This window comes from Biomphalaria glabrata, chromosome 2, assembly GCF_947242115.1.
Source record: "Biomphalaria glabrata chromosome 2, xgBioGlab47.1, whole genome shotgun sequence".
In the NCBI taxonomy this organism is placed as follows: domain Eukaryota; kingdom Metazoa; phylum Mollusca; class Gastropoda; family Planorbidae; genus Biomphalaria; species Biomphalaria glabrata.
Window position 1 is genome coordinate 52,377,782 of NC_074712.1, and position 72,089 is coordinate 52,449,870.

At 35.1% G+C, this 72,089-nt stretch overlaps 4 protein-coding genes, 1 long non-coding RNA gene and 1 other non-coding gene across 14 annotated transcripts in view; 4 read left to right on the plus strand and 2 right to left on the minus strand.

Moving 5' to 3' along the window:
• LOC106054138 (uncharacterized) overlaps positions 1 to 17,589 on the minus strand; it is a 34,695-nt gene extending 17,106 nt beyond the window's left edge. The window contains exons 1-4 of one of the 4 annotated variants that reach the window (XM_056021346.1): positions 17,553 to 17,589; positions 13,287 to 13,426; positions 4,810 to 5,516; positions 4,433 to 4,499 (exon numbers count right to left, since the gene is read on the minus strand). In XM_056021346.1, coding sequence (XP_055877321.1) covers positions 4,433 to 4,469 — 37 coding nt within the window. In that variant the 5' untranslated portion in view covers positions 4,470 to 4,499; positions 4,810 to 5,516; positions 13,287 to 13,426; positions 17,553 to 17,589. Of the gene's footprint in view, positions 1 to 311; positions 452 to 4,432; positions 4,500 to 4,809; positions 5,517 to 13,286; positions 13,537 to 17,552 lie in introns of those variants that run through there. The other 3 variants (XM_013209916.2, XM_013209899.2, XM_013209921.2) reach the window with 3 other exon arrangements.
• Positions 2,819 to 13,066, plus strand: LOC106054182 (serine/threonine-protein phosphatase 6 regulatory ankyrin repeat subunit A-like). 2 transcript variants are annotated; one of them, XM_013209953.2, is made up of 4 exons: positions 2,819 to 2,956; positions 3,762 to 3,897; positions 6,592 to 6,690; positions 7,164 to 13,066. In XM_013209953.2, the coding sequence occupies exon 4, from the start codon at positions 7,176 to 7,178 to the stop codon at positions 10,512 to 10,514; it is 3,339 nt and encodes a 1,112-aa protein (XP_013065407.2). In that variant the 5' UTR covers positions 2,819 to 2,956; positions 3,762 to 3,897; positions 6,592 to 6,690; positions 7,164 to 7,175; the 3' UTR covers positions 10,515 to 13,066. The 2 variants fall into 2 exon arrangements, with proteins under 2 accessions (XP_013065407.2, XP_055877322.1); XM_056021347.1 differs by lacking the exon at positions 3,762 to 3,897.
• Positions 17,590 to 25,572: 7,983 nt separating the features above from the next.
• LOC129924859 (U5 spliceosomal RNA) lies at positions 25,573 to 25,689 on the minus strand. Its single transcript, XR_008776768.1, has one exon. It is a non-coding gene; the product is annotated as a U5 spliceosomal RNA (small nuclear RNA).
• A 3,836-nt stretch (positions 25,690 to 29,525) lies between these two features.
• Positions 29,526 to 50,297, plus strand: LOC106070355 (beta-1,3-galactosyltransferase 5-like). Of its 5 annotated transcripts, XM_013230238.2 has the most exons (4): positions 34,874 to 35,168; positions 41,567 to 41,761; positions 41,935 to 41,982; positions 46,350 to 50,297. In XM_013230238.2, exon 4 carries the CDS (start codon positions 46,402 to 46,404, stop codon positions 47,626 to 47,628), a length of 1,227 nt encoding a protein of 408 aa, XP_013085692.2. In that variant the 5' UTR covers positions 34,874 to 35,168; positions 41,567 to 41,761; positions 41,935 to 41,982; positions 46,350 to 46,401; the 3' UTR covers positions 47,629 to 50,297. The 5 variants fall into 5 exon arrangements, with proteins under 5 accessions (XP_055877330.1, XP_013085692.2, XP_013085693.2 ...); XM_056021355.1 differs by lacking the exons at positions 34,874 to 35,168; positions 41,567 to 41,761 and adding an exon at positions 29,526 to 29,842; XM_013230239.2 differs by lacking the exon at positions 41,567 to 41,761 and having other exon boundaries at positions 41,884 to 41,982.
• Positions 50,298 to 53,154: 2,857 nt separating this feature from the next.
• LOC129924757 (uncharacterized) lies at positions 53,155 to 56,186 on the plus strand. The gene is made up of 2 exons (XM_056021350.1): positions 53,155 to 53,830; positions 54,394 to 56,186. Exons 1-2 carry the CDS (start codon positions 53,739 to 53,741, stop codon positions 56,078 to 56,080), a joined length of 1,779 nt encoding a protein of 592 aa, XP_055877325.1. The 5' UTR covers positions 53,155 to 53,738; the 3' UTR covers positions 56,081 to 56,186.
• Positions 56,187 to 64,143: 7,957 nt separating this feature from the next.
• The window catches only part of LOC129924758 (uncharacterized), an 8,241-nt gene continuing 295 nt past the window's right edge, over positions 64,144 to 72,089 (plus strand). Inside the window, exons 1-2 of the long non-coding RNA XR_008776674.1 lie at positions 64,144 to 66,589; positions 71,877 to 72,089. The exon at positions 71,877 to 72,089 is cut by the window's right edge and continues 295 nt beyond it. This is a non-coding gene — a long non-coding RNA (uncharacterized LOC129924758). The remainder of the gene's footprint in view (positions 66,590 to 71,876) is intronic.

Below are 72,089 nucleotides of genomic sequence, written 5' to 3' on the forward strand. Positions count from 1 at the left end.
GATGACTAGATTTAAGTAGATTATGATATTCAATATTGATATCATGATTATTAAAAAATTATCATATGTCGATATGTATTAATAGTATTATTGATAATACTAATTCTAATTATTATACTATATTTTAGTTATACTACTATAACTAAGTTATAGTTATAGATTATTTTTTTATAGTTATAGAGTCAGAGACCTGACACTACTGACAGAGATGTGGTTAATTAATATTTACTATCAAAAGTAATAAATAAATAATAAATAAATAGAGGATACTATCGGATAGGGTATAGATCTACCGACTATAGACTCTTTACTTTTATATAGCCTAGATTTAGTCTATCGGGCCTCTAGATCTATGTAGACTCTAAGTGACAGCAGTAGATCTTTTAGTGTAGTCACCACCATTTTAAAACAATGTTGATGTCAAGACAAGTCCATACCATACTAAATAACCGATTCATTAAAAAATGGAATCGGAAATTTAAAAACAAAAACAATTATTTTTTTTTTAAGTTGAAGGGATTCTCGGTAAAAAAAAATGACCTAGATTAGACTAGATAGATTCTTGCGTTTAAAAAAAAAGTATGAGAAAATAATATATATCTAGATCTAGATCTATATAGTAATAAGTACGTACCATACTTTTCAATCTAGATCTTAGTCGATCTATTTAGATTTTTCTATAAATTCTATTCCTGGTGACAACCTTGAATCAAAGACTTCAAAGAGATAGCCTATAAATTCTTATCTTGATAAATCATGAGCCTATATAGGGTAATAGATCTATATACATATATATAGATCTAGTACTATCTCTAGTAGATCTAGATACTAAGATCTAGTTCTAGACCTAGATCTTTTAAATCTTAGAATTCTAATTTCCCCCGCTCCATACATCAAGGGAATCTGGGGAAGCGCTACGGTCTGGTGCCCTACCCCAATTTAAGCGTTTTCCTGCGTTGATGTCTTCAGAAATTAGCTTGGCACTTTTTTACGAGCAGTAAAAAAAGCGCATGTGAAAATTTCTTTTAAAAAAAAAAAACATGGTGGGACAGTCCGATATTGAACTGTTTTCTTGCAGTCAGATCTAAGATTTGCAAATGAAGTTTCACAAGGAGACTACAGCACTTGACAATACTATATTTTACGAGGGACATTCGAGGTATATTTACAAGGGGTTCAATCAACTCGGGCCATTGACCATTAGGGGCTCACAAGCCCACTTTAAAAAGAGTTTGACCGTAATTAAATATTTAAATCATCAAATTCTTAACGAAATAATTTCAATATCATTCATTGTGTTTTTGTATTTCTGACAGAAAAAAATGCTAAGTAAATTATCTTATAAGTATGAAGCAATAACTTTTCCTGAAGATTACAAATTTACAATTTATGTGAAACTAGTAACAATATATATTTTTAAGTAATGTAAAACGTTAACAGACGTGAGCTGTGGTTTTCTATAGGCTTAAGGCTTACTGTCGGGGAGACTTTCTATTCTAATCGCCGTGTACAATTACATAGAGAACTGACAGAACGAAAAAGCAACTCTTCGGATATATATATAGGCTTTACCCGATCGTTCATTTTCGCAATTATAACAATATTCCCAAAATGACTTCGGGCATATATCCTTTACAAATTATTCATCCGAGCGAGGCTCGGTCACCTGATATTAGTTCCCTTGGTTTTGACTTTACTACTTCAAAGTTCAGAGAAAAAAAAAGAAGCAGTTTCAGTAAGTCCATATATTTATATATATGTGCCACATATGTACATTGCATCCATTGATAAAGTAGTATTTGATATTAACAGATTAACACGGAGCTAATATAATTTTCTTTTCAACAGTTGTCACAAATAAATATTTTTGAAATGTAAATACATAATTTACATTTTAAAAAAGTGTATGTTAACATGAAACACTTGATAGTCACTTTTAGAAAGTCGTATAAACATAAACATAAATGGAGTGCCATAATACAATTTACATTCAACCTACATATACAAAAGCCTTTTTGAAGAAAAAAAATGCATACATGTCGACTAGATTCGAGCTAGTAGGCCTACGTTGTTTTTTTTGTTTTTTTTGGAAAAAAAAATTTAAGGGGGGAGGGGTCAAATTCAATCTAGGAGAGTGGGCCCACCATCGTATTCTTGTACCCGGGACCACAAGTGTCTTTGCTATGCGCCACTTTATTTATAGTTCACGTATACTACGTCTGTAATGTATTGTATTTGAAGATTATGGTTCAGTGTGTAGGCCTATAATTGCTACTTTACTTTTAAGTCTTCTATCCTGAAGGCTTTCTAAATTTAGTGATTTAACTAAAGGTGTACGTTACTCTAGTCAAATGTAAATATTCGTTTGATCTCACTGCTTTATTTTGTGTCTGTTCCAGTTTCTTAATGTTTTCTTTAGTAAGACGTCTAAAATTGATCACTAAAATCGTCAACGTATCGATATTCGACTATTGGGAGAGTTTAGGCCATATAAAAGGCCAATATCATTTGCCCTATATATAATTGTAAGTTGTGAGAAATCACGTTGACAATGTCGTTGCTGATTTATTTTTTAAAGGACTCTCGCATAAACGGTATAGGCCTACATTTTAAAAGATTCTCATTAAATTCGAAAATGAATTTAAACATAGATATTTTTTTCTTGAAACAATGGTAATGATGTCTTTTTCTTTGGTTAATATTCAAACTAGTATAAAAATACACCTTCTCCCCTTACTTTAGTCAGGACGTCGCGCCCCCATGAGATGAGGGGTGGGGAACGCTCCACAGTTTGAGAGTAGCTGTCATAAGGGGTCATGCTGGGTTTGGGGGTCAATCATGGGTCAGTGAGTAGCCTAGTAGAGGCTAAATTCTCACTTGTGACGCGATTCAGTTACTTGTCAGTGTTTGTGACACACAATCATCTATTCTTTGTGTTAGCTACTCTTAGTTAAAGGTAGATCTAGCGACCATTTAGATTTTAGATTAATTAATCTAGATCTACCATTGTAGGCCTAACCATAATAACCATATCTAGTATCATCTAGTCACCTTGCCTCTAGTGATTCTAGATTCTAGATCAATAATAAATAATAATATTATAATTATAAATATTTATTATTTTTATATTAAATATTATAATAATAGAATATATAGATCTAGATTTATTTATTAAATTTATTTATACTAGATCTAGGTCTAGATCTAACTATCTAGATCTAGATATAGAATATGAATATAGTTACTCGATCTATATAATCAATAAATAATAATATTTATATTATTACCCTAGCCCTAGACCTAGATGATCATCATCAATCATTCATCATGATATGAATATGATCTAGTAATCTAGTAGATTCTAGATTCTAGATCTAGAATCTAGATGTAGTTAATTCTAGATCTAGTTCGAATAGCCTAGATTAGAAAGAGGTTAAAATTTAGTCTTATTCTCTATATTCTATATAATAGATATTATAATATAGAATTCTACTCATTTGTAGCTGCAGTCACACCTCAGTGCTAGCTAGCCTAGGCTAGATGATACTAGTTACTAGATCTAGATCTAGATGAGTAGATATAGATCCATGAATAGGCCTAAATATGGTGAAACCGTAATCTATAGTTAACTATAGTAGTATATATAGATCTAGTTACATAGTTAACATAGTATTTAATGAGTATATTTAAGTATATTATCTTCAAAATAATTATTATATATAATATTATAATAATTAATAATAATCTTTATTATCCTCCAGGAAAGTTGTTTTACCATTGTGCATTACAAAAAAACAATACATACACAATTTGAGCAAACAACTTGTATGAAACACATCACAAGATATAGATCTACGTCACAGTTTCTCTTTAAAATTACATGCAAAATTTATAACAGTAAGTTACATATTGTTCAATGATTTAATTGCCAAAGTAATAAGGAGTTTTTTTTATAGCAATATAGATCTAGATCTATAGATGACATACACACAACACTCAGTACACTGTGGCGGAGGTTTTATCAAACCTTATAATATTATGTGAAGTCTAGACTGGCTAGGTTGCGTCAAAATAACTAAGAGTTAACTAGCCAAATCAGACAGAAAGGCACTTTAACCAGCACAGTGCTGTAGAGCACTCTAGAGCAGGACAAGACACAGAAAGTCTCTGGTAATCCACGGCACTGCATATTTTTTCCCTTTGACTTCTCCAAATATAGTAGGACTAGATCTAGTAGCTGTCACAATATTTGGATTGTTACTGTTACACTATCAGTTTTAAAGCCCTAGTCACAGGCATAAAGATGCATCATGTTAATAGCTTTATTTTAGTAAAATTTTTATTCAGTTTATTTATTAAAAAACCATATGAACAAAATAAAATAAATAAAATATATATATATTTATCTAAAAGTTATTTTCTGGTGACTTACCATAAATCCATAATAAATGATAAAATCCTGATGTCATGCCACTATCCCCTTGTGAATTATTTATGGTCTGAAATAACATCAGAATTAGTAGATTCTATGTATTAGGAGAATGCAGACAACATTAATCAAGTGGTACAATCAGTCAAGTAGTTAAGTCTCTAATAATTTATGCACCATTCTACCATACTAATTGCAGTCTTAACTGGCCTCTATCTGGCCCTGTCTCAGACATTTGCTTAAAGTCAATGTAGTGCTGTATAGCACCTAATTGTAACGCATATTATATACAACCTCTATCAAATAAGTTTGGTCTTACTAATAGCTCGGAAATTATACTTTAGATTAGCCTGCTATGAAGTCTAAATTAAGATTCTCACCTTTGGATGAGTTTGATACAACACTCTTCTTATAGACTTGATTAAAACACTTTGGCTTGTATGAGAATGTCATCATTTTTGTCTTAGAAACCAATGCTTGCTGTTCGGTCTCTTAAAGACATTATCTCTTGAATATAGCCATTTAACTGATTCAGTTGAGAATCTCACCAAACTTCCTTTCTGATGGGCTTGTCTTGTAATGTTGGATGCAGGCTTGTGAAGAGTGTAGCCTATCCATCTCTCTCTGAAAGATATTTACTTCAATGGGCACTTGCTTTGTTCTTTGCCACAGTTCATCTTTTGAGATCTTATCTGGCCAGTGGATCATATGAATCTTCTTGAGATAGGCATTGATGAATATCTAGAATTTTTTCCATGACTGGTTCTCCAGATTTCTGCTCCATAAAGCAGTATTTGCTTAACGATGGTGTTGAAGAGCCTGATCTTGGTGGTGGTGCTTATTTCCCTGGATCTCCAGGTGTTCTTCAGCAGATGGGAAACTGTTTGAGCTTTACCAATGTGGATTCTGGTATCTGCATTTGTTCCTCCATGGTTGTCTAGGATAATGCCAAGATAGTTGAAGCTTTCCACCTCTTACAGGCCTCACCTTGGACTGTTAAAGTAGTAGCCAAGAGAAGAAAATTTATATTTATCTACCACATCATAAAGTTTCTCAAACCAGGTGATTATTTCTTGAACAATCCAGTCTGAAAAAGAATAAATGTCCTTCCGTAATTCTTTCTTGTTAGCCAATACAGAAACCTTTTTTTTTTTGTGATTCTGTGCTGAACCTCACTCTGAGCATACAATTTTGTTGAAAGATTACAGTAGTTTCAGCAATTACCTATTAAGAATGTCTTTAATATTTTCAGATTTGGTTAATACCAAGAATCTGACAATCCTTGATTTAAAAAAATAAGCTTGTGCATCCAATTAATACAGGTGCTTAAAAAACTTGAATTATAAAGGACTGTAAATTATCTGCTTCCTTTAGATTTATTACAAAAATCTTTCCTTGTACTAGTTAGTGTTGAGTTGAATTATATTTAAGTATTTGTCCTTGACCAATTTGGTTGCTTCTTCTCCTATACCAATAGGCTTCAACCAATTACTTAATGCTATTTGCTTTGATTAGGAAATCCAAACATTGTGATATATTTTTAAAAAAAAATGTATTCCTGCGTGCCAAATCAGGGTCTGGTTCAAGCAAGCACTCAATTGTGCTTAATTATTAGAAGAAGCTTTTGAACAACAAAATATTGACCTTTCATGACCCTTACATAATTATAAACTTGAGTCTAATGGAGCTGGACTTTTCTTTTTAGTGGAAAGTAAAAGCAGTTAGTTGCTGTGCTGGCTACATAACACACTTGTTAACTATCATCCTTAAAAACAGACAAGCATTACATTATCTACCTTATCACAAAGTCTGAAAAGGGAACTTCCATATGTCTAATACTAATTGGGAAAAGTTATGCAGCTAGTCACATCACACTCTTCTTAATCTTAACACATAATTTTGACATTTAAAAGCTTTTTATTAAAATAATACAAATTGTAGCATTAATGATGTGACAATTTAATTCAAAAATTGAATCAGAAAATTTTTAATTTAAAAAAATTGTTTGAATTGTTTATAATCTTCTATTTATTAATAGGTGTAGTGAAAGAATGTATAGAACTCTAGGGTTTGAAAAAAAAAAAATTTAAATGTACATGCTATTCAATAAAAAGCAATGTTGTGAATAATTTATTTCCTTTGTGCTTAATTTTTTTTACCAGAACAAACAAGAAGACTGATGATATTTCAGAGTCTTGGCAGAGGAAAAATAATGCCTTTTGAAATAATAAGATGTCAAATTTGATAGTTGATGTAAAAAGGTATCAGTTATGTCTAATGAAAAATTTTTTGTGCATTTCATTCATTTGTTAAAATAATTGAACCTGTTTAATCAATACTTAGCCATTCTATACCTATAACTTGTTGGTGTAAAATGAATGTAGATGAAAGTTATGTCTAGTCTCGCATATGGTATCAAGTTTTTTTAGGTTCTAGATGTTTGGAATGTGGTCTCATTGACACGGTTCTACTTCCTTAATACTAAATACCTAGATCTCTTCTTGTTACCAGCTTTATATATATTAAATGATATCTAATGTTTTCATTAGCTTTAGTTTTCACAAGGTTGAACTTTACACAACTTTAGTTAACTTGTTAACTCTATATTTGAAATATTTTCAAAAAGAAACTTCATTTATTATATATTTCATAATTATTTCATGTGTACGGATTGCTTTTTTTTTCTTCATTATGTTAAAATTGTAGATGAGGACATTATGTTTATTTGTTTCAGATTCTAACAGACATGGCAGCCAGTGAGGATCACAGAAAACATTTATGTGACTTAAAACCTGACCAGCTAAATGGAGAAATCAAAAGTGTATCCTTGGAATCAGACCTGTTAGAGCTTGTCTTAAATGGAAATATCAATGAACTTATAGAGAAATGGAATTTTATTCAAAGGAACCTGGATATAGCAGCTGCTTTTCTAAAATCAGCAGAGCTTGGCAACAAAAGAATAGTGCAAATTTTTATTGAGAATGGTGCTGATATCAACAGTACCAATATTTTAGGCAATACTGCCCTGCACATAGCAGCACAACATGGCTTTTTCGATTTGGTAAAGATACTTGTCAGAAATGGTGCCAAAGTTAATGAACAAAATTTGAATGGTGACACAGCTCTCATGCTGGGTGTAAGAAGTGCTTGCTCTTTGCCTCTCATTGAATATCTGCTATGTGATGAAAGTGTTGCCAATGTGAACTTGCAGAACTATCTGGGTAAAACAGCTCTTATGATTGCCATTGAACAACATGACTTTAGTGCTATGAAACTTTTATTGTCTCATAAAGAAATCCTATTAGGGTTAAAAGACACAAATGGTAGGACAGCATATGATATTGCCAAGGATTTAAGGTTAGGGGAGCTTTTTAGCATATTTGAATCATGTAGAGTTAAACTAGTCAATCCATTATTTTTAGCTATTAAACAAAATAGTGTAGCACTGATTAGATCTGTCCTTTACACTCTGGGTAAAGAAGAAGTTAATACATTAGATGACAGTGGCTTTTCCCCGCTAATGGTTTCCTTGAAAGGGAAGAATGTGAACATGGAAATCATTAGCATGTTACTAAAAGCTGGAGCTGATGTTAATGAGGGCTCACCTGTAGATAATTTGACACCTCTTTTCTTGGCATGCAAAGCAGGTTGTTTGCAAGCAGTTAAGCTGCTCGTAAAAGAAGGGGCAGATGTTAATTCTCAGACAACTTCTAAACTTACTCCCTTAATGTGGGCCAGCCAGTACCCTACTGGAATAACTGAATTCCTAATAGACAACAAAGCGAATGTCAATTTTAAGAACAATAATGGGGAAACAGCCTTGATGTTTTCTTTAAGACAGTGGAATAAAACTTGTTTTGAATTGCTGATTAAAAATGGGGCTGAAATCAATGATGCAGCCTTTAGTCTGACTGTTAATATGAAATGGTATAAAATGCTAGATAAAGGTAACTTAGTTGTTTCTAAAAATGTTCTAAATAAAACTTTCTTGTCAGCATGTAAGGAAAATGACTTGAAGTTAGCCGAGTTTCTATTGGAGAATGGGGCAGAAGTTAACCACATAGGAAATAACAAAGCAATCCCTCTAGCCTTAGCACTGGGCAATGTCAAGCTAGTGAACCTTCTTATCAGTTATGGAGCTGATGTGAATTTAAAAACAAAGTCTGGTTCTTGCCCATTAATTAAGGCTGTAAAGCTGGATGATTGCCAAGCCTTGGAAATTTTAATCAAAGAAGGAGCAGATCTCAATGCAGTGAATTCCAAAGGTTACACAGCACTCATGGTTGCTGCCCAAAAAGAAAAATTGCATGTCATGAATATTTTATTAGAAAATGGTGCAGATGTGAACTACATGTCAACTGCAAATGGTCACCTATCTGCTTTAAATGTGGCACTCAGTAATGACAAGACAGAGTCTGTCAGTTTACTGTTAAGCAGGGGAGCCTTCGTCAACCAGATAGCCAACTCTCCATTGAAGCAGGCACTGTCTGGGGATCCAAAGAATATGGAGCTGTGCTTGAAATATGGAGCAGACCCAAACACACGATTTTCAGATGCCTCCACTGTGCTTATGTTGGCCATAAGCTCTCAATGCGATCATAGCAAAATCAAACTTCTTTTGGACTTTGGTGCAGATACTAACATAACAAACAATAAAGGAGAAAGTGCTTTGATTTTAGCTGCAAGGCACAGCCCGACAATCATTCTAGAATTATTAATCCAAATTGGTGCTGATATAAACATAGAAGATGAACATGGCTCATCTGTTCTTTTACAGACATTACCATATTCATCGTCTGACTATAATAAAATAGCTTTGTTGATTGACAGTGGAGCAAATGTAAATAGTAGGAATCAAATGGGGGATACGCCACTCTTGGTGGCTGCCCAATGCTCCAATGTCAATATTATGCGGTTGCTTGTAGCTAAAGGTGCTAATGTAAATGTCCAAGACCAAGGAGGTTATACTCCCTTGATGCATGCAGTTATTACAGGGAGCTATGAGAAATTGAAATTCCTCATTGACTGCAATGCAAATTTAGAACTTCAAAGCTTCAGTGGCATGACTGCACTTATTGTAGCAGCATGCAGACAGCCTCGTATGCTTAATTACACAGTAGCAGGGGCCTGTTTCATCATTAAGTTGCTGTTAGACAAGGGCGCTAACCTGAATGCTCAAGATCAGAGAGGTTTCACTGCTCTGATGCATGCAGTTATTGATAGATGCTATGAGAAAGTGAATGTGTTAATTCAATATAAAGCAGATCTAAATATTAAAAGCTTTGGAGGCCATACTGCAGTTTTACTTGCAACCTCTCAGGGAAATACTGCAATTTTGGAAGCTTTGTTGGATGCAGGTGCCAGTGTTAATATTGAAAATGACAATGGTGACAGTGTTATCAGATTGTTATTGCCTCATCTTTATAGCTGGTCACCCCACACACTCCCTACAAATTGGCTAATATGTTTCAAGTTATTATTGGCAGCTGGTGCTAAAGTAGACTTGCAAAATCCTAACAATGCATTACTTTTTCATAAACTTATTGTTTTTTATGATGAGCCTGAACTAATTGACCTGTTTATAAATACTGGGGCAGCACCCACAGCTATTTCATTGGCAGCTTTGAGAGATATATGCACTATTCCTTCTCATTATACTTTCTGTGATAATATTGAGATTGTCTCCCCTTTGTTAACAGCTATGTTTGCCAAAAACAACAACCTAGTTTCCTGTTTTCTAAAATGTTTGTACCTTCACAAGAGTGATGTCAGCTTGAGTCAGAATAAGGGCCTACATTATCGGGTTTACAGAGAGAATACATCTGCACTGAGTGCAATCGTTCCAAATATACCATTCAGTTTATCTTGTTTAAGTTTTCTGGCGGTATCAACAGCTGTTGGAAATGGCCTAGACAGAAAATCTAGAATTGATTCTTTACCTATCCCAACTGTGATAAAGAACTCTCTCCTTTTCCTTACACACAAACCTTGTGTTCCTGATAACAAAGTCAAAGAATATACTCAAAGGGTTGACTTTCAAAATTATACTCAACAGGGACTTTTAGGTCTTGACATTGCAGATTAGTGCATTCAATTAGTTGCTATGTATTTAATCTATATTTAATCTATTATATATGCTGTAAATTAGCATTTTTTAAAAAAGACTTTCATTGAAACATTATGTATATGTTAATTTGGTATTAATATATATTTTTTTCTGTAGCTGCTAAGCGCTACATCTTCCCCTGTGGTTTGGGGATTAATGCAATCATTTTAATTAGGCTTTAGATTAAATGGGAGGTGCAGTGGCTGAGAGGTACAGCACTTGGTTTTGAACTGGGGGTCCCTGGTTTGAATCCTAGTGAAGGGATTTTTAATTTCGGGATCTTTGGGCAGCTCTGAGTCCACCCAGCTCTAATGGGTACCTGACATTAGTTGTGGAAAAGTAAAGGCGGTTGGTTGTTGTGCTGGTCACACGACACCCTTGTTAACTGTAGGCTACAGAAACAGATGACCTTTACATCATCTGGCCTATAGACCACAAGGTCTGAAAGGGGGAACTTTTACTTACTTTACTTTAGATTAAATATAAGGTTAATTTTACAATAAGAGAAATACATTAATGTGTAAAGAGAAAGATTGACATTAAAATTTATTGATTTAGTACCATATGTTTACATTCTGCTTATTTGCCAATCACCTCTATATCAAATCATGCTGCCTTATTGCAATAATAATTTATATTTTTATTATTCATTATTTCATATGTAAGCCGGGCCAGATTTAAATAACAAAAGGCCATGGGCAGATTTTTGTGGAGGTGCCCTTATCCTTTTTAGTAGACCTAAAATTATCTCAGTTCTAAACAATGACAAAAGTAATTATAGATTGAATATCATTTTTCTTCCTCTTTTTTTTTTTGAATATTAAGTGTGCATATTTTTAAAAAGTTTTTAGATTTTTAAACTTTTGGAAAATCCCCCTTGCCTTTTTGTTTGGTCAGCTGTGAGCAGCTGCATATTTTGGGCTGCTGTAAATCCTTCCCTACATACAAGCATACAAAACTATTCCTTGTGTGCATACTTTACATTTGTAGCATTTGTTTAATGGGTTCTTTTACTATATTATGCACCTCTAGTTGAAAAGAAATGCACTAAAAGTTTCATGTTACACAGTAACCTCATGTGTAGAGTGCCAAGTAAGTTGGTCTCAGCTCTTTACAATATAATGGAATGTTAATTCATTTCAAAACTAAGATATTTAGAATGTCAATAGTCACAAAAGTTAAAGTTGTTTAGTGCTGATGACACATTGTTAAATCAATGCTGTTGTGATGAGTGAAATAATGTACATGAAGGGAATCGGATGGACAGTAGAATTCAGAGAAGATGTTTGTTTGTCATTAAATCCATAATTATTTTTAGACAGTGTGAGTGTACTGCAGCATTCATAGCTGATGATAGTTATAGGCATTGATTACATAGTTGATTTTAGACAGTGAGAGTGTATTGCAGCATTAAGAGCTGATGCTAGTTAGACATTTTTAGAGTGAGTGAATAGGATGTGAATATTGCATATCCTTTATGTACAAAATATTACCTACAAAATGTTACTTTTTTTTTTTGGTTTTATTAATATGACGTAGAAATTCACACATTATTGGCCAGTGTGTTCTATACATTTTTCAGTCAACAATTTCTTTGTCTATGCAAACTTGATTTTAAAAAAATTGTTTCTCCCTTTTTTTTTCCTCTTAAAGCCTGGTAATAGAAAACAAATATAGGCCTTAAATGTTTATATTTTCTATAGAGTGAAAGATTCATTTTACAAATATATTGTTATTGTAATGTAATTTATGTAAAAATTTTGTAACCTCATTTTAGTGCATGCTTCCCTCAATTCCAAAACCAGTACCTCGATATGTTTCATAATGCCAGAGTGAATCTTGACTACAATATTAAAGTTATTTACTGTTATTAGAGTCGGCATAAGTGTTTACATTTTCAGGTTTATAGAGAGAATACATGTGTATGGATTGCAATTATTCCATGTCTATGCAAATTTAAATAAATAACCACCCTCTATTTTTTTTCTTAAAGCTTGTTTTACAAGGGGCACAAGCAGGCCTTAAATGTTTATTTTCTATGCTATATAGATAAATGTTAAAACATTGTTTTATTATTCATTTTACAGATACAGTATTGCATTGTTATTAAGTCATATTTTAAAATCTCTACGTGCATGCCAAACCAACATAGAGTGCATCAAGTTACTTGTATTACACTGACAACAGTTCTGATTTCTAGTAGAGTTACAGGTTTTGTTGTAAGCAAATCTAGTGTTGTCTAGGTACGGGTAATAAACTTTTCTTTCAAAAATCAGAACATATTTTGTTTTCTAAGTCAAAACTACAAAAGCTTCTAAAGAAAAAAAAAAACTTAAAGAAGATCACTTAACTTAGTTAAAAGCCTCCTAAAGTGTTGAAAATGAGAATTGCTACAGGGCAGAAAAAGATTATTTTTCTAACAGTTTTTTAGTTTAATTCATTTGTTTGATGAGTTATGTCCCTTTTCTACGGGGTAAGTTGGTAACGACATAGTTGAATAATCAACTTCTTTTCTGATTTTAAAAAAAATCTATTTTACATTTTCATTGATAGACATTTCGGCTTTTACAATGACCAATATATATATATATATACGGTACCTATAGAAAAATGAAAGGACTTTATTAGTGCTCGTTTATGAAAAGGGGTAACATTTTGTTACCATAATGATATTAAACTTGAGAGCAAAACTGTACATACAAACTACAACAAATTGGAATAACATATACAAGAAACAATATAATCCCTTACAATGTCTCAGCCAATCGCTGGATGGAAAGCCACAAAGGATGTAGTGATGTAGATCTATCTGGCCCAAACAAAAGCTTTTCAGATAAGCTCTCAATGTGATGATATCGAAATCAAACTTCTTTTGGACTTTGGTGCAGATACTAACATAACAAACAATAAAGGAGAAAGTGCTTTGATTTTAGCTGCAAGGCACAGCCCGACAATCATTCTAGAATTATTAATCCAAAATGGTGCTGATATAAACATAGAAGATGAACATGGCTCATCTGTTCTTTTACAGACATTACCATATTCATCGTCTGACTATAATAAAATTGCTTTGTTGATTGACAGTGGAGCAAATGTAAATAGTAGGAATCAAATGGGGGATACGCCACTCTTGGTGGCTGCCCAAATGCTCCAATGTCAACATTATGCGGTTGCTTGTAGCTAAAGGTGCTAATGTAAATGTCCAAGACCAAGGCGGTTATACTCCCTTGATGCATGCAGTTATTACAGGGAGCTATGAGAAATTGAAATTCCTCATTGACTGCAATGCAAATTTAGAACTTCAAAGCTTCAGTGGCATGACTGCACTTATTGTAGCAGCATGCAGACAGCCTCGTATGCTTAATTACACAGTAGCAGGGGCCTGTTTCATCATTAAGTTGCTGTTAGACAAGGGCGCTAACCTGGGTGCTCAAGATCAGAGAGGTTTCACTGCCCTGATGCATGCGGTTATTGATAGATGCCATGAGAAAGTGAACTTGCTTATTCAATATAAGGCAGATCTGGTTGATAGATGCTATGAGAATGTAAATGTGCTTATTCAATATAAGGCAGATCTTGATAGATGCTATGGGAATATGAATTTGCTTATTCAATATAAGGCAGATCTTGATAGATGCTATGGGAATATGAATTTGCTTATTCAATATAAGGCAGATCTTATTGATAGATGCTATGAGAAAGAGAAATTGCTTATTCAATATAAGGCAGATCTAATACATAGACTATATCTGTATAGAGTGCAATCATTCTATGTCTATGCACATGTAATTATAGAACACAAGCGGGCCTTTAATGTTTAGTACCTGTATATATAAATATTCACAGACACTAAATCTATCTTGAAACAATTCATTTTACAAATGCAGTATTACATTGTAATTAAGGGACATTTTAAAATCTGCAAGTGCATGCTCCTTTCCCTCCCCCAACGATGAAATGACACCGTTATTTATGTCTCTACTATATATCAAGCAACTTGTTGTGGCTATGAAAATATTCATCATGAGTGTGAGTAGAGTTTTGTGCTTAGGCTAAAGAGTTGAAAACTTGTAAGCATAGCTAGTGTTATTTTAGATACGGGTAAATCATCTTTTTAAAACATATATCAGAACATGTTTTGTTTTCTATGTCAGAACTATAACTGCTTAATATATATATATATATATATATATATATATATATATGTTATCCCCCTTTATGTCTATATGTACGTATTTGATGGGTCATGTTGCACTCGGTACATAGGAGTCCAGATGGTTGAATCTTTTTGTCATTAGAATTTTTTTTTTCTTTTTTTAGTTTCAGTAATAGACATTTAGGTTTAACCCTGACTGAAAAAAACAATTGATCTGACTAAAATATATATAGACCTGTTGAAAAATGAAAGGACTTCTGTGATAGTAAATGTTATTGTCTTGTCAGCCCCGTCCTGTTATTGTAACCCAGTAACCCACATTGCTGGCATGTTGAAAGAATGGGCTAATTAACAAAAAGAGGGATAATTGAATTCCTTTTAGGCCTATATATATGGACGATCTAACTTGAATAAAGAGCATTTAAACAGACGAGAAAGTGTTTGTTAGTCTCTACTAGCCGTCTCTACTAGCCTACTATTACAACTTCTATGTTCGTTCATAAAAAAGGTGTAACATTTTGTTGCCAACGATAATTCTAATGATAAGCACATTATTTGATTAGTATCATTAGATGGACATTTTAGTCCTAAAACTTGTATGCTAACTTTGCTCGAGAACACGGCATAGAACTTGATCTAATAACATTTCGTCCTCACTGCAACCACTGGGCATAGAACTTGATCTAATAACATTTCGTCCTCACTGCAACCACTGGGCATAGAACTTGATCCATTTCGTCCTCACTGCAACCACTGGGCATAGAACTTGATCCATTTCGTCCTCACTGCAACCACTGGGCATAGAACTTGATCTAATAACATTTCGTCCTCACTGCAACCACTGGGCATAGAACTTGATCTAATAACATTTCGTCCTCACTGCAACCACTGGGCATAGAACTTGATCCATTTCGTCCTCACTGCAACCACTGGGCATAGAACTTCTTTTCTTTGGAGTCGTCCTACACTTCTTCGGGTTGAGCTGACACAATAAGATGGAGAGCTAGAGATCTAATTACAAGTTTTGATGTGGTAGATTTTTAACAAGGCATTCGTGAATTCTTCCAAAAATAGGCAAAGTTTTTGCTTGCACAGGTTTGTAGCTAGTGGATGCAGACAGTTTTACCGATGAAGATTTATCTTTATCCAATTGAACTGGATGAGTCCTTAACTTAATCATATTAATATTCAAATTCAAGTGATGCTAGCTGTCAGTATAATGATTTATCTGATTGTGCACGGTCACATCAACTCATTCATTCAACAGGTCCACCAACAGCATCTTGTTCAAAAAAATATTCTGAACTTAATGGACATGTCAAGCAACTAGACATAGTACAAGTAAAAAAAAGACTGCAGACGCAATGGAAAGGAAAGGCAAAATTGCCAACTTTGGTTTCTTAATGATTGCCGAGGTTTAGAAGAACACTTTATTGGTTTTTGCATCAGCTGTGAGGACCTTTATACTGAAAATATATTAAGCAATTCATTAAATCATATTTTAAAAAATTTGTTTGTTAATATTTATTCATTTACGTTTAAATTTTTGTGTAACGGTTTAAAAAAAAAGCTTCAGTCTAGTTATCATTTATTTATCTTATTTAAAACAATGTAAAATTTTTTAAAATGTAAATTTTGTTTACATACATAAAATATTCTAAAATATATAGGCCTACAAAAATAAATAATATAGATGCATCTGTGACAAGAAAAAAGGTTCTTTGTTTTTATTCAATTTCATTTTGGGGTAAGAAGCCTCTTTGGTTTTGGGGAAGGGGGGTATTATTGCCCCAAGTGTGGGGCTAAAGACTCTTTTGTTAATTTTTATATGCGATAATGAAGTGCAATAGTCAGAATAAATTCGACCATTCTGAGACCATTGTTGCGTACCCCGGTACGCCTCTCGCAAAAAAAAAAAAAAAGGTCTAAATTTGACAAGGTCCTATTAGAAGATGAAAAGACGTCTCCTACTGAAGATATTTTAATTTTTAAAACATTGTTAATTTACAATTATTTAGATAAATTACACAGAATTTTTTTTTCCGCCGCCCCCTCCTCTTGCTGTTGGTTGGTCGTAGGCTTGTCGCTCCAAACAGCTAGTAGGCCTACAACTGAACCAATGTAGGAGTTTTAAATAACTTGAACAAACTTCTTATTGAACAAAAACTCAATATAACTGTTATTACAATTTACATACCGGTATTCACAGATTTAACTTGAGATACGATAGAGATGTAATAGTAATGAAATAAACTGATATTTAAACCAAATATAGCTCACAACAAAACAACGTCTTTACACTTTCATGTCTCAAGATCGAATGCCGCTTCGCTCTTGCATTGGGCCTACGCTAATTTCATCATCCTCAATGCATAATCACCAATCAAGCGCTAAACCCCTTCTTACCGTCGCCTAGGAAACACACACACACTATTGCGCCGCCACAGCCCCTCCTCAAGGGGGAACCAAACTTTGAGAAACGCTTCATTAAAATACAGATGATCAATAATGTAAAACAGGATAATAGAAATAATAACCCAATGCAGAATACTTGCACAATTTAAAAAAAATAAAACACTTAAAGAAAATTTGAATAGGCCTACTGTCATATATAATTCATTATTAAGTAGACCTATTTACCTAATATTAAATATTTATAAAATAGATACCGTTTTAATGGATTTTAATACAAAGAGAACATAATGAAAATGACTTTCTAACTAGAACACAAACTTAAATATGTAGATCTACATCTAGACTCTATAATCGGCCCAAAATATTATACTCTAAACTCTAAAATAAGCCATTTAAAAAGGAGAAAGTGTTTTTAAAATTGACTTTTAATTACTAGATCTACTTACAAGGCGGGCTATTCGACTCGAAATAAATATTACAAACAGCCGCGAAAATTCAAAGCCAGAATTGAGTCGGCGCCTTTGGAAAAACCCGTAGGAATCATTCGCGCGATGCTCTATTTTTATAGATAGGCCTATGCATTATTTTGTGTGAAGTTTCCAAAATAACTTCTTATTGCATGAATATTGTTTTTACTCCAAAGTTTTCAAAGGATAATGGAATCTTTAGAATTTATATAAAATATTTAAGTAATTTTTTATTATTAAACCAAAAATTAATTTAAAAAAAAGGAACCTTGGAGTGATTCGGCCGCCTGCGTGCAATGCACACATTGCTCAATAGGTAGCGGCGGCCCTGCCTGCCCTCATAATAATTACATTTTTGATAATCACTTCTCCACACCTTTCTCTTTCACTAACTACATAAAATATTGTGATTTTTGAAAGAGTTTGGATCTTGTGACGAACCAACCCAATAATATAATGCACATTATTTGACTGGACACGCTAGTTTGAGTTCCTATTGGTAACAGTGGATCTATAGATTACTGTATAACGGGAAATTCGTTTCCAATTTATAAGCTTATCGTCTTATAGATTCACCACTGTATTTATTTCCATTTAACTTCTACAGGACTATACTGTTACGTTCCCTCCTAATCAGGCCTTCTGTAAACACTGCTAAACACAACACATCAAGAACCAAATAATCTGGTGCTTTAATAATGGTCAATTAAAACAGCCAATATGACACAATTGGCAATACATCAACACTAAAAATGCTATACTGTACATCACCCTACTAAACTAATAAACTATCTATCTCTTCCTGGACTCGTACATTCACTTGAGGACTCCACTAGGACCGACTTCATGGCAGACTAACAGTCCCGGTTTACTCGCTGTCCTGTCTTGAACTGCACTGCCGTACACACTCTGTATCTCTGCTCCACGCAGGTTATGATCAGATGACCATAACCCGGGTCACATTCACGTGCAACGTTCATACCAGTACTGTCCCTTGCCCTTCGACATAGCACACTAAACTGTCTTTCTGGCCTTTGTCACATAAGTCAGCTGATCACACTAGTTAACCCTATCGCGTTGCCAATAGGGTTACAACAATACAAAATATAAACCTAATTGTTTGTTAAAATCGTTTTGTGTATACAATGTATATAGTGGAATGTAAATCACCAGTAGCTTGGTATATGGATATAATAATATATAATAAATATAATTATAGCTTTTATATAGCGCTACTTTAATGCTTATATCATGCTCAGAGCGCTATGGTCCAATCTTATTTGTGGACCATTGGGAAGGGGTATCTGGGAGAAGGTTTTCCGTGCTGCCTTTAGGTGCTCAGTAAACACAACTCTGCTAGAGTCGGGTGTCGAACTTCGAACCTTCATAGGTAGCCAAGACAAGCCAAGTTCGAGCGTACTTAACCTATAGATCTATATGATTCGATTATCACGAGAGTATGTGCTTAGTATTACATGTATTTATGAAAGGTAAAAGAACGCCAATCACATTTACGGTACTTATTGTCATTCAAAGTGGCCAATTTGATGACCCAACTGGCCATTTTGGTATTGGCCCACGCCCCACGGACATTTTCCTGGAGCCAACATAGCCAGTCCACCTCTGACTCCTAATAGATTTCAGAAGTAACAAACAACTGATACACGAACTGCAGATAAACAATAGACAGATACAACAAGTGAAATACAAACATCTGAGTGTCGTTGTTGACAAGCTTTCGTGGGAAGACCATCTGAAAACTCTGGCAAAGAAAATCGAACAGCAGCAAACTTAACAGCTTTAAACTACATAAATCTTGGATAATTTTTACTGTGCGACAATTTCGCTAACGTTGAATAACTTGTTGGCAAGGCAACGTTTCATCTAAAATGTTGCACCGCTTAGACAACCTTATAAAAAGAGCATCAAAAATCCACACGCTCGAACTTTTTTAACAAAAATGTCTCAGCAAAATTGGAAAAATCTTGGAAGACAAGAGTCAACCGCTCCGGCTCCATCATGACTACGTCAAGTCGTCGCGAAGTGGGCGACTTCTGTCAATCAGACAAAAACCGAACGGTACAAAAACTCGTTCGTTCCTTACTCGGTCAGACTGTATTAGGCTACTCTTTGATTAAGAAACGTGAAAAGATTTAAGACGTCTGAGTGTAGTCTGGTCTGTTCTATTAACGTAACTGTTTCTGTTTTTTTTTTAGAAAAATATTCATTGTAATCAAAAGGATCCATCAAACAGTCTTAGTCTTACTGATATACGAAATAATGAAATCTAAAACTAAAATGTTACCACTTTATCTACGATATGAACCGTAATTATTTAACTCTTTCTCTCCTAACTGACGATACCAGCGTTGATTTAACCCTTTTAAAATTAAATTAATTTTTGGTTTTAGAAACGTTAATTAGTGTTATATAAAAAGAGCATGCATTCTTCTATAATTATATACCTAATGTAACATTTCCTGATTACATACAAACAAGTTATTGAAGTTTAATAATAACAGGTTAATGTAACACAAATGAGCAAAATTTATTATTCATCGAAACGTGTAAAATAATTACGGAGAGAAATAGTTAATTAATGTTCTAAATGTTTTATAGATTGGTACAAAATCATCGATGATCATAAAGCATTTAAAAATGTTTAATTAATATATAACTAATTATTATGTAGATTACAAAAACACTAAAATTATCTTTCTGTGTCATAAAGCAGAGGAGTGACGGCGTTTTATGTGCATGAAACTGGAATAAAGAAAGTGTCTTAAAAACTGTGTTCGAAAAATGAATTAATGTGTCTTTAGCTGTTCATAACTTTGTAACCATGATAGATAGCAGCTTGAAATTTTGAACAATCACCTACTTCATCTTTGTACACGAAGTCAAAGCTAATTATTTGTTTGATTAGGCTTGTTTGATTACGTGTTTACAATTGAGTCGCATAATCCGTTAAGTGTACACATGTAAGACGGCCAAGATGTTCATTCAGTTGAGTCATTGTAAAATCCTAAAACCTCGCATTTTATTTTTTTAAAGCTGTAGATCTAGATCAGTCGCCAAAGTCTTTGATCTTACATGTATTTAAATTTAGAGAAACTCTTCTTGAGATTAGTTTAGATGTCGCTAGACACATGAACACATCGCTTTTACAGTGCAAGCCAATGTACAACCAACAGCGAGAGAGAGAGGGGAAAGTTGTCTTCTCATCTACCTGATAATGGTGGAGAGGGGGATATGTTGGTATCACTGCTGGTTTTTTTTTTTTTAATAACCTCTGGCCAAGTCTTCTGTTATTAAATGTTTCTAGAACATATTGACTTTTATATTACTTTTGCATGGACAGTTAAATCTATAAAAATGTAAAGTGCTGATAATTTATAGTTAGTGACAGCTTGCAATATACGCAGGGATTTTCTACTCACCCCCACCCCAAAAATTTTTTTTTGCCTCGGGTGGTAAATATATAGCATTTTAGATTGAAATATAAAAGAGACGTGAATATTTCATCTATGAAATGGTGAGCACATCTGTTGGACGAATGAGAAGATATTCAGTTTGTAGTTCTTTCATTGTTTGCTTTCACTTCCAGCCCGATGACTCTATGTATAATGTATGACGACACATTGAAATTATTCTTAACGTTGGCTTCCTTCAGCCATAGAGCGACTATGGTTTACCTAATAGAAACGAGATGAAAGCCTGGACATTAGCATCAGAACTATCAATAAGTTAATCAATTAGTGGTAATTAATATTGATTTGATATAGTAAAAGGAGAGATAAGTCTTACAATATTGAGCGGGATTGTACGATGCTCTCCCTTCCTTCAATATAAACTTTAAAAAAAAGTATTTTTATATTTTGCTTCTTTTTCTGACATTTTTCCTCTAAAATCTTCCGAATCACAAGAAAGACGACGCCTATTATAAGCTTTCCCGACAAGATCAACGTCTTATCGTTCGCCTCAGAACCAGACACAACAGAATGAGACAACTTAAGTTCCGAAAGCTAAGAATTGGAATTAGTGAAATCTGCCCATGTGGAGTGTCACCTGAGATTGCTGACCATGTCCTTCAAAACTGCATTCATTACCAAGAGGCCCGAAAAGGACACTGGCCTCAAAACACCACTATAGAAAGAAAACTATATGGAGAGCTGCCTGATTTGGAAACCACTGCGCAGTTCATCTCATATATTGGTCTAGTCATCTAAACACTCCAACAGTTCATCTCATATATTGGTCTAGTCATCTAAACACTCCAACAGTTCATCTCATATATTGATTCTTCTTCTTCTTCTTTAGCCAGCTTTTTTGCTGCTGAGCTGTGAGCTCTTTTGCAGACTGTGCCAAGGAAAAAAAGTGTGCTGTTTTCATATATTGGTCTAGTCATCTAAACACTCCAACAGTTCATCTCATATATTGGTCTAGTCATCTAAACACTCCAACAGTTCATCTCATAGGCTATATTGGTCTAGTCATCTGAACACTCCAACAGTTCATCTCATATATTGGTCTAGTCATCTAAATGCTCCAACAGTTCATCTCATATATTGGTCTAGTCATCTAAACACTCCAACAGTTCATTTCATATATTGGTCTAGTCATCTGAACACTCCAACAGTTCATCTCATATATTGGTCTAGTCATCTAAATGCTCCAACATAATATTGAGAATGAGGAAGAAGAGGAGATAAAAAATTATCTACATTTATGCTCCGTGACCGAGGAAATGAGTCTAATTTATGTTTAACCCACACTTTATCATCTTTATGTATTTATGATAATCAGAATTAGAGCAATGCCTTGAAAACATCAATACAATTTACAAAGGGGTAACAGGCACGCCGACTTACAAACAGTAAAAAATACAAAAACACGATTACAAGTCCAAAGATATAAGTACATTACTGTAATTCCATTTCTCTATTTTAATAATTGTTATAGGCCTGCTAATATTTTAGATTTGATATAAATATTTAATATAAATAATTGTAACCATTTATTTTAGATCTCACTCAATGTGACAATAACATTTGTGTTTGAAAGTAAGGACTTCTTAATTTGAGAGACAACACTACTCTCCAAAACAGATCACGACAGTTCGTTTTTTTATAAAATTATTTTGAAATGTTACGTTTGTTCTGTGAAACTTTCTGGAAATTAAAAATTATTTTCAAAAAAGTAAAATGTGTATATTTACTGTTTTTGATAAGATGGACCCAGTTTTTCACAATAGTTACAATTTAGAATGTTTCTCTTTTAAGGGTTGCTTGAAACTTGAAACTTTCATTTATGTCATTGTGTCTCAACTATGTAGAAACCAAATTGATTTCTCATGCATTGCTTGTACTAAGTAAATATTCGCGTGGCTGCTGTAGTTATAATGTACTTATATAATTATCCACTGAATAAACACTTTCAACGTAGTCTAACAAACCAATCGACTTGACGAGCAACGTGACATACAGGTGTTTAAGGTTTTATTTACACCTTCAATAACAGGACTGACACCTTACACATGTGTACATAAACATAAATATACAGAGAGAGAGAGGGGGGGTGTGGATATGGATGGAGAGAGAGAGAGAGAGAGTGCATGTATGACTGCATCATTGATGTGATGAGTAAAAAATGTGGGAGTCTTTATTGATCAATTATTTGCTACATTATTAGTTCTCAAGTATATGAATTAAATATGTGGATCTTCCACTCCCCTTTGCTAGATGATTGAAATGAGGTATATTTGTAAGAATTTCGTTTTTAACGCTACTGACAGGCTATTTACCTAATAGATATCTAACAATGAGAGACTGCACAATCTTAATGAAAGAATATTCATTCGATTCATCAAAAAGAAAATGTATAAAAGAAAAATCTACTATTCACAAAATCTAATGATGAAATGAATTGTTCCTATATAGTGAAGTGTACATGTTTTGTTTTTCATCAAGATCATGTCATCAGGCCTTAAGTCTTGTTCTAATTGACGATACCATTGACTAAATTAAATTAAAGTTAAGTTTTAATACACTTTACTTTGTCTTATTTCAAAAGAGCATGCACCCTCTTTAATTCTTGAATTCGATACCAAATAAAACATTTTCTGATAACAAATAGAAAAGTTATTGAAGCTTTATCATACCAGGGGAGTGAAATGCTACTGAGCAAAATAAAGAATCCGGTCGAAACTTGGAAAATAATTACGAAGAGAAAAAGTTAAAAGAATGAAGAGTCTTCATCTTGACCAATAAAATCATCTTTGTTTTCACAAATCGCCGCCATCGCTTGTACATCTCAAACATATTATTTAATTCAACCGTTAAAATCGAATTTTTATTTATTTATCAGCCTGCACGTAGCTAACAATTCTTAGAATTAGACTCGAGCTTTTGTATTCTGCTCTACATAGACATTCATTTCAATTAATTTTGATAATAAGCGACATACAAACGGTTAAAAAAAAAGACTAAAGGATAGGTGTATGTAAAACCTGTGACTGCTTAGTCCCCAGGATCTGTTTATTTCTTTTTCGAAAAAGCGTTTTCACTTATCAAACTACAGTCGCAGCAGAGAGCATAGTGAACATACGAAACAAAAATGGACTCTATGCCGACTTCTAGCATTCTTCACACAAAGTACTGAATGAAAACAAATAGGTTTCATGCTCAAGTTTACCAGAAAGATCAAATGTTTTGAAAAAGTCGCTAGGCCTGAGAACTTATAGACTAGGCTAACTTATTGTAGTAGAAACACAGCCTCTGATTTACTGACGTGGTTCCATCCATTTCAATCTTGTTTGTCAAACTTTTAACAGTGGCGCCCTACCCCCCTCAAAGCGAACTAAAATTCGTTCGTGTTCCAATATTAGCAAGCTGGGAGCGCTGTAAGCTCCCACAGTGGGGTCTAGGTGAGCACTGTAAGTTCCCACAGAGTGGTCTAGGTGAGCGCTGTAAGCTCCCACAGTGGGGTCTAGTGAAGCTCTGTAAGCTCCCACAGTGGGGTCTAGGTGAGCGCTGTAAGCTCCGACAGTGGGGGTCTAGTGGAGCGATATAAGCTCCGACAGTGGGGGTGTAGTGGAGCGCTATAAGCTCCCACAGTGGGGATCTAGGTGAGCGCTGTAAGCTCCCACAGTGGGGTCTAGGTGAGCGCTATAAGCTCCCACATTGGGGATCTAGGTGAGCGCTGTAAGCTCCCACAGTGGGGTCTAGGTGAGCGCTATAAGCTCCCACCCCTGAATCGGGTGTCAAGCGTTTTCACGTGTTCTGAGCTTAACATATCCAACCATATCCTCTTTTTTTTTGGGGGGGGGGGCGGGGTGACCTCCGTCCGGCAGACATTGGTCTACATTGTAGAAATGTTCGGCTTTCACTGTTATCTACTGTAATAACATATGAGTAAACCTTTATATCTTGTGGTTTAAAGACACAAACCCAGATACACACACACAAAAAAAAAATGATAGGCCAACGCTGTGCTGGATTTACCTATAGGCAACATATTCTATAGCTAAGGAACAGGGTTTCGTATATTTAGCTTTTTAAAAGAAATTTGTTTCTTATAAATCCTCAAGAGCAGGGTTGTTTTTTCTTATGCATTCTCGGGCATCATCGACACAGTGAATAAGAAAGACTTCCATTGACTCCCTGAAGTACATTTTTTTTTTGCAACGTTAAGTCAGAAGAAAAATATCTTGCGCGGAGTTCCAATTAGTTAATGATTGAACTGCCCTGAAAAGTCACTTTGAGTTGTTTTTATAATTGACTTTTTTTGTTTTCCTATGTCTTTCACTAGGAGTGTAGGTGTCTGGTAACCCTAAACACACATTATATTTGCTGCAGGTGTGGTGCCGTTCATGATTCTTGAAGTTTATAACCCTATAGCGTAAGGCTAAAAAATTCAGTTTTAAACTCTGAAATGCTGCTCTGCATCGTTTGGGCCTCTTTATTGGGCTTTTTTTTTTTTCCATTACATATTCAGTATTACCCTACTTTGGTAGGGCTTGAAAAATTTGATTTAGACTCATAAATATGCTCCTCTACACGGAAATCTTTAGTAAAAGGCGAAAGATTTACCCGTGAGTGTAGTGAAGCCAGAGTAAAAGAAATATGGCATAAATCCGACCCGATGTAAAAAAGTCTAATACAAAATTGGTTTTGTTTTTTTGTTTATTTTTTTAAAAATATTTATTTAAAGGAAATTAAATGTAATAATATACGTTTTTTTATATCATAATGTTTTTATAAGATTTATCTGTGTTAATAAATTTCAAAATTAATAATATATTTTATTATCATACTTACAAAAAAAATCTTTCGCCCTTTTATAGTACAGTAAGAGTTGCCTCCCGTGTATTTACAAAGGGTAGTTAGTTTGTTGTGGTTACTTCCCCTTTTATTAGTCTAATAAGTATTTCTAGGGTTAACTGAGTGTAATAAATATTTGTTTCATATTTAAATTAGAGAATATATCTGCATGGCAAACTTTCTGAACAGAAGGATAAGTTTTGATAGATAACTGTTGTAAAACTGCAGATGGATACGTTTTAATACAAGCACGTGTGGCACAGTGACAGGCTTACTCAACATTTCTTACTCAAAGCACCGATGAGGTACACTTTTGTTTGTAACTACCATTTTATCATTTCTGAGAAATACAGGGTAGAAGAATTAGAGTATAGATAATGTACGTTGCCTTTAAAGAATGAAAGTCCATGATCTCATGTAGCCTATGAAGAAGCTAGGGCCTACATGGATCTCCTTTTCTAAACTACAAAGCTCAGTACAATATGTAAAACGCAGATTGGACAAAATATTTTTTTTGTAAACTCAAGTTGCTGTAAACAGAAATGGGGCTAATAATTAGTTTCCCTAGACGTCCGGGGTCGTGTCCTTCGTCCGGCAGGTACTGGGCTAGTCTCTAGAATAAATTGCGAATATGTCACTCTGTCGTTTATTGTAATTGCATGTTATGTTCCGGAAGCTAAAAGTCGGGACTAGCAAAACCTGCCCCTGTGGAGCATTACCAGAGAATGCTGACCATGTCCTTCAAAGCTGCATACAATATCAAGTGGCCCGAACAAGACTGGCCCCAGAACCCTCCTATAGAAGAAAAACTATACGGAGAACTGCCTGATCTGGAAACCACTGCACGGTTCATCTCACAGGATTACTGATCTGAACTGCCTGATCTGGAAACCACTGCACGGTTCATCTCATAGGATTACTGATCTGAACTGCCTGATCTGGAAACCACTGCACGGTTCATCTCACAGGATTACTGATCAACATCTGAAACTACATTCAACATCTGAAACTACATCATCATCTTCAGAAATCTCAATTACCACTTATTTACTTGCCAATGCTACAAAATTTACACCAATTACATGTGATATTTTGATAATATATGCCTGATGAATGTCTTCATTTGCAAAACAGTGACTATTAGATGGCATACTGATATTGCAATTCTAGCTACTATTTCAATAGATTCGATAAAAACATTGTTGAAAATCAAAGCAGTGTTTATATACATGCAGCTAATATACAGCTGAAAGTAAGGTTTCACATCTGCTTTTGATATAAAGTATGATGTAACGTTTTGGACTATTTGTAGAATTTCATTAAAGAAATTAAAATATGTTTAGCCGAAATATTTTTTAAAATGTATATAGATCTATTTATCAATTGCGAATAACATGTTCCAATATTTAGCCACTGACACTTTTTTAAAAGTGTCTATTATTCCAAACGTGCATTTTTTTCCACCTGGGTGTCACCCCCCTAACGGGTGTCACCCGGTGCGGACCGCACCCCGGCACCCCCTATTGACGCCACTGATTAAGACAAGTCTAAGCGTTCATTTATGTACCACCTGCACGTGGACTTATTTGGACAATAACATGACTGATCGAATGTTTCAATGTTGTGTTGTTTTGTACGAAACTGCAAAACGAAACGACCGTCAACATGAAACAACCAAATCTAGAAACTCAAATTGCCATCGTTTGAGAACGACATAGCATAAAAATAAGAGCCATATCGACTAAGGTCAGAACCACGTATATCGACTCAGGAACGCCTATCAACGAAGCTTTAACCAAACAAACTAGACCAACTGGACACGATCAAACAATAGAGTTACCTGACAACTAAAGAATTGCAATACAAACTAAGAGTTACTAAAGGTCAGTGTATACGCCCCTATTGTTCCCTTCAGTTGTATGAGAAATAGCCGACACACATGAAACCAGGGTCGGTTTCTGTTATGAGGAGGCCATGGTCAGAATGTTTGTGAAAGCCTCTACCCTCTTTTGAAGACTTAATGAAAATGCTCATGACATATTAGAGCAGTGATGCCCAACCTTATTCATCCTGCGGGCCATTTATATTTCCGACACTCGTGTCGCGGGCCACATGACCGATAAGGTACAAAAACGAAATGAAAATGACTTGAAACTATTTGATTAGAAACTTACATTAATGATTAGACATTGGAAGTTTTTCTTTTTTTACGCGTCGGAAAGTGGCTTCATTTCTCTACTTAAAATGTGAGCAACATTGTAGCTAGTTTTACCACCAACTCGTTTTCTTGTCTCTTTTTTCATAACTTTCCCCATCAATCCTCCAATCTCCAAGTAGTTATTTGCGGCTCATACCAAAAGTGCCGTCATATTTGTTCATAATACTGTTATACATGTGGTTGTTTTTTGAAACAGCCACATTTTATTTACAAATCAAATATGTTGGCATATTATCATGTTTCAATAGCAAAGATCAGTTCACTTTTCCTGGTAAGTTCTACAATTAGAGTCCCATTTCGTAAACGAAAAATGATAAAGGTCATGCTACAAACCTATCAGAGAAAAGTGAGAGCCCTAACATTGGTAAAAATACATTTTTCAATCATTTTTTTATAAAGGGGGGATTGTCTACAATTTGTACTGACGTCTCAGCGGGCCGGATAGAACCACGTCGCGGGCCGGATCTGGCCCGCGGGCCGTACTCTGAGCACCACTGTATTAGAGGAACTGTCAATTTAACCTCTATTTTAGTTTTTTTTACAAACTTTGCATAATTATTCCTTGTTAATGACAAAACATGAATCAATTGGGGGGGGGGGGGGAGAATCAGTTTATCAATTATTCGAAGTCTGATTCGAAGTTAATTAAGTTTTATAGAGAGACAGTAGGGCCTACTAAAGTAAGGGGAGATAAGCCTAGTGTAGAGAATTAAAACCTAGGGAAGAGAATTATATAATCAGTTACTAAAGTGTTTAATCTAACAATAAACTAAAACTATAAAAGTTATAGAGCAGTAACATAGTAAGTTTTACACGAGTCGTGTATACAGAATTGTATTTACTTTAAAAGAAACCAGCGTCACAGATCACAATTGTATTATTAGCGGCCTACGAAAGGGGAATAGACGCTATTAGTTTTATTTGGTCTGTCTGTCCGTCCGTCCGTCCCGTTTAAATCTCGTAAACTAGAAAAGATATTGAAAATCCGATATCATGATATTTTAGACCAAAGTTTAACTGGAAGGACTCCATATTTACAACTATTGTGCAAAGTTTCAACTTGATCCGAGAATGGGTGTTGGAGAAAAAAGTTAAAAAACTTTTTACCAGACAGACAGACAGACAGAGAGTTGATATAAGCTTTGCAAAAATTTGATGCATTTTGGGGTTTAAGTAAATCTACCCTGCGCTCATACTAAAAAGTTTATGGCACAATATTTTTTGTTCCAAGAACGTTACAGCCGAACGCTTTTTTGTTCTGTTCTTTATAGTGGCCTGCAAATTACGCGAGATACAACAATCAATATTGAACATTTCATTATAGTTTATGGCATGCCATAATGAAACAGCGAGTAGAAAGCGGGACATAGTTACTTTATCTTACGCAGCGTAGGTCGATGTCCTTGTTTCTCCTCGGTGAATTCTCAAATGAACTGGCTTGCGCGTGTTATTAAACTTTCTTAGCACAACAAAATTACATTTCCTACTTTGATCAAGTCACTTGAACAAAAGAGAATTGTGGTTTTTAGATGTAAGCACAGTTTACGTAGAGGGATAGCGCGTGGATGTACATATCATACATAAAGAAATGAAAAGATTTTAAAAATTTAAATATTATATTGGGCTGCATGTTGTTTGTCCTCGGGGAAATCTTTCGTTGCTTTTTTTTTGGACTGAATATAGAACAGACAAATTGTGTTCATATTTCGAATGGAAAGAGCAAGAACAAGGTAAGAACGTTTGATAGCAATGAAAAATTGTCAACAGTTCTTTGTTACTTTTTGAAAAACATAATAATGAACAAATGTTCAACAGTGAACCCCTTCAGAATGGAGATAATGTTCATCCAGTAATAAAAGAAACATTGACTAAACACTGTATTGCTCTTTCGATATTTTAGATACAATGGACTAAAAAAATCTGCATATCTTAATTGTTGTTATTAAACTTCAAACTGTAATCTTCCCTTTTGAAGGAAAGTCTGTACTTTATAAGATGGATAAGATTTACGAGGTGTGGCAGTAAGATAAAAATGAACTGATTAAAAGTTTCTAAGTAATCAAGTCATAAAAAAAAAAAATTTTTTTACTAACAACAACTAAACAGACCGATATTAAATCTATTCAATCTTTCACTTCTGCTGGGGAAGTGCTGAACGTTTCCCGCGCCATTCAGAGCTGTTTAATAACTAACATAAAATAAATAAATTATAGCTTTTATATAGCGCTAATTTCGGGCTTATAGCATGCTCAGAGCGCTATGGCCCAATCTCATTTGTGGACCAGTGGGGAGAGGGGATATCTTGGGGAAGGTTTCCCGTGCTGCCTTTAGGCGCTCAGTAAACACACATCTACTCGATGTCGAACCTCGACAATAAAGATTATTATTATTATTAGGTAGCCAAGATAAGCCAAGTGCAAGCGTACTTAGCCTCTCGACCACGCTTCCACTACTGACATCTACAGCTAATTATTTATCCTAAAGAAAAAAAAACGCATGGTCAAATAAGTGGAGATATACATGGAGCGATACAGGAAGCTGAGAAACTTTCGAGACACAGATATACATGGAGCGATACAGGAAGCTGAGAAACTTTCGAGACACAGACATACATGGAGCGATACAGGAAGCTGAGAAACTTTCGAGACACAGATATACATGGAGCGATACAGGAAGCTGAGAAACTTTCGAGACACAGATATACATGGAGCGATACAGGAAGCTGAGAAACTTTCGAGACACAGATATACATGGAGCGATACAGGAAGCTGAGAAACTTTCGAGACACAGATATACATGGAGCGATACAGGAAGCTGAGAAACTTTCGAGACACAGATATACATGGAGCGATACAGGAAGCTGAGAAACTTTCGAGACACAGATATACATGGAGCGATACAGGAAGCTGAGAAACTTTCGAGACACAGATATACATGGAGCGATACAGGAAGCTGAGAAACTTTCGAGACACAGATATACATGGAGCGATACAGGAAGCTGAGAAACTTTCGAGACACAGATATACATGGAGCGATACAGGAAGCTGAGAAACTTTCGAGACACAGATATACATGGAGCGATACAGGAAGCTGAGAAACTTTCGAGACACAGATATACATGGAGCGATACAGGAAGCTGAGAAACTTTCGAGACACAGATATACATGGAGCGATACAGGAAGCTGAGAAACTTTCGAGACACAGATATACATGGAGCGATACAGGAAGCTGAGAAACTTTCGAGACACAGATATACATGGAGCGATACAGGAAGCTGAGAAACTTTCGAGACACAGATATACATGGAGCGATACAGGAAGCTGAGAAACTTTCGAGACACAGATATACATGGAGCGATACAGGAAGCTGAGAAACTTTCGAGACACAGACATACATGGAGCGATACAGGAAGCTGAGAAACTTTCGAGACACAGATATACATGGAGCGATACAGGAAGCTGAGAAACTTTCGAGACACAGACATACATGGAGCGATACAGGAAGCTGAGAAACTTTCGAGACACAGATATACATGGAGCGATACAGGAAGCTGAGAAACTTTCGAGACACAGACATACATGGAGCGATACAGGAAGCTGAGAAACTTTCGAGACACAGATATACATGGAGCGATACAGGAAGCTGAGAAACTTTCGAGACACAGATATACATGGAGCGATACAGGAAGCTGAGAAACTTTCGAGACACAGATATACATGGAGCGATACAGGAAGCTGAGAAACTTTCGAGACACAGATATACATGGAGCGATACAGGAAGCTGAGAAACTTTCGAGACACAGATATACATGGAGCGATACAGGAAGCTGAGAAACCTTCTAGACACAGATATACATGGAGCGATACAGGAAGCTGAGAAACTTTCGAGACACAGATATACATGGAGCGATACAGGAAGCTGAGAAACTTTCGAGACACAGACATACATGGAGCGATACAGGAAGCTGAGAAACTTTCGAGACACAGATATAGGCTACATGGAGCGATACAGGAAGCTGAGAAACTTTCGAGACACAGATATACATGGAGCGATACAGGAAGCTGAGAAACTTTCGAGACACAGATATACATGGAGCGATACAGGAAGCTGAGAAACTTTCGAGACACAGATATACATGGAGCGATACAGGAAGCTGAGAAACTTTCGAGACACAGATATACATGGAGCGATACAGGAAACTGAGAAACTTTCTAGACACAGATATACATGGAGCGATACAGGAAGCTGAGAAACTTTCGAGACACAGATATACATGGAGCGATACAGGAAGCTGAGAAACTTTCGAGACACAGACATACATGGAGCGATACAGGAAGCTGAGAAACTTTCGAGACACAGATATAGGCTACATGGAGCGATACAGGAAGCTGAGAAACTTTCGAGACACAGATATAGGCTACATGGAGCGATACAGGAAGCTGAGAAACTTTCGAGACACAGACATACATGGAGCGATACAGGAAGCTGAGAAACTTTCGAGACACAGATATACATGGAGCGATACAGGAAGCTGAGAAACTTTCGAGACACAGATATACATGGAGCGATACAGGAAGCTGAGAAACTTTCGAGACACAGATATACATGGAGCGATACAGGAAGCTGAGAAACTTTCGAGACACAGACATACATGGAGCGATACAGGAAGCTGAGAAACTTTCGAGACACAGATATACATGGAGCGATACAGGAAGCTGAGAAACTTTCGAGACACAGATATACATGGAGCGATACAGGAAGCTGAGAAACTTTCGAGACACAGATGTACATGGAGCGATACAGGAAGCTGAGAAACTTTCGAGACACAGATATACATGGAGCGATACAGGAAGCTGAGAAACTTTCGAGACACAGATATACATGGAGCGATACAGGAAGCTGAGAAACCTTCTAGACACAGATATACATGGAGCGATACAGGAAGCTGAGAAACCTTCTAGACACAGATATACATGGAGCGATACAGGAAGCTGAGAAACTTTCGAGACACAGATATACATGGAGCGATACAGGAAGCTGAGAAACTTTCGAGACACAGATATAGGCTACATGGAGCGATACAGGAAGCTGAGAAACTTTCGAGACACAGATATAGGCTACATGGAGCGATACAGGAAGCTGAGAAACTTTCGAGACACAGATATACATGGAGCGATACAGGAAGCTGAGAAACTTTCGAGACACAGATATACATGGAGCGATACAGGAAGCTGAGAAACTTTCGAGACACAGATATACATGGAGCGATACAGGAAGCTGAGAAACTTTCGAGACACAGATATACATGGAGCGATACAGGAAGCTGAGAAACCTTCTAGACACAGATATACATGGAGCGATACAGGAAGCTGAGAAACTTTCGAGACACAGATATACATGGAGCGATACAGGAAGCTGAGAAACTTTCGAGACACAGATATACATGGAGCGATACAGGAAGCTGAGAAACTTTCGAGACACAGATATACATGGAGCGATACAGGAAGCTGAGAAACTTTCGAGACACAGATATACATGGAGCGATACAGGAAGCTGAGAAACTTTCGAGACACAGATATACATGGAGCGATACAGGAAGCTGAGAAACTTTCGAGACACAGATATACATGGAGCGATACAGGAAGCTGAGAAACTTTCGAGACACAGATATACATGGAGCGATACAGGAAGCTGAGAAACTTTCGAGACACAGATATACATGGAGCGATACAGGAAGCTGAGAAACTTTCGAGACACAGATATACATGGAGCGATACAGGAAGCTGAGAAACTTTCGAGACACAGATATACATGGAGCGATACAGGAAACTGAGAAACCTTCGAGACACAGATAGCATATGTAGCTACTTCTCGTCATCTTCGAGTTGAGTTATTTGATATTTTCGAGTTGAGGAAGGCGTCTCGTAGCCGCCTGTTCAAGCAGACATAATGAAGTGTCTTTTCAAAAGAACGTTTTAAAACAATTTTGTTGCAGATTCTATACAAAAATATAATTAATGTAATTATTTTAATTTGTTAAACTAGTCGTTAAACTAGTCGTTTTTAGAGAGATTTTACGAGATCAATTTTAATTCTGGATTTAATACAACAATGCGAATACAACAGATTTTTGTCTCGGAAATAAAATGACCAAGGCACCCCTCTTGTCAAGCCCCTTGGGTTAAGAAGCACTGATTTATAAAACGGAAGTTTGAAGAACAATATATCAAAGTTTATTTGCATTTGTCATTTGTATTAACTTAAACGTCTTAAACCGCACCCGGGTGACACTGACCCTAGTGACGCCACCGATAGAAACATATGAGTATTCTTGTCAATTTAGGAAAAAACAAGCTTAATTAGGTCTTCCTTCATCATTTTAGATTTACTAATTATTGATCTTATGAAAATTAGGATACAATTAATAAAAATATATACATTGAAATATTTATACTATAATAACAAGGCTTTTCTTCGAGCCCAAAGATTAATGAGACTATACTATAGATAATTTTATAAAAGAGTAACAATTATTTGCACAAATCGTCTATTTTTGCTCAAATTAACAATCGACTCCAATCCAAGGGATAAGGGTCATTGGAAATGGAAAAGGGGGGGGGGGCATATCCCATGTTGCTATGTACAGAAGAAAGTCATGAAAAGTTTTGAGATTTCCAAGAAATCTAGACTGAAACAAACACGTTATCTGTTCTTTCTTTTTATTTCCGCGTGGGACAGTTTCACGTGGACTGCATTATCTAATCTGCCGATACATTTCAAAACCTGATTGGACGTCAGGTCCTGGAGCTTGATAACTGAGTCGTCGATTTCCTTATTCACAAGCCCTAATGCATTTTTTTCCTCTCAGAAATGGACTTGGTCCTTTGGAGGAAATAGATCTTAATATTTCTAAACGAAATCTTTAGTGCATAAAAGACAAAAAAGTGCCGCTATGGTTCTGTCTTCAGCCCCTATGTATGCATTGGTCGTTGTAAAAAAAAAAAATTTCAACATAGATTCAAACTGATTTCATTGAGATCGTCGGGTATAATGAAAGTAAGACAATTTAATATTTTACTTTTGCAAATGAAATAAATTTAATTGTTTAATGTTTTTCTGTTAATATCTTTATTTCTATTTTATACTGACACAAGCTCTAACTGTTTGTGTCCTATTTTTAACAATTTGATCCTAGTTTTATTTCTATGGATGCAACTGTAAATGTGATATCTTTAACAATGTTTTCCTTTTTTCTCCCAAATATTCTTTAATAATGGAATTCCCTCCTTCCACAAAAGTTCTTTTAAAAAGCGTTTTAAATGTTTATTCTATACAATATACATTTATGGAATATATGCTCATCATAACTAGTCCGTTCAGTGTTTTCGGATTGAAGTATCTGGTATCGTAAAATAGGTTCTTTTCGGAGTTAAATAACGATCTCTAGCCAGCTTAGGGGTTTGGAAATCGATGTTAGCTCCGCTGGAGTCCAAGCGTTTTTTCCTGTAATCTGAGCTTCAGAAATGCATATATATATATACATCGCAATTCAAGATATTATTCTAACAAGAAAAATGTTCTGTTCTGGTCAGATATTACATCTATCAATGACACTTTTATTTTTAATGAAGCTCAGAGACAAACGAAAACAGATCAATGTGTGAAATAGTTTATTAAGGGGTTGGGATTCAACCCCACGGATAAGCCCACAGAATATGGTGACTAGTTTGGTTCAGCTTTGACAGTTTGTTGCTTGCATTGTCGTAGATTTATTCGATTGATTGTCACTGATTGGAAAACATGATGGGTACCCCAAACAATCCCCTGGCTACGCACACACAATATAGTCTATATTGAGATATAATAAATCTTAAACTTTAATTATTCATATTCATAACATTTAAAACTAATTGTAAAAAGAATGCAATAAACTCTTCCTTTATAGACAATTCACAATTCTTTCAGGCTTCACTTAACCAGGGCAGAGTACCAAAGGTACATAAATGATTTACCAAATTGCATTACTTCAGGAACAAAAGTCAGATTATTTGCAGACGATTGCATAATATATAGAACAATAAAAACAACACAAGACACAGATATTTTACAAAGAGAATTAGATGAATTACAGAAATGGGAATCAAATTGGAGCATGTCTTTCCACCCAGAAAAATGTCAGTTGTTAAGAGTAACAAAAAAACTAAAACAAATTAATTCCACTTATCTTATTCATGGCAAACCAGTAACACAGACTAAAAACGCAAAATACCTAGGTGTTATAATAAATGAAAAACTGTCATGGAATCCACATATTGATGAAACTACAAAAAAATCAAACAAAGCATTAGGATTTATTAAAAGAAATTTCTATAAATCAAATAAGAAAATAAAACTAAAATGTTATTTAACCTTGGTTAGGCCAATAATAGAATATGCATCCTCTGTTTGGGACCCCTCAACTCAAGAAAACATTAAGAAACTAGAACAGACACAAAATAGAGCAGTGCGATTCATAACAAACGAATATTCACATTTGACATTCACATTAGTAAAATCACTAAATTTAGAAAGCCTTCAGGACAGAAGGCTCAAAAGTAAAGTAGCAATAATACATAAAACACTGAACCATAATCTTCAAATACAAAAACAAAATTTAATAAAATACTCTGAAAGACACAAAGATAAAGGCACATTCCTCGTCCCATATGCTAGGACAAATTTGTACAAATACTCCTTCTTCCCTAGTGCTATTAGAGCATGGAATGGGTTGCCTGAGCTAGCCAGGAAAACCAGTGACTTGGCAGAATTTAAGTCATTGGTTAATATGCATGACGCGTAGGACGTAATCATCTTTTTTTGAAGTAACGTCTGTATTATATAAGATAAGATAAGATAAGATTATTTTGTAATTTCATGAAACATGCTATTTGGGTCAAGGAGCTGCATGTGGTATATTTAGGTAGGCTATATTTGGCTATTGCACAGCCGGACTCTTTTTTTAGGGGGGGGGGGGGGGCGCCCAAGAAATTGTTGACCATAAGTTGTAGATTGTGTAGTTAATACGTAAATTCTGCACTGGAGGAATCACAGGTTACTATTCCTAGAACAAAGCATAATTTTAAAATGTATATTTAAAAAAAAACAACATTTGAAACTCGAGCTAGAAAGGGGTTGCCAAAATTAGAAAAGAAAATCAATGAGATCTAGATCTATAGACTAGAAGGATTACAATTCAGTCTCTTAATAATAGTAACAGCTGAATTTAGACTTGGACATATGCAACACTTCATTGTCTTGTTTTTTTTTAAATAAGGCCTGCAATTTTTAAGATAAGAATCACTTACCTAGACGGAATTTATACCAAAGTAGTTTAATAGAACACAAAGTAATCCAATGATCCAATGTGAATAGCGTTGTCCTGCCCGGGTACTTCATAAGGCTAGCAGTAAAGTTAACTGAAAACCAACAACACGGGATTTTCAACTAGGGAGCCCTTGCTTTAACGGTCAGATGATGATCAAAACATATTAGCACACTTTGTATTGGTCAGGGTTCTTCATAACATTATACTCTCGAAACGTGTTAGCCAATCAGGTTTTGCTACACGTCACACCTTTGGATATCTTACTACACACTAGGGTATCTTATACACAACACATAGGGGCATCTTTGTATAAAGACATTCTTATTCCCTAGTGCCAATAGAGTGTGGAACGGGTTGCCTGAATCAGAAAGGTAAACCAATGACTTAGTAGAGTTTAAATCTCTGATTAACATTCGCAACTAGAGTAGATAAGCGTAGAACCTAAGTATCTTCTTTATTATTTCTAAAATAAGAAGATACTTAATATCAGATAACATTAAAGGATTTTAAGAGATAATTCTTTTGCAAGAATAAATTAAACAATTAAAAGTTAGTGGGATGTTTTAATTCAAAGAATAAAGAAAAATACAATCGACGCAATATAACTTGAACAAACATAAACAAACATAAAATGACGTCTTGGTCTATTTGACATGTATTTGTACAAATGCTCCTTCTTCCCTAGTGCTATTAGAGCATGGAATGGGTTGCCTGAGATAGCCAGGAAAATCAGTGACTTAGCAGAAATTAGGTCATTGGTTAATATGCATGACGCGTAGGACGAAATGATCTTCGTTTTTTTTAAAGTAACGTCTGTATTATATAAGATAAAGATATAAAGAAACAAAACATGAACACTGGTTAAATGTGGTTTCAACACGTAAAGATGGCTTATACTAAGCGGTGGCTATTTTTCACATCTTTTAGAAAGAAAACTTATCAAACACAACCTTTTTTTTTAAATAAAAAGGACAGGAGAGGCAAACTAAGGTTGTAGATCTAATCCCCTTGGAGACACCAGTATTTTGATTCTCGAGGTCAGTAGATTAATGGTCATTGACACGCAACATGATCCTGGGGAAAGTGAGCTGGTCATTTTTACCGATTCAATCTCTGCCCTCGATGCCCTTGAAGGGCATCTTGCAGGCGTCGTAAGGTGGAAGCGCTCCTCGCGGTGGTGGAGCGACTTCTACAGCTCAATGTAAATAGTTTTATACAGTGGGTTCCATCCCATTGTGGTCTGGTCAGTCATGAGAGGGCTGACTTTTTAGCAAAGGCGGCGGCGGCAACGTGCACCCAATATGATGAACTGTGCACCCTCACAAGTGTACGATCCCTAGCCGACACCCGTTTGTTGGCACATTGGTACGACAGTTGGGACGCTTCCGACAAGGGCCGAGAGCTACACAGGCAGATGAGTAGACCAGACCGAAAGGACGCGTGGTGGGAGCTCTGCCGTGAAGAGCAGGCAGTCGTAGCCCAGTTCCGAGTCGGACACTGTCCAATAGGCTCGTACTTTGGACGGTGGAAGGAGAACTACGACACACGGTGCCGCCACTGCGTCAAGGACGACGACACAATAGAGCACATTCTTTATGAATGCCGAGCTCTACATGGGGGACGATCGGGACAAGGAATTGAGAGAGTACTGGTCCATGTGCGGCAAGAGGTCTGTCCTTGTACGGGGACAAGGCGACCTTACAACTCACTGCCCGCTTCCTCTTCCGTGCTCTAAGGGAGTAATCTCAGCATGGTTGTTACTAATGATGTTTCTGATTCGGTCACACCAACTGACGTATGTAATTGGACTTACGAACATTGGTGGATGCCCACTTCCTTTACTCGATCGCCAAAATGAGCAGGGAAAGAGTGGACGAAGAGAGACTACATCATTTTTGTAAATAGTAAATATTATTAAATAATTTAAAGTATGTATGTGATTATGTTAAACATATAATTAAATAGCGCCGTAAGTCTGCATCTAGTAAAACAGGTAAAAAAATAATAATGTAGGAATCAATTTTAAGGTACAAAATATGAATACATAGAACTTTATTTTGAGGCCGCATCTTACAAATACTTCGTAGTAAAGAAAACACTTGTGTCACTGTTTAGACATTTCAGCTAGGACCACGTGTATAGAACCACTCCATAACGTCTTATCTTATTTTCAACTAAAATAAAAGTAACCTGAGATAAAACATTAGTAGAGACAGCTGGTAAAATTATTAGATAACACACGTCTGCAATCTGATAACTCATAGATGTAGTGTTCAGGTCAAAGGTATTTTTAAGGTCAACATTTGCTAGAATGCGTCGCGTGTTAGACGGTTAAAGTTAAAACGTTCAAGTGTTAGTTTAGAAACCATTCAGTCCGAGCGATGTCAAGAAAACATACACATGAAAGGCAGCTCTGTGTTTTCCGAAATTAAATGAAGGTTATCGAAATATGCTGTCACGCTTGACCGCACGTTGTCCAGTTGACTGTTAGGTCAGAAAAGATATTTTTAAAAAAAATCTGGACTTCCAGCGAAACATCGGATCGAGATCTTCAAGGTTGTTTTGTAAACAATTACTCTGCCAGCAAAAAGAAAAAATATTCCAAAGAATATTCATGAAAAAGGTCAATAATATTAGTAGTATCTACAGTATAAAGGGATGTAACTTCTATCAGCTTAATTTCTTCACTGTGTCTCTTCGGTGTATCGCTTAAAAGCACTCGCGAACTCGCGAGTAAATGCAGTACTTTGAGAGACAATATCATATTAAATAAAATAAATCAATATTTCAACCTCAATCTAAACGAGGCACATACGAGGCAGCTCGAAACCATACGAAGCTGTTGGAAACCATACGAAGCAGTACGAAACCATACGAAGCAGTATGAAGCCACAGGAAGCAGCACAAAGCTATAGGAAGCAGTATAAACCCATACTAATCTGGCAATGGAACTTGAAAAAAAAAAAAAGATTGTGTTCAAAGGCATCACACAGTAACAGTAGACATAATCCTCAATTTTGAGTTGTCTTTCACTACTATCTGATGTTAACAAACAAGTGAGAGGGCTATTGCATTAGCCAAGATCTTCCATTATATATCAGAGATATAGAATACATGTCTACAACACTTAAATTAAGATCTAGACCAGGGGTGGGCAACCTTTTTCTACCTAGGGCCGCATTTTAAAAATTGTTGGAATGGGGGGGGGGCTGCATATATTATGCAATACTCGTAATTGTGGAATCTAGTGAAAGAAGCTTCTCGCGCCTCAAACTAATGAAGAATTACTTGAGGTCAACAACTCTCGTAGATAGATTGAAACATTTGGCAATTCTTGTTATTGAGCGTGATCTATGTAGGAAATAAAACTTTTATGATATACTGTATGACTTCGCTACACGAAAAGCTCGTAAAATAGTTCTGTACGTAGTAAGGAATGAACAAAATGCAAAGACGAATTTATTTTCGTTTCGCATAGGGCCCCACAACGGTTGAGTCCGGCCCTGCTATTTGGGTGACGGGTGAATACAGAGTAGATTACTTATTTTTTACCCCGCCCCCCTTTTTTTTTCCTTTCTTTTCGTAGAAATAAATAAAAGAGTGATCTTTCCACGACTCCTTGATCACAACGGTTTAGTCCAGCCCTGCTGTTTTGTGACGGGTGAATAAAATTTGTTCTACCCCCCCCCCCCTCTTTTTTTTTTTTCGTAAGGTAACTCTAGTACAACTTTTAGAATTAAAAGAGTGACCTTTCCTTTACGTGGTGTCTAAACTCTTGAGTCATGAAGAGAATTATATATATAGATTACATTGTATAATTGTCTCCCTTTACCAAGCAATGCATTCAGTAAGAGACACGCTCTAGTGACTAAGATAATTCAATAATTATATTAACAAAACTATATTTAAAGCTAACATAACTCTGACTGGTCAAAGATACGCTACAATGGCTACAATAGACACAATGTAATTTTAAATATTGAAAAAGTTGCTTAACAAACGTGTTTTATTACAAGTGTACCAATGTCAGATATAAGTCGCTCAAAAATTGCCCTTTTTTTTTATATCATTTCCACTGGTGCATGCAAAGGTGGAAGCTGCTGAATTGTGGGCTGTTGTACCTCACTGAATACTACACTAAAAGCGAGATCCATTCGCAGCCAGCCATACAGCGGGATTTAACACAAGGAACAGATGAGTGGGCCAAAAGTATTTACCGCTACCCCGTGCGTTTTTTTTTTTAAAATACAGGCCAAGATAGCATTCAGATCAAGTGGCAGTCTGTGTAAGTGAGGTCTGCTCTATGGTATTGGTGACAATTTTTTGTTTCGCTTTAATCAGTGTGTTTCTATTTTAAAAGTTGACAAAGAAATCTATTAATAAAACTTTTTTTTTTACACGTTATAGAGTTTGAATGATATAATTATGGAAATATCAAGGAAGTTCATTTTTATTTAGGTTACATCTTGTCAAGTAATTAAGATGTCTCCGCTCTATGTTGAAAAGGTTTGTAGAGATTATCATTTTTATTTCATTATAGCATAGAATTGTGATATAACGTTCAATATTTTTTTTATCTTTTAAACATTGCATTATATTTAGATTTCAAGGGTATCAGCTCGCTGTCATTTCTACCCATAATTATCAAGAAATATAGTCCTACAAGAAATTTTAGCGGGTCCCAATAAGGGGATGAAACCTTTTCTGGTCTTGGGAGTCTGACCGTCTTTTTCTCTCATTTAGATCTCAACTTAAAGCACATTTTGAGTACTTTCACCTGTATAGGCTCAAAAAAAGACTCAACTAATAATTTGGTCTTCTTAAAGCCTTTTATTTATACAACTAAATATGCTAATTATTTTATTTTTATTAAGAGACGACTGATGAAACAATATCCATGCAAATACTAGCCTATAGATAGTAATTAATGCATAAAGAGAATCCTTTTACATCTAAATATAACATTGGCAGTGTCTTCGATTCCGAATTAGAGTGTTTCACATAACCACGTAAACCCAGTGGCGACGTGCATATTTAATGCAGACAAGACGTTGTCCGCCGGGGGTCTATTTAACATTTTCTGTTCGTCTTCTGCACTTTTCTTTGGGCTTTAAATGTGCAACCTTCGTGAGAGCTCTTAATCTGTCTCTTTCAATGACCATCTGCTTTCATCTCTGTGTCACTGAGGGTAAAAGAGTGGTAGGAGGTAGTCCAAATTTGAAACTCCTCCCACTCGAAGGGGGCCCCTAATGAGTGTCTGAAAATTGCTTTTACATTAAATAAATGATGTCGAATGTCAAAATGCTAGGGACCCTAAGGAAGTCAAGCCTTCCGGGCCCCCCAAAATCCCTAGCTACGCCACTTCTGAGAAGGTCTATATATCGCTTTAAGGGGGGGGCATCTCTGTTACTACGCCCACCTTCATAAGTTCCTCCCCCCCAAAATCCCTAGCTACGCCACTTCTGAGAGGGTCTATATCGCTTTAAGGGGGGGGGGGCATCTCTGTTACTACGCCCACCTTCATAAGTTCCTTCCCCCCAAAAAAGGTCGCCTTTGGCATTACGGTTGTCCCTCATGCGGGATAGTTTTCGTACCCAGCGCAGCTGACGAATGGTAAATAGTGTTTTTATTCTATCCACACCGGCCTCCAGCAGAACATGGCTATCTGTGAGCTAGATTTGCAAGCATAAGTGAATTATGGAGCGGAGGCACCGTTACATCTATAGTGGAGATTTTCACAATAAACCAAGGATGCTATACTGAACTTTACTGTTGCCAACTTAATTAATTATATATATATATATATATATATATATATATATATATATATATATATATATATATATAAAGAAATGAGATATAATTCTAAATATATTCCAATGCTTATCAAAACTTTTTATTATCAATTGAGTGAAAGTCTAATATTTCCTACATGTTGACATTAGGGAGAGCTTAGACAATTGAATTCAACAGTGCTCAAATGTGTACAGAAATTATCATATACATTAAAAATATCTTATCAACACCTCTTTTATTTTATACAATGGATACTACAAAAAGGTAGCTATTTATAATTTGTACGTAATATGTACTTATCACTAATAGAAAGTTTTGTCATTTGTCAAAATAATGTAAAAAAAAAAGTGCTCTAACATGCATCAATATCTCATGATTCTCCATAATTGTTCCCTTTTACATTGTACATTGTAAGCACATGTTGAATACATAACAACCCTCGGGGGATCACACCACCAAGATGACGAGAAAACAAAAACAACAACGTTCTTTTACAACTGTGTTCCATTCTACTTTGGTTCAAAAGCCTGTAGCAAACTTTCTACTCTGTGGAAGGCAGTCCACAAATCTATAATCTCTAAATTTCGACGGTTCTCAGCCTGCTCGTCTATCAGATGCTGTGTAGAGAATAATCTTTTTGTTAAATGCATCAATTACATGGAATGCACCATGAACGTAATCGCGATCAACTTTGTTCTATTCAGCTCTGGTTAACGTGGACAATGTCTACTGAAGAATCCAAACTTTTCAATTTCACCTGTCCCTTGGTCTGATAGTTCGATGAGACTACAAACATGATCTGTCACCCGTCTCTCCATTCCTGTTTGTCTTTTGCATGAATCTAGTCTCTTTTATTGACAGGCTCATCAATTCCTTCATTTTGTCCCCCCCCCCCCAATCGCTTCTCTTGTCTGCCTCTCCTTCTTTCCCTGGTACTGTTCCCTGCAGAAAAGTTTTTGTGAACCCTGAGAATCTCGAGATATGGCAGATGAGTTCACAAAAAATAACTAAGATAATGATAAATAGCTGGGAACTTAAATAAACTGCGTGTAAGGCGGGGAGCTGCGACACCTGACATCTAATGAGCCCGCTTTTCTTTCTAAAGACATTTTTACAATATAATCTTTATTGTGGAATATAAACATGTGCTCATTATATAACTCAATATTACTGCGTACTAACTTTATTTAGTTATAATGTAATGCAGTGTGAGAACCATATGTCCACATAAACCTCCTGGCAGTAAATAAATTGTTTGACCTGTTAAGCATTCATCCAACTTTTTAAAATGTCAATGCTCGCTACACGTCTGCCCTTGCTAACCTCTGTGACTGCGTCCGATCAAGGTGATGATTATTGACCCTAATCTGACAGGCAGGTCAGGCAGCTGCTCTTTATCAAGGGTATGAAGCGCCCTAAGTGTTACCAACATAAGATTTCTTTCATCCAGTCAGTACAAAAAATAATAAAATAGTCGAACTGAACTGGGTTTTTTTCTTTATAAAGAGATTTATTGAACGAAGCTAACGAACCCACAAGTTTTACTACATAAAACAGATGGTAGCAGTGTAAGTCCTATTAGTATTAGGAAATATCGTCTATAGCTTTATCTATCCGCCTCTCTTCTCCTGGAGACATACAACATATTTCTTCATATTTGCAGACAAAAGTGGATGTACACAAAGGTGTGTGTGTGTGTGGGGGGGGGGTCTATTTAAGTTTTCCTATCAACTTCTGCGTCTGTCTTCGGTAAGGCTTTTGGCTTTACAATCAGTGTTTCCCAGACTTTTTACTTAACGGAACACTTTGCACATTCTGAGAATTTAGCGGAACAATTTATTTATTCTTTAGAGAGATAAAATTCATGTGGTGGTCTACTAGTTAAATATTCCAGAAGTTCGTGAAATACATATTCAGGCCTGGAGGAACACTAGGGTTCCGTGGAACACAGTCTGGGAAACACTGGCTTAAATATATGTACTAAAACCTTCGTGAGAGCTCTCAAGTTTTCCTGTATATGTCAGTGATGGTAAAAAGATGAAGATGATCTATACATCGCTTTCGGGGGGGGCACCTCTGTTAGGCCATCCTTCTTAAAGCTCGCCAATATGTCAATGCCTGATGTCAATGACCATAGCCAATATGGCGTTTTCTTGTCAATAAAGATTAAATCTGGTCGTTTAAAGTCATTCTTGGCAGTTAAATTATTTTTGTTTTATTATTATTATTATTATTATTATGTTAGAAACGAACGAGTATTCATTCTCTGGGACTGCCAGGGTCAAGCTTCGCTAAGAGAAACAAAATTCATTGTAGTCCCATTTATTATTATTATTATTATTATTATTATTATTACGATTTTTAGTGCACATAAGTATGTTGTGGGTGATTGAAAGTAGACAAAATTAGTGTTCTTTGATATTCACTTCATTTAGTTGTGTAAATATATATATTTTAAAAAAAATTTTTAAACATGAAAAATATTTTTTAAAATTCTTAAAAAAAAACAAAGATTATCTAAGGGGAAGAACTCCATTTCTCTCAATAATGTAGAAGTTATTTCCCTCATTCGATATCAAAGAAAATAATTAATTACCAATAATTACTTGACTAATGGGTTAATTTTTTAATTGATTCATGTTTTGTTAGGTGCAATAAATAATCGTTTCAACTTTATCTGAGAATGGGCGTGGGAGAAATATTGTGTACCATTAACTTAAGAGACCTAACCCTAGATAATTAGGGTGAATACTGATGGATTAATTTCCATGTATCAGACAAACAGTAATTAATTTACTAACTGGTTAATTTTTTTTTATTATGTCTTGTTTATGTTAATTTAATAATTGTGCACATTTTCAACTTGATCCGAGTATGGGTGTGGGAGAAATAATGTGTACAAACTGTTTACCAGACAGATAGACAGAGTGAGTTGATACAAGCTTTGTAAAAGCACCAAAAAGACGAATAATATATATATATATATATATATATATATATATATATATATACATAATTAGTACATATTTTATACATGTATATACATATTTTTAATACATATAGTTTGTATATTTCAGATAAGGTTATACAAGAAAGAATAGCTAAAGCACTGAATAAAGCATCAGAAGAATGTACAGACTATGTAGACCTGTCAAACTCTCATTTTATTTCATGTTCTTCGGATTGTGCGTTGTTACAGTTGTGAAGCTCATTATCATTAACCAGGCGGACACAGTGAGAAAAAGACCGATAGAAAATGACTTCGTACATCCAATTGAGGTAGGAACAAGTCCTACGCTAGTTTCTACTCATCTAAGAACAGTTGGCCCGACTAACGTTGCAATGACAAGCATTCAAAACTACAGTTCATCTTTTGCCAACTTGACCAGATTAAACAACAAAGACTTGCTGGAAGTCATTCTAGATGATCATCTTCCTGAGTCTAATTGGACAAATTATAAGCTCAATTTTAGCGCAAAAAATGAGCTGAATTATACATTTCTAATAACTGGTGAGGAAATATGCATGAAAGATGATCCCTATTTATTGATCATTATTCCTTCAGAGTTCGGTGAAGTAAGTCGAAGAGATCTTTTACGAAAAACATGGCTAAGGGCAGCCACAACAAACTCTTGGCCAAAAAGAGAAATACAAAACAAAATTAAATTCATGTTCCTATTTGGCACTCATTCAAATGTAGCCAGTGAAGAATTAAAATCTCTAACCAAAGAATCAATACTCAATAACGATATTGTTATGGCAGATTTTGAAGACACTTATAGAAATTTAACAGTCAAAATACTAGTTGGTTTAAAGTGGACAATAAAATATTGTAGTAAAGTAACTTATGTTTTAAAGTGTGATATGGATACTTTCATTAATGTCCCTTTAATGATGGAGTTTTTGCATTATGTTCAAAATAACAGATCGTCTGATAATTTTCTTATTGGACTCCGGCATGGCTATGACAAGCCTCCGGTAGTTCGCGATGTTCATCGCTGGAAAGTCACAGAAACTGAGTACCCGTTGGCTTATTATCCTAGATATATGTATGGCCACACATATCTCCTTGGCAGGGGAAGTCTGGATGTTTTGATAGCCGCAGCAGGTAGCAAGCCACTTATAGCCCCTGAGGATGCCTTTATAACAGGGATTTTACCAAAACTGGGTGGAGTACTTCGCCTGAATGCAGCATGTTTTACTATGTGTTGTAGGCAAATCTTTGACTGTGAAGTCGTTTGGAATAAAAATGTAGCAATAACAGAGATTAAGAACAATGAACGACTAGAGAGATTATGGTCTAATATTGCTTTTAATCAATGCAACAATACAATATCTATCACTGAACAAACATAGTTCTTTGAAAAGATTTTTTCCCCAGTTTCTCTCCACTGCTTTCAAATCTCGCACTGAATTGGCTTCAAATTTATTTCCAACAATGATGCCAAAGTTCATGATTTGCAGACGAGGTAGAGGTTGCAACTTGAGGAAATTCAAGAATCTCTTTTTAATAATTATTTCGACTATTTCTAGTAATTAAACTCAATTTGTTTATTAATAATAAGTTAATACGCTATCAAAGAAATTAGATTTTGTTTTCACACATCAGTATGAAAATAAAATAACCTAGATTTTTTTAGTTGTAATAACTACAATTAATATCTACCAATCCAGCCTGGATAATCTTTTCTTTTGCATATTTAGAAAGATTTGCGACAAGTGTATGACTCAGTTGTTACTATTTTGTTATTTCATTATCTAGCATATAATAATCAATAATTCTGTATCCTTCTTCCCGACATTATAAGATTGTTGTATTCAAAAAACTCTGACAACTATAGCCTGTTTATCATTAGACTTGGGTTGGTTAGTCTAATACTTTATCAGGTACTAATAAGTACAACATTCAACTGCATTGAAAATAAAAAGTATTAATCATTCCACTGACACGACACTTTCATGACTTCCACCCTGTTATACTCGGTGGTGATGTAATTCGTAGTACTGCATGAACTATCATCAATATATGCACCAAAGTTCGATCACAAGTTTGATACAGCTATTTTTGAACCGCGTGTGTGGCGAGATAGGGACTACTTTTTATACCGCCAAAAAGTATCTGTATATGTTACAAGGGCGAAGTGTTCTAAGTACCAAAAATGATTCATTGATGTTGAGGGTGTGGTATGCCTTTTTTTAAAAAAGAATATTTATACACACTTGTAACTTCACTTTTGTAAACACTTGTAACTTCCCTTGTCCAATCGTTCAAGTTTCGTCTGGTTTAAGAAAAAAAGTGTAAAAACAAAAATTCAGCTGTAGGATTCGAACCCATGCCAAGAAAAAGACCAGAGCAAACCACGAGCATCACATATCACTCCGCCACGCACCTGTTACGTTGACCTAGTTAAACTGTTGGCCTCTTGTTAACTCCATTGCCAATGAGGAAGGGACATATACGTTTAGAAACCACACAATTTTGGAGTAAAAAAGTGAAATGCGATCATCTTGAAAAAAAAACGCGCGATTAGTATGTCTACATCAGGTAAAGAAATCTAGAGCATTGTAAATGTAAAATAAATGAATACGGCTATAGGACCATAGATGTATTATAGGCTACATGTAACACTCAATGGCAGGAAGTCGGTGATTTTATAGACAAGATAGTTGAAACAGAAGGCAGGCCGGTTTCATCTTTGGCAAACTAGGCAGCCGCATAAGGCCTCAGATTGGTCGGGGCCTCGTACAGGACTCAAAGAATTTCTTTTTAGGAAAAAAAATTGCGAAACATGGATCAAATCTGTCTTCTGTGTCTTCTGTGTCTTCTAGCCTAGCTCCAAGTCTCTACTAGCCTAGCTCCAAGTCTCTACTAGCCTAGCTCTAAATCTCTACTAGCCTAGCTCCAAGTCTCTACTAGCCTAGCTCCAAGTCTCTACTAGCCTAGCTCCAAGTCTCTTCTAGCCTAGCTCCAAGTCTCTACTAGCCTAGCTCCAAGTCTCTTCTAGCTTAGCTCCAAGTCTCTACTAGCCTAGCTCCAAGTCTCTTCTAGCCTAGCTCCAAGTCTCTACTGGAAATCAAGGTTTATTCGCGAATGTTTAAATTTACTTGTTAGACTACATATGTTAGAAGACCATTGTTTACATATAGATAAAGAAGGGTTTATAATTCATTGCTTATTTTTTAGTCTTATTATTATTTTTTTTTTTGCTTTTCTATTTCATCTGGGGCCACCCTATTCGCCTCGCCTAAGGCCTCCAATTATTTAAGGCCGGCCCTGCAGAAGGTCAACATTTGAGTTTGAACTATTTGTTTTTAAGATAGAACCATTTCCGGATGTCAATTGATAAAAATAATCTGAGACAATCCTTAAATAGAGAAAGCTGGTATGAATTAGATAAAACACGTTTACATAGTGACAACTCAGAATTGACATGTAGTCAACTGGGTCAGATATATTTTTAACATTGTCATAAAAAAAGACATTGCGATCTATGGGGTAGATGATGTTAAGGTTATCTGTTTCTTTGGTCAACGGTTAAAGAGCAGGGTGTCATGTGGCCAACACAACGATCAACCGTCTTTTCTTTCCTAAAGTCATATACCCATTAGAGTTGGGTGGACTCAGGGGCGCCCTAAAGATCCCGAAATTCAAAATCGCAGTCTTCACTGTGATTCTTTACCCATGAATTTGTACAAATACTCCTTCTTCCCTAGTGCTATTAGAGCATGGAATGGGAAGCCTGAGCTAGCCAGGAAAACCAGTGACTAGGCAGAATTTAAGTCATTGGTTAATATGCATGACTAAATGCATGACGCGTAGGACGTAATCATCTTCTTTTTTGAAGTAACGTCTGTATTATATAAGATAAGAAGATAAGATGAACTCATAGGTCATAAGTTATTATTGTTTATGTGTTTTTTATATAGGTTGCACCACTCGGTGTTTGGGAGTAACATCCCTTGTAACTGTTGTTGTCAACCAAGATGGCATAAGATTAAACAGCTGATTTGGTGCCTATAGCTTATACCTAGAGTTTTGTTATTATACGTTCATGTTAATCAACAATTATGTGTCGTTTTAAAAACGCCAGTGGGTGCAAAGAGAATGTACGCATGACAGGCAGGTCGAGCCGCTCTAGCGCAGGCCGCTGGGAAATACAAAGTATTATGAAATATTATAAGTTTCAACTTGATCCGAGAATGGATGTTGAAGAAATAACGTGTTCAAACTTTTGACCACACAGAGTGAGTTGATATAAGCTTTGTAATAAGAGGGCTAGTGACAGTATTAGCCAAAGATCCAGTCTTGCAACATTAATGGCACTTCTTTTCCACACCCTTACCTTAAAATATACTAACTAGCAGATTGCGTGACTTTTTTTCTTTTCTCTTTTGATTCACGTGAGATAAGATAAATGAAAAAAAAAAAGAAAAGTGTTATCACAAGGGTACAGATGTCAAGTATAATTCTTTCACAAAACAGGTTGGTACTTCACCAATTAGACTGTTACATGGGGGAGGGGAGGGAGTGCTCAAATTGAAAGCCCATCCATCCAAGGGCGTAGCTAGGAATTTTCCATCATTTGGAAGCCCGGGGGGGGGGGGCTGGACCTCTTTGGGGGCCCCTCTATTTTGCGTAATATTTAATGTGAAAAACACTCATTTGGGGGCCCCTCTCATGAGGAGGCCGGGGGATTTTCAAATTCTCCCCTCCCCCTCAGCCACCTTAGCTACGCCACTGCTTCCATCGCACTGTACTGAATCCCCACTGAAAGCGAGATCCTTTCTTAGCCTTAGGGCCAAAGATATTCCCCGTTTCTGCTCTGCAAACAGATCTAGAATAGAATTCGCATGTCTTTCTTTACACGTTTAATCTTACAATGACTAGACCAATAGGATCAGGATTAGTAGATCTAGTCCAATCTAGTGCCTAGCGGTGCGGTTAGGGTGTTATATTTACTTTAGTGTTATATTATAATGTTCGAGACCGATCCGTATTTTAATGTGATATTACTGTATACTTAATAAATAAATCTGCAGAATTAAGATGTCAGAAGCTAAGCTATTTCTCTAATATTTTGTAGATGAAAATTATTAATACATTTATATATATAAATCTAGATCTACATTTGGGCTCTATTTAGTCTTATTACGTTGTTGTCAATTGTTTACAGAGGATATGTCAAAACTGAGACTTATAAAAATAGTCCTTTTTAAAAAAAAACAAAAACTTACAACTAAAGCTTAGTTTGTATCAAAATTCCTTAGAAAAAAACAACAACATTTGAATCAGTATTTCATTCAATGAGTTAGTTAATATATGGAAAATATCTTTTATAATGAGCCATTGATACTTTTTCCCTTGTAACCTTAGATGCAATTTTTTTTTTGTATCAATGCGCGAATCTATGAATGAAAATGAAGCTTGAGTTATTAATCTTCATTAGTCTGTTACCTTTTTAAAAAACTTACCTCCTCTGAATTGTTTAATTAAAAATGGTGTATTTTTATGAAAAATCTGCTTTCATAGATAATTTTATAAATTAAATGGTTCATTTTTGGAAAAGAAAAAAGTAGCTGTTGTATCAGAATTTTGAAAGGTCTAAAATATCATGACATCCAATTTTCATTTTCTTTTCTAGTTTATGAAATGTAAACGGGACGAACGGACGGACAGACATACCACACAAAACTAATAGCGGCTATTCCCCTTTCGGGAGCCGCTAAAAACAGAGGTCATGCTTTACAAGTCCCTTATCGGAACTAACACTACTCCACAAATCAAGGTGAATGACCATCTCCTTAATGTGGTTGACCATTTGACCTACCTGGCCTGGGTGACGATGCTTCACTGTCCAGAGACAACCGTCTCTCAAAGGTCAAAAGCGCTTTTGTCTCTTCAAACTGAGTACTTGTTAATTGTGTTTTTTAAAAATTATATTTGACTTATATGCATATTAAATAAATGTTTTCACTTTGAAAAAAAAAGTAAGTAGCTAGTATGACAGAAAGTATTTAATTTAGTAATACAGTAAATAAATAAGTGTGTTTATTTACCAGGATAAACACATAACAGCCTTCTACATTCCAAGCACTGGCGGATCCAGAACTTTGGAGTGGGGGAGGGGGCGATTTTTTTCCAAACCCTAACCCTAACGCCCAGTAAATCTAACCCTATGCATAAACGTGCGTACAGCATATATATATATATATATATATATATATATATATATATATATATATATATATATATATATATATATATATATATATATATTCGATATATGAGAATAAAATAAGACTGTTTCTCAATCTTCGGCGAAAAAAACAGAAAAAAAACAGTCTTTCTCTTGCAAGCTTGGGGGTCTGGGAGAGCGCTGTACGCCCAAAAGCGTTTTTTTGCATTTTTCTCTGCAGAAACGCATTCTTCTGACATCTACAGCTCATTATTTATCAGTGGGGTTCGGGGCCAAGCCCCGACGCCAAAAGCGTTTTCTTGCATTTTTCACGGCTGAAACGCATTCTCCTGACATCTACAGCTCTTTAATTATTAGTGGTGTTCGGGGCGAAGCCCCGACGCCAAAAGCGTTTTCTTGCATTTTTCACGGCTGAAACGCCTTCTCCTGACATCTACAGCTCGTTACTTATTAGTGGTGTTCGGGGCGAAGCCCCGACGCCAAAAGCGTTTTCTGGCATTTCTCACTGCAGAAACGCATTCTCCTGACATCTACAGCTTATTATTCATCAGTGAGGTTCGGGGCGAAGCCTCGACGCTAAAAGCGTTTTCTGGCATTCTTCACTGCAGTAACGCATTCTCGTGCCCTACAGCTTATTATTCATTCTATTATAAAGTGCCTTTTGAATAATGAGAAAAATATTCTAATATGAATTTATAGTCCCTTAAGGGGGATGCACAGTGAGAAAACATAGATTTAGGTCAAAAATATCGATATTTTAAAATTAATTGATTTTAATAGTTTAAAATGTCTAGAATACGAATTCCCTATCAGAATACTAAAAAAAATACGTTTTATACATCAATTTTGTATTTTAAATGTAGATATATAAGCAAAATGTTGATGTTTTGGTGAAAAATCAACATTTTGTAAGCTATAGTTGATAAGCTAATGTACGCTCTCATCCCTAACAGATGGTATCGATACAAAGGTCTACTTTTCTAGTTCCGATTATGTGCATGGTTTCTCATTCTATAAATAAATAGTACTGCAATAAACTTTCAAAATACGTCACTACCTCTTTTTTTTCCCTATATCCTCATATACACACCCACAAAGCCATATTTACGCATGCGCACCATCAAAGCTTCTCTGGATACTGTACATACACGCATGCGCACTGAAAAAGCTTCCGTAACAACAAAGTATGCACGCATGCGCACATGACGTGAACCGGTCCTTCTGTAAACTTCCTCACATCAACAATCGATTCATTATTGAAACTCAGAAATGCCAACAAAAGGTTATATGTTTGGAAAGAAAAAACGTTACTGTAAGCCCAGAGGACGACATGCTTCAAAGACAAATGCACAATTACAAAGGTAAGTCTAGATCTAGAGTTTGCTTTTTTTTTTTTATTTACTAGACAAGCGTGTGCTGACACATAAAATTGATAAAATAATGAAACCTTGGCTCTTTGAGTTCGACAACGTGTTTATCCAATGAATCACATCTAGATCTAGAATCTAGATTCTATAGACATTAAATAAATATCATGAAAATGATTGCAAACATAGAGATCTATCCTTTTATAGATCTAGTCTATATTAGGAGCATAGATCACATTAGAACTAGATAATCTCTAGAGATTAGATTATCATGTATGATGATGTATTGAACAGTATTGTAGGACTTCAACTTCAACTCAAGTCTTGGTCTTAGTTGTTTTTTTTTAGATCTAGTACATATTGTCATATATAGATCTACATTACATGTAACATGTCTCTATACATTCTTTACTTTTTATGATTAATACAATATATGATTTCTAAAATGCATTATAAAATTTAAAATAATCTTCATGTTGTGATAGATGTGACGTGTACTTTCATACTATTGAATTTTTTTTTAAAGACCCTCTAATTTATTTTTTATTTGTTTGCAGCTCTGTTTTGGACACAGCTGGATCTGAAGCAGCAACAACACAGCCTGCAAGTGCAGCTGAGCGAAAAATATCCCTAACTGCAGTTACTAACGCTGATAACACCAATAAGAGGCTGCCTGAAGATTTCATATACGTCATGATGAATTCAATGCAATTGACCACAATGGTCTCCTTGTTGTGCTGTCCACATTGCTTTGACAACAAATTAACTATGTGCATCACACAATCAAAAGGCATGGCTCATTTGATTAAAATCAAATGCCTAAATTGTGAAACATATTTGTGGTCCGACTGGACCTCAAAAAAAAGTAATGATGTTCATCTGGATATTAATGTCCGCGCTGTCGCTGCATTAAAAGAATCTGGAATCTCGCATTCTAAATTTGATAGGTTTTGTGGACTTATGAGTATGCCCTGCATGCACAGAAATACTTATAACAATCTAGCTAACATAGTCAATACTGCTATAATTGAAGCTGGTGAAGAATGTATGATTAGGGCATCTGCTGTTGTGCATGGAAGAAACATTTCACAACCTCTAACTACAGATGAAAGAATAAGTTCAACAGGCTGTCCTGTTATTACAGTTTCTTTCGATGGGACTTGGCATAAAAGGGGCCACTCATCTCATTCAGGAATTGGCACAGTTATTGATTTTGATACTGGACTCGTCATCGACACCGAAGTCCTATCAAATTATTGCCATGTTTGTGATTCAAACTCTGCAGAACTAAACTTTGATGCCTCTAAGCATATGTGTCAAAAAAACTTCAGTGGCTCAGCAAATGCAATGGAGGCCGCAGCAGCATCCAAAATCTTTTCGCGCTCTGTGGCATCCAGAAAACTTGTTTTTGGCACGATGCTGTGTGATGGCGATAGTAAATCGCATTCATCTGCCATTACCAACTCAGGATATGATGTAGAAATCTTAAAAGAGGACTGCATTAACCACATCTCAAAAAGAATGTTTAATGCTTTGAACAATTTAAAAATGTCTAACAAAAAAGAACTAAATTATAGGCTTACAAAGCCAAAAATTGAAAAAATTACAAATTACTATTCCAAAGCTCTGCGCCAAAATGCTCCCGACATTCAAAAAATGAAGCTGGCTGTTATGGGCTCATTTTTTCATATGATGAGCTCAGACCTAGATCATAACCACAGGTTGTGTCCTGATGGCGCTACATCTTGGTGTCACTTTAAGAGATCAGAGGCACTAAAACAGCCATATAAAAAACACAACCAGACCATCACATCAGAAATAGGTAAACTGTTATTTCCTATAATGAAAAGACTAACAGACACAGATCTGTTAAAAAGATGTTCTAGAATGGGAACACAAAACGCCAATGAATCTTTTCATTCCCTCATTTGGCAAAGATGCCCCAAAACAGAATTCGCAACATTAAAAACGGTAAGGGCTGCGACATACCTTGCTGTTTTGGCCTTCAATAATGGACCTGTTGGCATCAGATCAGTTTTTGACATATTAGGCATTCCCTGGACACTAAAGAACATTTCTTCTAGTGAGAAAAAGCAAAATGTCAAACTACAGCTTGTTAGAAAAAGAAAATCAATCGCATTAGTGTCCAGGAGAAAAAACTTGAAAAAACGAAGAATTGAGCATGAGCACCGGGCAGAGGTTCTAGAAGGTCCAACCTATCAATCAGGTCATTTTAATGAATAGTTTTTTGTTTTTTTTATTATCTATTATGTTGTTTTATGTAAATATTCCCTTTTTTTTCATTTTTATGGTTACAATAAATATTTTATATCATTTTAAAAACTTTAAATGCGTTTTTCTCAAAATGTATTTTTAGGTGCATGTTGTCCACAAGAATCTCAAAATCTTTAGTTCTGTATAAGTTAGACTAATAATTTTTCACATGTAGTTTATTGATAGTATATCATAGGTAATAGGCTGCAAAAATTTTCAATATGTATAATAAATTTCATTAAAAAATAAAAATAATGATGTGACCTCAGATGAAAAATGGGGTCGGAAAAAAATAAAAATTTTAAAAATTCATAAAAATAAAACCAGTAATAATTTTCAAAACAAAATTAGCCAGTTACCTATGGGATTCAAATATCTATCAGGTGCAATCAAAAAATTAAAAAAATTTTGAGTACTTTAGAATATTTTAAGAATTTTGTAAATATTGTTTATTTTCAAGATGGCCGCCATTTCCATAGCAACCCAAAAGGCTACACTCATAAAATGTGTATGGTTACTCATGTCTCTATATGTTCTATCAAGTCATGCATAAAGCTTTTCTATTTATCTGTAAATTACAAAAATTGAAATTTCATTGTGCATCCCCCTTAATACATTGCAAATAAAACCGATTTGTTCTTTGAAAAGATTAGATACCCCACATATTTAGATTAAGGTTTTGAGGATCGCCGCCGAAAAAAAAAATTCGATTAATAATATTCAATGAAATTCTAGCATACATTATGAGTTATAGTCCTAAATTTATTTAACTAGAAAAATATGAGATAGAGTAAAGGTTGGAAAAAGTCGACTAGGAAAAGATTATCTGGCTTTTGAACTCATCTCAACCGTGACTGTTATATTGAAAAATTTCGTTTGAATTATAACTTTTCCAAAGCAAAGTCTTTCTTAAAATAGTTATGATAAATTCATGTCAAATTACACAAACTCTGTCTGGAAAGAGCAAGGGCGGTAAAATGAAAACTATTAATTCTCGCTCCTTTTTATAATTTCTGCTATTGATTGCATTTTGCATTAAAGAATAGGGGTTGGGCGACTCGATATAAGACTTTACTTTATAGCATATATAAATTATATTAGTGACAGATTTTTTTAATTTTGTAATTTCTTACTATAATACAAAAAGAAAAAGTATTGGTTTGTCCGATGGGGGGAAGGGGATTGCATGTATCGCACTTCCACCTGTTAATATTATATAGATATTCGACTAATTTTGTTCACATACTATAATTTCTCCATAAAAGTAGGACCGCCCCCCCCCCCACTCAAAGGGCTTAGATGGGAAGGGCGGTGGAGGTATTCGCTCTTCCCCTTCCAATCGGCCAACAGGTGAACGAAATTATATAAAGACCGGTTAAAATACCAATAACAAGTTTTAATCATATATAGATATTTAATTGATTCTGTTAGCAAGCTGTGATTTCTACAAATAAATAGGACCGCCCCCCCACTCGAAAGTTTATGGTGGATGGGGGGGGGGGCGGATTGATGCCATCGCCCCCTCCCGACCCTACCAAATCGGCCAAAATACTAGAAAGGGGGGGGGGCGAAATAATCTAAAAATAGGTTGAAATATAAATAATTAGTATATATTATTAACATAAGTAATAAATTCGCATACAAATTGTGTGAATTCTATACTATAATTCGTCCGCCCCCCCCCTAAGAGTGGGGGGGGGCGATCGCCCATACCGCTCCCCCCCCCCTGGATCCGCCAGTGATTCCAAGAGTGGTGTTCCTAATTCTACCAGTCCTTTCCTCAGCAAACCAACGACAGCCTTCACGGCTTCGCTCCAGGTCGCTACTACAGCCTTCAGACAGCACAAAGAAGGGCTCCTTAGTGCCCAACAATTCCGACTCTTACTAATCTGTTGATGCCGATGTCAACACTGTTCTCTCTTCTTATCCCAGCGTCTTCCTGTACATGTCCAATAGTGCTCTCGTGCGCACCATCAGTGCAAGGCAGGGCTGCAACACTATGTAACCATGATGTAACCAAGTATCTTTATTTTATTTTAAAAAAATGGCGTTCTTTTAATGTGTTCAGTGTCCGTACTTTTTGGTACACTAAACTTCTTCTAACACCTAGCACCTGATGACAACTGATTCATAGCAATTTTATGTTGGTTTAGCCCAAGGGCTAACATCATCCAGATTGCTACTTTAGAATTTTCTAATTTCGTAAAAATGAAAAGTATTTAATAAACAAAGTTTTAAAAAAAAACACTTTTAAATGCACTTTTGAGTGCACGAAAAAAAAGGGAAAAATAAATTGTATAAACTATAAAAACAAAGTGTGAGGGCACTGACGTCAGATTGGATCGTTTAGTGTAGAAATAGAAGTTAATTTTATACATCTAGTTTTCTTTCACATTTACTTTTTTTTAAATTGATGCCAAATGAAAGTTTGTTTACAAAATATTTCTAATGTATTTTTTGTTTTATTGCTTTGTTCAGCAATATTATATCATTGAGATGTCTTTTTGTTTTGTCACACTAAAAGTTAATCAGAGTAATCTACTCTATGTTTACTCTTTCATATTTAAAATCCCGTTAGCGTTCTTTGCCTAATAAAATACAGAGAGAGACAGAGAGAGTAGAGAAACTCTCCAATAATATATATGCGGCAAATATAGCGAAATATTGCGTAGCGTCTTTGAAAACTTTTTATTAAATAAACTTGTGGAAAAGACGCCTCGTCTAAGAAATCTGGTCTGGTTCTATCTCGCCAAGCGGCTCATCACAGGAACTGAAAGCAGTCCTTCCGAGAAATAACTTACACACACTGGGAATGTGACGCGCTCTGCTTTGACACGCTAGACTTCAGTATTACCGTGGAGGCCCATTACGTTTTATTTCTGAAAAAAAGTATTTCACAAAGTTTTGGCTGTATTGAGCATTTGCATCTATCACAGAAATGCATTTAAAAAATCTGGCTATTTTGGAGTTTCTGATAGTGGACTATAGAAAGTGTTAATAAACTTTGCCCTTTTTTAAAGCTATACGATTTTTTCTCCTATTCTAGCACTATAAAATTTCATTTAAGATCTATGTTTGTGGCACAAAAGTAATTTTCTGTTATTTAGCTGGAAACAATAGCGCCCTTTGCATTGCTTACTTTGTCCATGGCTTTGTCTATTTATTTCAAATCTCTTCCGGTCCTCCTCTTTTCCTTCTCTTAAATCTGTTCCATATTCATTTCTATTTCTCTAGAGTCACTTTCATTGCTTAGTGAAGGTAAAACGGATCTTAAAACTCAAAATGTAAACAAAGAGGAGATAAAAAGTCTACAATTTCTCGTGCTTATCTCCCATGCAGGTGCTTTCAAAGGTTTCAAGTCAATCATTAGTTTCAGGGGCTTTATACCGATCATTTATATTTTTTGGGGACAAAGGAAGTCGCCCCATGGGCTGTGCGTAGGCTACGTTATCTCACGGTACCATAGCGAGATGTTGAACTGCAGGAGAAAAAGAGTAAATCAAAACGAATAAAGCCGTTGCTAGAGACGCTATTTCCTTTATCTTTTGCTACTACTATACCATGGTAAAAAAAAAAGATGGCGGTTTGAGGCTTAGGGCGTAGCAACGTAACTGATTAAACGTTTTATTTATTGCTCCAGTCTGACTGGTACTTACTTTTACGCTGGACTAGACTAATACCGAGTTTAAACACGCAGAAAATACGTAAGACCCAAGCAATAAAACCATAGATGTATAAATCTAGATGCATCGTAAAATCGTCGCCAAAATGTTTACTACTACTAAAGAGTAACGGGTTGAATTTAGGTCAATATATTAGCAAATAATCGGTCTCAGTAACTTAGTAAGTTTTATCATTACTGACTGATATTAAAAAAAAGAATACATAAGTCTAATATAAATTCTAATTCTATGTCATACTTTTAGAATGTCTATGAAATTGTTATTGATTAAGTTAAATAAAAGAAATAAAATGCCAATAAAATAATGAGTTTTAGCGACCATCTTTTTCATACCTTTATTAACATTCTACTTACCCTCAGCCCACCCCCGACCCCCGAAGCACGATGGTCTAACTATATATATATATGCATATGTGTATATCATTTTTCATAAACGAATATGTTATTCCTACTGATTTGTGCATTATAGAGTAAATATCTTTCCTGCTCGGCATGGGGCTGTCAAATTTACTAACCACTTTCTAAACACGCCATGTTGACACAACAAGCAGATTTATATGTAACATGAGAAAAGCTACACCTGCAGGTGTTAAAGACACGAAGAATGAGCCACATTACATATAGATTAACTTTGAAGACCTTTGAATATGACATAGAGAAGAGTAAATAGCTAATAATTATCTAAACTGTTGTTTTTTAATAACAAAAATACAAATCGAAAATTAGTTTTATGTGCCTATGAAGCCCGCCCAGTGTGTGTTTACACATAAATAAATAAATACCTTACAAAGCCCGCTGGCAGGTTTGAGAACAGGTGTTTTGCTTCCCGGTCATTTCATTCCCGGTCACTTCATCCCCGGTCATTTCATCCCCTGGTCATTTCATAAGCAATATTTAATAAATACATTTTTATTTACATGAATGAAAAAAGTGTAACACATTAGATAAGAATAAAATTAAAAGCCATTAAAAACTAATTACAAATTTAACATGTATAAAGTGTTTTTGTGTTCATCTACATCAATGAGATAGATAGGCTATTGATTGTAAATACATAAGACGATCCATCGATTCATATTGCTGAACAATGTTTGTAAATCTCTTTGCCTATAACACAATTCACAACTTTAATGTCTAAAAGGAATTAAATCAATACTCATATAGGTATCAAACAAAATTATCAATTACCAGTAATTAATTGACTAATCTTTTTTTTTTATTCTGTCTTGTATATGCAAATGAATAATTATGCAAAGTTTCAGTATGATCCGAGAATGGGTGTGAGAGAAATAACGTATACAAACTTTTTAACCAGACAAAAAGACAAAAAGGTTACCACACACCTTACATACCCAAAGGAGGACAAAAAGAAAAAATATAGCCTTACAAAAGAGGACACATAAATAGATAAAGTAAACTTTAAAAAAATGAATTTTTATTTATTAGAGTAAATCATTGGCTGTAAAGCAACTTTATTTCGTTTAAGATTTCGTAAACTTTTTTTTTGCAGTCGTTCATCATTTGCGCTCCACCCAGGACATTTGTTTTTCTCAAATTGTTAAGGCATAGTTTATTTCTCTCTCTGTGCATTTATCAGTGAAAACACGCTCGCAACGTTGGCCCAGGAAGACAAAAGAAAAATGAACAAATTTGAAGCAGCCCTGAGTTTGGATCGTTGTGCTGTTCTATTTTCCCTCCAATACACAATTTAACTCTACTGTGTTGATATTTCATTATTCTTGTTTGTACATAAATATAAGTTTAATGATTTACTTGTAATATGAAATGGCATGTTCTGTCAGAGGTTGTTAGGAGCTGCCCAAGTGTATCTGAGGGTTTTCGAGTGTCAAAATGTTATCGGCTGCAGGGCTTTCAATCACCGAAATCTTATTTTAAAGGAGCCACTTTGTTTGTGGAATGACTCATTTGTTATTATGGAGACGCGGTGGCTGTGTGGTAAAGCGCTTGGCTTCCGAACCAGAGGGTCGTAGGTTTGAATCTTGGTAAAGACTTGGATTTTAATTTCGGGATCTTTAGGACGCCTCTGAGTCCATCTAGCTCTAATGGGTACCTGACATAAGTTACGGAAAATTATAGGTGGTTGGTTGTTATGCTGGCCGCTGTGATCCTTCTAAACCATGGGCCACACAAATATATAACCGTTACATCTAGAAACTGCATGGTCTGAAATGGTATCTTTACTAAGAATGATTCGATACAAATATTGTAAGCCCCCCCCCCCCCCCAGTAAGTAAATGGGTACCTACTCCTATGTTTTAAACCTACAATCAAAATCACGCCTTTGGGAAAATCGATAAAAAAAAAAAAAACTGCAGTACCATCTGCTGCCAACAATAGTTTCTTCTGCTTACAACTTGAACTGTTTTCAACGTCAAAATGATTTGAAGCTGTCTGCAGAGATAACTTCTCTTGCATGTAACCACTACCCTATCAGGACACATCTTTACTAAGTGTAAGAGTCGAATGTTGGAACAGCCGACGTTTGTAAATATTGTAATCTTATTAAGATATTTACTAGAGTATCTGATGGGTTTAGATCGTGACCTCCACAGTTTGTCTTCACGTCAATCAAGTTGTTTTTTTTCTCAAAGGTTCACTCGTATTGCGATTTTGCGACATTTTACTGACGTTAAGACTACACTATACACACCATATTTCAGACATTGAGTCAGATTTATGCAAACAGGGGAAGTCACTATAATTAAGCAGTGTTTGTAACGCTAGTTTATGATCACAATAAAGTAAAACTATGTGAATTAGAATAGTTTGTTTCTCGGTATTAATTTACACGAAATCTATATGTAGATTTGAAAAAAAAAGACATTATGTTTTGAAAGTAAGTGGATTCAAATTCAAAACCTATTTTACACACTTCATTTTCAATTTAGTATAAGGTTATATATTTTCACTGTTCAAGTGCAGCACTTAGCTTCTGAACCAAGGGGATCCGGGTTCGAATCCTTGTGAAAACTTGGATATTTAATTACGGGATCCTTAGGGCACCCAAACACATATGGGTACCTGACATTAGTTGGGGAAAGTTAAGGCGGTTGGTCGTTGTGCTGGCCACATGGCACCCTCATTAATCGTGGGCTAGAGAAACAAGTGACCTTTACATCTTCTGCCCCACAGATCGTAAAGTCTGAACTTTCTCAGTTCCTAATCATGAGGTTGACGATGTTTTGGTTTAATGTTTTTTTTAATTCGACACTCCAGCCAGGTTTTATGTCATTTCATGAAGTTCTGGCCATCAAAATTACACAATCTGTTAATATCGCATGCATGCTCATCAAAATATACAAAGCAGAAGAGCTTGAGATTCAGTTCAGAATGACAAAACTCTTGCTTTTAATAAATGGGAACTTTATTCTCTTTTATAAAAGCTTCTTAAATTAAAACAAGCAGGAAAATATTGACACTGGGGGGCTCACGCATAGGGTCTATGTAGCACACAACTTAGAAATACTCATTTATTAGAATAATACATACATAACGTAGATTCTGAAAAATTAGAATATTATATTTCTCAGGTATAAATACCCAGCGCTGACCTTTCTATGTTGCTGACACAGATAAGGCTATTGTAGTTAGGTGTATAGGTAGGTAGGTAGGTATATTGGGGTGTCATTCAATATGGAAAACGCCTATCATACGCGCGATAAATAAAAACGGCATTATGCATTAGCCGTAATTGTGTAATCTGGTGAAAGAAGCTTCTCGCGCCTCAAACTAATGAAGAATTACTTGAGGTCAACAATTCTCAAAGATAGATTGAAACATTTGGTAATTCTTGCTATTGAGCGTGATCCATGTAGGAAACAGAATTATCATGATATACTGTATGACTTTGCTACACGCAAGGCTTGTGTAGTAATTCTGTACGTAGTAAAGAATGAATAAAATGCATAGACGAATTTATTTACTAATACAAACTCTTAAATTTCACTTATTATCCGCTTCCCTACCCAAACTTGGCCCCGCGAAATCCGTTTCGAATAGGGCCCCACAATGCTTAAGTCCGGCCCTGCTATATATATATAAGACGAAGCAGGACGTTTTGGCGCCGCCGTTTTGGCGCCGCCGTTTTGGCGACGCCGTTTTGGCCCCGCCGTTTTGGCGCGAAGGTCGTTTTGGCGCCAGCCGTTTTGGCGACGGGACGTTTTGGCGCGATATACATTATGTACGTTTATTGTATTATTTCCTTTAAAATAATTATTCATATCTATGTTTTGCATGAGTGTTTGTGTTAAGACATATTTTTCACGTATTAAATGTAAATGTGTGTTTGTGTTTCACATCATTTTATTTAATAAACATTTTGGTTGTGTATGTGTGTTTATTAAGAGGCACACTTTTATTTTCAAAAAGTTTTTTTAAGATATTACTTTAAAATTTAAAAAAAAAATTTAAAAAAAATGAAACGATGATAGACTAAAAATTGATGCAATTATTTGTTTACATTAACATTGGTTTATTTAATGACTTTGGTATGTGTTAGACACCTTATTTATATAGGTTAGTTATTTTAGTTATTTAGCGACGCACCATAGTAGACGCATATTGAACGGGACTAGTGACGTTTGGGATATGTTGGGTTAGAGACCGGAAAATCAGTTAGCGATAGAACACTCCAGGGTAACGACGTGTTTAGTGACAGAGACTTCTACTGTGGCCCTTTTATCAGAATAAATACATGTTGAATAGTTCATCAGAGTTGACTACATCTCTTCACTAGTTACAATCGGTGTTGTATAGTTCTTGTTTGGATTGTCGTTCAACTGCACGTAATACACCCGAACAATTACACCCAAACGATTGCAGAGTAATTGGTTGACTTCAAGACAGCCTGAACTAGCAACATCACAGTGGCGACCCCGACGATCGAAGCCCGAACCTCGAAGCCGAACATCGTACCGGACCTCGAAGCAGAACGTTTACTCAGGTGAGGGTCGTGCACTCGAAGATATAAGATTTCATCGGAGTACGGCTGAACACAGCATCATCACAGAGTGACTTTGTTCTAGATCTACATACAGTCGTCGCCTGTTTGATCGCACGTTCAACGAGCCGTTAACTCAGGGTGACCTTCGTCAGGACAGTAATCATCGTAACGTCTGGTCTACTTAACCAGTATATTATCAAAGCCTGATCTTCATATGCTGAATCGACCTACAACCAGAGAAACCGTTCATTCATAACGGGTGAGAGATCGTTAGTGAACCTGTTGGACATATTTTTTCTTCGTCGTAGGAGCCACGTCGAGTATCAAGTTTTACCTCGTCAGTTTCGAGAAGGACAGTTTGCCCGCTGTCAGAAGTATTGTGAGTACTACAAGTTTGGTAGCTAACTAAATCGAAATCGCTCTGTCGTCTTACCCTTGGAGAGATTCTTGTGGAGCAGTTTGCTCATTGAACCGGTTGCTTGCCACGTTTATAACGGTCACTGTGTTTAACCTTTGGAAGGTTAGTAAAGTTGTATGTATCATTACTGAACATTGATTTATCTAGTATTCGTCGGTCTAGACCATATCTAGACGTGCTGATATTGTTGTGGAAACAGCTACATCCACTTAATTTCGTTGAAAACCGTTAATCGTGTAACGGAACGTCGTCGGAGGTGACCTTGGTTTCACCTAGTCTACATTGGACAGTTTGGTCTAGTGAAGCAACGTACAACAGCAAACTTCGTCGTACTACCAGAGTAGCAGCAGAAGCAGTGAACTATTTTAGAGAACCGTTATTCGTCAGCCCAGATCAAGTCATCGTCAAGAAAGTCGTTATTCGTCAGCCCAGATCAAGTCATCGTCAAGAAAGCCGTTATTCGTCAGCCCAGATCAAGTCATCGTCAAGAAATTCGTTATTCGTCAGTCGTCCAGATCAAGTTGTCGTCAAGAGACTGTTATTTGTCAGTAGTCGTCTACACAAGTCAAATCATCGACAGAAGAACCGTTAACTTATTCGTCAGTAACTGTGTACACAAGGTCGTCGGAACTACACATACAGTCATCAACAGTCGTCGAAGAAACTAGAACATTTTGCTGTGGCATATCAGGACATCTGTGGCATTACGTGGGATACTGGTAGCACCGGAGAACAGAGTCAGAACTGGAAGAGAGGCAGTGGAATTTGTTGTGATCTAGCATATTCGGGAGTCCGAACAAAGGGATCTTTCTTATCAAAAGCTAAGTGCCATTTTTCTTATTAGTATATGTTTAGATTGCCCTTAGAAATAGATTTTGTCTAAATTTGGTACGTTAGCCTGAGTAAAATCAGGTGGTGCGCCTTAAAACCCGTCGGGGTAGAAGACGTAATTTAGATGAAAAGCTATATTATACATTTACTTCATTTAGGGTTGTAATTTGTTTTGTTTGTGTAAACGTCATATCCGTTGTTGCCTGGTTACTTCGTGACGTTATCATTGTGTGCCATATTGTCACATCCCAACCCATAGCGATAGTCTCATTTTAATTATTTCATTTGTTTATATTATTTTAAATTATTTATTTTTATTAATTTAATTAGATCTGTATTTTTTTTTCACTTAATGATAGAAAGTGCGGGTAGGATTCTTTTACTGTGAATCAGACTAAAATAATTTTAGTTTGAGCGGTTAAAATCAAATATGATTTTGCCATGAGAATAATGCCGAAACTGGCTATGTAGTCAAACACTATCGTCTGGCTAAATCTAGATCTGCAAATTGTTGTACATCTCTTTGGTACAATTTAATTATCTAGACTCTACTTTGAAATATTATTAAGCTGAAGATGAATGAAGGTAGTACATTCTAGATATATATATCTTGTTGAAGATATATTTGACACTGTATAAACATATTTGTTTTATACGGTTAAATAGAACCATAATCTACTCTAGATCTAGACTCTAGACAGTCTTTGAATTTACTCTAGACATTTCAGTCATACCAGATTTTAAAATTGATCATAGTTGGTCATACTAGATCTAATAGTCATAGTGCTCTTGATAACTAGATCTAAATGGTAATATTATACATACTATAATATACTGGATTTAAATTTGTGTGATACTAGATCCAATATACAGATTTGAATATAACCATAATAACTCAGACTAGATTTATACATTTACTAAATCTATAGATAGAGACATAACATTTAAAAAATTTGTATAAAAGTGTGGAAAAACTTAAATATAAAATAAGTTTAAAGTATAGCCATAACTAATATAGGCTAAGTAAAAATATATAAATTTGGATGAAAATATAAAACACAATGGCTACATCGTCATATGTGGACCTTAAGGAGGTTAAGGAAACAGCTATGCAGGATGGAAAGGCCATGGAGTTAAAAGGAAAGGACTTAGCAGCTTATGTACAGCAAGTTGTGAAGGAGGAAACGGAACGTCAAAGACAAGAGATAGAAAGACAAGAAGAACGTCAAAGACAAGAGATAGAGAGACAAGATAGGATCAGAAAGGAAGAATATGAGAAGCAAAAAGAGGACCGAGAACATGAAGCTAAAATGGAGAAGATGAGATTGGATGCAGCACAAGCCAGAGCCCAAACTGAACAAGGAAATAACACAAATAACTCAAATAATTATACCACTCAAAGAGACAACCCTAATTCACAAACATGGCTAAAGAGAAAAATACAAAGTTTTGATGAACAGAAGGATGACATTGGTGATTTCCTGAAAAGATATGAGGCAAAAATGTCTACATTTAATATGCCTGAAGAAGAGTGGTCTGAAATACTGATAGACTTTGTTCATGGTCAAGCTCTAACAATATGCCAAAATCATGACCATCATATTGATGATAGCTATCAAGTTTTAAAAAGAGAGTTGTTAAATGCCTATGGTCATAATGCTACAACTTTTAGAAAGAAATACTTTGACAATATACCATCATTAGGAATAGAACCCCAAACTACTATTAATATGGAAAAGGATTTTTTCAATAAGTGGGTAAAATTAGAAAAAGTGAATAACTCTTATGAAGGATTAAAAAATTTTATTCTAGTGGACAACTTTGTAAATAAATGTGATCCTCAGTTACAATCTTTTATTAGAGAAAGAAACCCAAAAACTATAGATGAAATAACAGAAATAATGAGAGTATACAAAAATGCCTATCCAAATAAACCATTTTCTGATAGAGATAAGAGCAAAGTAGATTTAATAGGATACACCAAAGAAAATGTTGATAGAAGCAGAAATAGAAACAGATCAAATAGTGGAACTAGAAAATATAGTGAAATAACCTGTTTTAAATGTCAAGGAAAAGGTCATATAGCAGCTAACTGTAGAAGAGGGAATAGTAGGTCTGGAAGTAGAAATAGATACACTGAACAAAATAACAATAGATATAGGAGTAGAGATAGGAATGACAGGGGAAATTATAGAAATAGGAGTTACAGTAGGGAATACAAAAATAAAGGTACAGATAGGATATATTTCATGGAAGGAAATAGGAACAATTTTACAGTGTACCCAGGGTTTGTAGATAGAATTCCGGTGGAACTAATCAGGGATTCAGGTTGTAACACCTTGGCAGTAAAAACTAAATTTGTCAAACCTCATTGGTATAAAGGGTTTACTAAGAAAGTAGAATTAGCAGATGGCACCGTAAGGGAATTTAAAGCTATAAGGGTATACATTGAAACCCCATTTTTCACTGGTTATTGTGATGGCATTGCAATACCAGAAATGAGATATGATATGTTAGTAGGAAACATAAAAGGAGTTAAAGAATGTTCAAGAAAAGAATTAGAAGACTGGCAAAACAAATACAAAAACATAAGACAAAATCATGAAAACATAGAAACACAAAATATAACAAGTATGATAATAACAAGATCAATGGATAAACAAAGTAAGAAACAGGAAAATACAATAAATGTAATAAGTAATGATAAAGAAAAAGAAACCAATAATGTAATACAAATAGAAAATACAGATGTTAAGGAAAGAGAGATAGAAAATGAAACACAAAATAGTCTGGAAACACAAATATCTCAAAGTGAAAAAGAAACAACACCCACATTTGCATTAGAACAAATGAATGACAATATTATTGGGAAAATTTATTCAAGAATATTAGATAAAAACAATAATAATCCAATGGAGAAATTTTGTATAGAGAATAAAATATTATTTAGACAAACAAGTAATGATAACAAGAAAATAAAACAACTTGTCTTACCACAGAAATATTGGAAAGATGTTTTAATCATGACACATGATAATAATTTAGCAGCACATAGGGGAGTAAAGAAATGTTATAGGAATTTGTCAAAACAAGTATTTTGGCCCAAAATGAAAGCAACAATCAACAAATACATAAAATCATGTGACATATGTCAAAAGAGATCTAACAAAAGCCTAGTGAATAAAGCACCTATTCAAGAAATGGATGAACCTACAGCACCATTTCAGAAAGTATCTATTGATTTAATAGGTCCTTTAATTCAAACTGAAAATAATAACAAATACATTCTAACAGTAATAGACATGTTTAGTAGATACCCAGAGGCAATCCCATTATCAAATACAAGTGCAGAGAATATCATTAATGCCATAACTCAAAAAGTAATTACAAGACATGGTATACCTAAAATTATATTGAGTGATCAGGGATCTCAGTTTAAGTCAGAACAATTTAAGAAATGGACTAAACAATACAATATACAACACATATACTCTTCGGTTTACCACCCAGAGAGTGGTTCATTAAAAAGATCACTAACAAAAATAATTCAGAATAATCAGAACAAGTGGGATCATTACATTAACTATGTACTATTTGCTCATAGAAACAACATCCATGAAGCAACACAATTTTCACCATATGAAATAATACATGGAAGAAAACCTAGAGATGAATTAGATGTTTTTAAAGAAAATCTAATAGGCAATGAGAATAAATTAAATAATGACAGTGAAACAACAATCACAACAGAATTGAAAGAAATATGGACTCAAGCATATAACAACAATAAGAAATATAAACAAAGTGCTCATGAGAATTTAAATAAGAAAAGACAATTGAAAACACTAGAAGTAGGAAACAATGTATTAATATTGATAAATGACCTGAAAAATAAAATTGGTAAACAATGGAAAGGTCCATTTAAGGTGATAAAACAAATTAGTGATGTGAATTATCAAATTGAAATAAATGGGAAAATTAAAACATATCACATAAATAATTTGAAACTGTATAATGATAGAGAAGATGAGTTAATACAAAACATTCAGGAGGAAATAGAAAATAAATTTTCAGAAAGAGAAGAATGCTTGATGATAATAACAAATGAAAATCACAATGAAAATGATATTAAGGAAATACCTGTAATAGAAACAAAAGAGAATCAAACTTGGCAAAAGATTAATCTTAATAATTTAACTAAGGAAAAGTCAAAAGATATAACTAAAATAATACAAGAATACAAAGAAATTTTTTCCAGTATACCAGGAAAAACTAATATTATTAAACATGACATTAAAGTAACAGACACAAAACCTATCAAGCTTAAGCCATATAGAATACCACTACATTTACAAGACAAAGTAAAGAAAGAAATAGACAATTTACTAGAATCAGGTATAATTGAACCATCAACATCTCCTTATGCTTCACCAATTGTGATAGCCAAAAAGAAGAATGGAGATATAAGGTTATGTATTGATTATAGGAAACTTAACAACATCACAGAATTTGACCCATATCCAATGCCAAATATAGAGGATATTTTACATAAATTAAAGGGAGCAAAATTTTTTACTAAATTGGATTTAACTAAAGGTTATTGGCAAATACCTTTAACAGAAAATGCAAAACCTTACACAGCATTTGTAACACCATATGGTATTTTTCAATGGAATTATATGAGTTTTGGATTAGTAAATGCACCTGCCACATTTAATAGAATGATGAACATGATAATTGGAAACAAAGAAAATGTTATTTGCTATTTAGATGACATATGTATTTTTAATAATAGTTGGGAGGAACATTTGGTAGATGTAAAAGATATATTCAAAATAATAAAAGAAAGTGGACTTACAATTCAAGCAGAAAAAGTAGAAATAGGATTGGAGGAAATAATTTTCTTAGGACATAAAGTAAATAACAACATGATTAGCCCTATTGAAGATAACATAAAGAAAGTACTTAATATTGAAATACCTACAACAAAAAGACAAATTAAAAGCATATTGGGAATAGTAAATTATTACAGAAAGTTTATAAAGAACTTAGCAGAAATAGTGAATCCATTAAATGACTTACTTAAAAAAGGAAAACCTCAAAAAGTAGTTTGTAATGAGGAATGTGTGAAAGCTATTGACAGAATTAAAGATGTTTTTAGTCATGAACTAATATTAAGACTACCTGATAAAGACAAAATATTTTATGTCTCAACTGATGCATCTGGTAATGCTATTGGTGGTTGTTTAATGCAGAACTATGATAACTTACATCCTATATTATATGTAAGTAGAAAATTGTCAGAGGCAGAAAAAAAATATAGTGTCATTGAAAGAGAAGCCTTAGCTGTAATATGGGTAATTACTAAGCTAGAGAGCTATTTAATAGGAAGGAAATTCATATTATTAACTGATCATAAACCTATTCAGTATATACAGCAAAAGAGCATGAAAAACAGTCGTGTTTATAGATGGTTCTTAGCACTACAGGAGTATAAATTTGAAGTGAAAGCTATTAGTGGATCTGTGAATATTGTAGCTGATTTATTGTCTAGAATGACATTGAAGTGAAATAATTTTGTAAATAAACTATGATTATATTGAGTATGTAATATATGTTAATATATTGACACCATTTATATGTTATGGAAAAGGGAGATAAGTAAATTTGATGTTAAGCATTTAAAAGTAAGTATGGATATTTTTTTTTGTGTGAATCATTTCATATATCATTGACGAAAGTTAGTTCTATGGAAAAGGGTGAGTATAAAAGAAAAATGGACAAAAGCGTATAAAAGGGTGGTAAGAAGAAAAATGTATTGAATGTGTAAATAAAGTCTGTAATTGTTTTTTGAAATATTGTATTTTATCAGATTACTGCCAGTGAAGAACATTTGAGATGTGTAGGACATGCCCATAAGATGCCACATTTTCCTCCATGATGAACTGTGTACCAATGAAGATGATTCTGGAATGTTATGAACTGTTATGAACATTGACATGAATATGAGGAACTGTCAAGATGAAGATGTCAAGATGAAGATGTCAAGATGAAGATGTCAAGATTTTATGTTTGTTGTCTTCCC

Excerpts from the sequence above, each read along its gene's own strand:
- LOC106070355 (XM_056021355.1), top strand. The coding sequence starts at position 46,402 with ATGTACAGACTATGTAGACCTGTCAAACTCTCATTTTATTTCATGTTC.
- LOC106054182 (XM_013209953.2), top strand. The coding sequence starts at position 7,176 with ATGGCAGCCAGTGAGGATCACAGAAAACATTTATGTGACTTAAAACCT.
- LOC129924757 (XM_056021350.1), top strand. The coding sequence starts at position 53,739 with ATGCCAACAAAAGGTTATATGTTTGGAAAGAAAAAACGTTACTGTAAG. Across the intron at positions 53,831-54,393 it reads ACAAATGCACAATTACAAAG|CTCTGTTTTGGACACAGCTG; the intron begins GTAAGTCTAGAT and ends ATTTGTTTGCAG.